We start from the raw sequence: 71,733 nt of genomic DNA on the forward strand, positions 1-71,733 counted from the left end.
TATGCCTGAGTGTGGCTACTCCGTACCTGAGAGCAGCTTCCTATAAGGAGGAGCTTCTCAGCAGGCAAGGAGAGAGAGAGCTGGAGAAAGGCCAGGCATGGCGAGCAATTGTGGGCCACCCAAGGGCCTGGACTCTCAGGGTGTGATAATATGATGGTAGGGGTTTGGGAAGAGGCCCAGAGACAGCGGCCCTGGAGGCCACTGCAAGGGAAAACAGGAAGAAGGCAGTAGGTCAAGTTCCTTCTTCAAACCAAACCAACTAAGCCCTGTCCAGGGCCCTTCCTCTGGCTCCAGCATTCATTTGGTGCGGAAGAAAACACTGAATTCCTTGGAGCCATTATTGAGGCTTGAAAGTTTGGAAGCTCTATGTTAGCAGCATTTTAGGGACAGTTCAGCCAGAAGTGGATGTGTTCCCTACAGACATAAAATTCTAGAAACTGCATTGTTTCCTAATGGGATCACTGGTTATGGACTCATGGAGCTGAAAAAGTCTCCACAGTGGGAGAGAAACTGAGAGGTGCTGAATCCAGCTGGTGAGACCCAGCACAGTAGGGGCTGGCTCAATGCCACCAGTGAGTTAGTGTCCCCCAAGGTTGTTACAGTCAAATGCACTTGCAAAATCGTAATGGGGAAGCAGGGGGTGGGGGTGATGCAAGGATAGAGAGCATTTTGTCAAGCATCAGATTATGACAAGGGCTTTTCCTAAAAATTAAGAATGTGATGACTGAAAGGGGCCTAGGATATATTTTATATATTTGGAGGTGGTACCAGTATTTGAGTATTTCTAGTTTGCTTTTATTATGTGGATGATGAACAGTAACAACAGCAGCATCAGCAACAAACTCTTACATAAAATTTATCTCTAAATGCCAAAGCAGTTTGTTTCTCTAAATATAGCATACAAAAAGAGAGAGGCATTTACATAAAGTGACTCGCTATTGTCACTTGTGCTTCCCAATCAGGTAAGGGTTGCACAGTTTAGGCGAAAGCCTCCACTGGTTGCTTGTTCTCTGCTCAGCTCTTGGGCACAGACACCTGCCCTGCCTTGTGATGAGGACGCCTTCCTCTGACAAAGGCAGAGATCTCCATACTCACTGAAAGCTCCTTTCCACGTACAGGGAGGCAGGAAGGGGTGCACAGGTTTCCACTCAGCCTATTTCAAGCCCAGCCTAAACAGCCCCTTTGCCTGTGGAACCAGGTCTGACCCCTGGCCCGTGGCGAGAAGGCCACACCAGATGCAGATGTGAGACAGGAGCTGTAGCTCCATCTTCTCTTGCAGAAGGGGATGAGTGTGGTGCTCCCTGGCTTAGCAGCTGCTCTCAGGAATTTTATTTATCATGTTCTTTTTCCTAAACAGCATTTCTCTCCATTTAGTTCACAGGATGTTGATGGGTTTCTCTTCCTTTTGGGGCCCCTCCCTGTCGATGAGAGTCCAGGCCTTCCCCCTTCCCAGGATAGTCCAGCCTGCCTGGATATTCTTTCATGGGCCTCTGGGGCCAGAGGATGAGTCCCTAGTGCTGTCCATCTGCTCTGTGAATGTCTGTTCAGTTCAGTACACGTTCACTGAAGAGCCACCCTGGGAGGATCCAGATTAGGCCTGGATAATATAGCAATGGAAATGTTTGATACCTGACTTCATGGAGCCTGTAGACCAATGAGGGACACAAGTGGGACCTTAAAAATCACCGACAAGACAGAGAGAGATATGATCAAGTTAGAAGGTCTTTTCTTAAAGAACCCAGAGATAATCTACCCCTAGATATGCAGACAAAATTGGAGCCAAAGGGGGTGGATGAACTGGTTTGAGGACTCTAAGGATGGCACAAGTGATTTCAAATCGAAAGATGGGGAAGGAGCTCCTGGAGAAGGTGGCAACTGGGCAGGGCATCATGAGGGAAATTGGATTGTGGCAGAGGGAGAAGGGTGAGCAGAGGCTGGGAAGGAAAGTGTGGTGGGCTCCCCCCGCCAACAGTAGGCAGTCATGGGGGGTCTAGGGGCATGGTGGGTAGATGGGGAAAGGTGCTCACAGGGTCCATCAGCGATGATTGTGAAGAGCCTGAATTCCATGTGCAATGGAGAGGCACTGGTGGGTCACAGATGACTTCTATGGGGGGCTTGGCCAGCAGTGTGCAGGGTGGTTGGGAAGAACAGGTCTAGTTCAAAGGCTATAGCTTGGATGTGGGCAAGAGACAGCAAGGCCCTGGAGTAAGCTGGCTGGAGTAGGGAGACAGGAATGGGTTGAAGGGACAGGGAGGAGAGAACCCACCCATTGGGTTCCAGCTGCACTGTACAGGCCATGAGCCACAGGTGGCTCTCGAGCACTGGAGTGTGGCTGGTCTGAATTGAGATGTGCTCTAAGGATAAGACACACACTAGGTTTTGAAGGCTTGATGTGAAGAATGTACAATTCTCAATCATTTTTAAAATATTGATCACATGATGAAATAATTTCATTTAGAATATACTGGGTTGAATGAAATATATTATTAAGATTAATTTCACCTGTTTCTCTTTTTAATCTGTGTGTTACACAATTTAAGATTACTTACATGGCTCACATTCTATCTCCATTGGACAGCACTGGGTTAGAGGGGAAGATAATAAGGCAAAGTTTTGGGGACAGGAGGAATAGGGCTGAGAGGAGGACCTGAGAAGCAGGGTTAAGGAAAGAGGAGAGATGATGCAGATTTGGTATCTTCCCAGATTGAGGCAGCTTTTGGGCCTCTTGGGGCCACAAGGAGCTTCAGAAATTGCCGGTGTCTTTACATGGAGCACGTGGAATGTCCCTCTGGCCTCCCCAGTCACCTGGCACCTAACCATGTGCTGTTTTTTGTTTTTTGTGTTTTTTTTTGAGACAGAGTCTCACTCTGTCACCCAGGCTGGAGTGCAGTGGCACGATCTCGGCTCACTGCAATCTCTGCCTCCCAGGTTCACGCCATTCTACTGCCTCAGTCTCCTGAGCAGCTGGGACTACAGGCACCTGCCACCACGCCTGGCTAATTTTTTGTATTTTTAGTAGAGACGGGGTTTCACTGTGTTAGCCAGGATGGTCTCGATCTCTTAACCTTGTGATTCACCCGCCTCAGCCTCCCAAAGTGCTGGTGTGATTACAAGTGTGAGCCACCGCACCCAGCCCCATGTGCTGTTTTGTGCTTGACTATTGCTTACCTGTGTCTCTGAGTCTTTGCCTCAGCCAGATGAAAAGCCTTCTCAGGGCAATGCCATTGTATCCTGTCTGTTCTATCCAGTGCTTACTTCACCCAGGCCTGGGGGTAGCAGGAGCTCCCTGGAACTTGGCAAACATCCTTATATTGGGAGGAGCTTGGCTGGTTTTCCTTGATCTCCCTCTTCCCAGTGTGTGGCTCTTGACAACTGATTGGACCCCAGATTTAAGGTAAGACTGTATGATGTGATGCTCACAGTATGCACATGATGCAGCTGTGAGCAGGGATGGGAGCCGAGGATGGTGCCTGGGCACAGAGGGGAAGAGCATTGGATGGGGAGATCTGAGTTGGAAGGTCAGCTCCTCAAGGGTCTACTCATTGGAGTCTCCACATCTGTGAAAGGAGGGGATGATATCTACCTCCTAGTGTTGTAGGAACTAAGAGTTAATATATGTTAACAAAGGATGGCTGGCATTCAAGTGTTGCTCTGTAACCCACAAAAGGTGTTCACATCCATGAGCTCATCTGAACTTCACAGTAGGGCAGGCATTATTATAATTTCCATTGACAGACAAGAAACCTGAGGTTCAGAGAATACAAATGACCTGATAGAGATCACCTGACTATTAAGGTAGAGCTGGGTCTGGAGCCCAGCCTGACTTCTGCCACTGTCTTTTGTTGTCCACTTAAAAGAGCAGCTTGCACACGTGCGGGGTTACATAGGGTTCAAAGGCCTGTCATGCCCATTAACTGCTTATTCTTCCTAGAAGGATGCATAAGCCCAAAGTTTTGCTATATATGAAGACATGATTTTCATGAGATTCCTGCGGCCAGTGAAGAAGCAAGCCTTCAGTAATCATGTGGATCCAATGGTTTAACTGTCACCTATGGGTGACAGGTGATGGGTTATGAGGATTACATAACAGCTATTTGTAAGAATGTCTACAAAGTACAGTGACAGGTTCTGGTCAGATATTTTCATCGTGCTACAGTGCATGAAAGTGTAAGAATTTCATCATGCTACAGTGCATCTGTATCTCACAGGATCTGCTTATATCTTCAGAAAACTTTGTCGTAAATTTAAATTACTTAAAGTGTCTGATCTTCAGATACTTCAGTGCATTTGAGAATGGGAATGTTGATTATAGATGGATGGAAAATAGATGAATATTCCATTAATAACTATTAAAATCTGCTAAAGCTTAGGCCAAGCTGAATATATTTAGTTATAATAAAATTGGGTGAACACATTCCAACTTCAGCCTGATTAAGGGAAAGGGTGTAGGGGTGAGACACTTAGGCGGAGACTGAAAAGGAATGGTGAGAGTTTGGCCAATGGGAAGGGAGGCTGTGCCAGACAGGAATCATGTGGGCTGATGACAACTGAGGGCAAAGTACTTGTCCCCTCATAGTTGTGCAATGAATGCAGAGGGGCTGAGGTTCATCTGTCGCCTTCAGCTCTGCAGGCTACATCTCAGGGTGTTTCCTGTGAAAGTTCCAGAAGAAAGCTGTATGGTCAGCTTGGGGAAATATGTGGTTCATGCTGGAACGCTGGACATACCACATTATTGGAAAGATGCACATTGAATGACTGACAAAATGAAACTCAACTTTCCAAATGCTGGTAATGAGAGAAGATTCTGTTCTAATGACCAGTTGTTTCCTGAAAGAATGTCAGCTTGATTCATAATTAATGCATTCTAACCATGACAGCCACAGTCAGGACACAAAAAACAAAGTGTCCTTGATCCCAGGAACCAGCCCTCTGGAATCTGTGAACTCTAGAAACTAGATTGGGAAAACTCTGACACCCCTGCCCCATGACCAACCAAGACTAAAGAGTCCCAGGAAGATTGAGGTCACAGAAGGCGGGGGCCTGCCCCCTCTCCAGGAGATCCCTGACCCATGTGGGGTCATGGGCGGGGCATGAGTGATGTGATTGCTGGAGGGGAAACTGGCTCCTGGCTCCAGGTAGAACGTGACCAGCTGGAACCTGACAGGAGGTCCCTGGCACTGGTCAGCCCATCAAATCAGGTAAGTTCTTGGAGTCTGAGTAGGGACAGGAGACTGTTCTATGCTTTGGCAGGGATCAGGAAGATGTTAGAATGTGGTTGATGGAACTTGTCTTTGGAGTTGAACAAACATGGCTTTGCATCTCCACTTTGCTATCAACTGAGTGGCTTTGAGTAGGTGGCTTCATTTCTTAGATCCTCAGTTTCTGCATCTTCACCTGTAAAATAAATATATTTTTAATTTTTTTAGACTGCTGAGGGCAGTAAATTAGACTACGTACATAAAGCACCCAGCACTGTGCTAGACACATTGATACTTATTCCATAGTGGGATAGCACCACAGCTGTGATAGCCTTGTGAGGGAAGCTACACAGGAAGCCTATGGAGTGCGCTCTGAGTTAAGGATAGGTCCAGATCCTAGACTTGTAGCAACCCCCAAAACCCCCTCTTGAACCTGTGGGGTGTGATGGGGGTGGGGAGATATAGTCCTGTTCTCTGGCTGTGTCAAAGTGTGACACCTTTATTCCTACTCTGTCTGCCCCAGATTCTCTCAAAGAGTACAAAATTGAAGGACAGCACTGGACCAAGGGTCAGGAGAATTGAGATGGGCTCTGCCACTCCCTGGCTGGGTGACCTTGGACAAGTCCTTCAACCTATTGAGGTCTGGGCTTCTTCATTTGTACATTGGAACAAGATTATCTGCTCTGTCACAGGATGAACTCCAGCCTCATTAGCCTGGCATTCAAGAACCTTCCATCATATTCCCTCACCACATCTCCCATGAGTCCTCTTCATGCCCACATGGTTCTGCCATATCAAACTCTTCTGGGCACTTCTTTCACCCCTAGACAGAATGTTCTTGCATTCTGTGTAGGGATGAATGCTCTTGCCCAAGTCTCTGTGTATCTAAAGCCCATATACATTTGCATCCCCTGCAGCATCTAGCACAGGGGCTTGCATAAAGCAGATCATTGTTTTCTCAGTTAGGATTAGGTTTGAGACAAGAAAACAAACACAATAGTTATTTAGCAAGTTAGAAGTGATTTTTCTCTTGCCAGGTTCGGTGGCTCATGCCTGTAATCCAGCACTTTGGGAGGCTGAGGCGGGCGGATCATGAGGTCAGGAGATCGAGACCATCCTGGCTAACATGGTGAAGCCCCATCTCTACTAAAAATAAAAAAAATAAAAAAATTAGCTGGGCGTGGTGGCGGGCACCTGTAGTACCAGCTACTCAGGAGGCTGAGGCAGGAGAATGTCATGAACCCAGGAGGCAGAGCTTGCAGTGAGCTGAGATCGCACCACTGCACTCCAGCCTGGGCGACAGAGTGAGACTCTGTCTCAAAAAAAAAAAAAAAGAAAGAAAAGAAAAAGTGATTTTTCTCTTATGCCAAAGGATCCTAAAAGGAGGATAGCCCAGGACTGGGAAGGTAGCTCCTTGTGTTGGGGACCCATACTCCCTCTGTCTTGCCACACCAGCACTCTTGGCACCTTACCCCATAGTCCCATATGGCTGCCTGGGTTCCAGACATCTTATTCTCATTCAGCCAGCAGAGGATGAAGAGGGCAAAGCATGTATTCTCTTCCTTGAGGGAGGCTTCCTAAATGCTGCACATGACACTTCTGCTTATAACTCTTCAGCTACAATTTAGTCACATGGTCATATCTAGCTGCAAGAGAGGCTGGGGAATATAGTTTTTAATTACACATATTGCCCTTCCTTCCTTCTTTCTTTTTCTTTTTCTTTGAGATAGGGGTCTCCCTATGTTGCCCAGGCTACTCTCCAACTCCTGGGCTCAAGCAATGCACCCACTTTGGCCTTCCAAAGAGTTGGGATTACAGGGGTGAGCCACCATGCCTGGCCATATTGCCATTTCTAATAAGATTGATAGGGGAGGCTGGGAGAACAGATATTGGCAACCCATACAGTTGCCTCTGCCAGTTACTGAAAGAATCAAAAATATAAAAACTCACTAAGAAGTTTAAAGTCTTATCTAATACATGAGATTATTATTACAAAAACACTTCACTCATTTTAGGTAAGTTAATTGTCCTGACTTTTAGGTTGAAAACAGCCCAATTTTTCTTGACCTCTAGTGGAAATATGGTGACATATTTTTTCTTTTTTCTTTTTGTAGAGGCAGGGTTTCGCTATGTTGCCCAGGCTCTTCTTGAACGCTTGGCTCAAGCAATTCTCCTTAGACTCCCAAAGTGCTGGGATTACAGACATGAGCCACCATGCCCAGCCAACATATTTTTTTCATAGAATAATAACTCAGAGTTGTAAGTGAAGATAAATTATTGGTCCTTCCCCTTGCCTTACCACATTTTGCTACTGAGGAAACTGAACTCCAGTGAGGCTAAGTGATGTGCCCATGATGGCACAGCAGAATGGCAAAGGAACCAGAACTGGAACTTGAGTTCCTGGACTCCATCAGGGCTGTTTCCTCGATGAGCAGCCCATTCGGGTTCTGCTGTCACTCGGAGGCCTTGAATTCCATGCATCTCCTAACCCTGCATGAGGGCCCTGCTCTGCCAGCACCCCTGGAGGCAGATCCAGGTCACCGTGTTGTCAGCCATATTCCTGCCAGTATGTAGTTCAAAAACTTTCCATCTGAAGAGAGGGAAACATGAAGAAATAGAGGAGCATGCTATTAAAGTAACAAGGCTTTTTTGCTAAGAGCAAACAATCACTTCCTTTCCTTGTTACCCAGAATCTGCAGGGCCCTGAATTAGGCACTGAAGGGAGATCCAGGGAAGCATGAGGAGTGGTCACTGCCCTTGAGGGCCTGGATGTGTAGGTTCATTCTACTTTTCATCCATTTATTCAAGAATTATTTCTTGAGCCTCTACTAGCAGCAGACACTGAGCCTGGCACTGGGTTTAGAGCAAGAACCATGTAACTGGGTATACAACAGTAAACTGTGCAGATATGGTTCTTGCTCTATCTAAAATTGCTTGTAGTCTAGTGAGGGACAGAGGCAAGTAAACAGGCAGCTACAAAATGGAATGAAGATTGCAGTGATGGGAAGATTGCAGTGATGGAATGAAGATTGCAGTGATGCAATTACAAAATACAATGAAGATTGCAGTGATTACTTTGGGTGTAGACTGGGGTGGGGTGGCAAGTCCGAGTGGGTGAGATATCATTACAGTGGAGACCTGAAGACTGAGTATGTGTAAGCTAAGCATGCACCAAGAGGGGTGTGGCAGGTGGGAAGGAAGTGTATTCCCCGTGGAGAGAATGTGCAGGAGCATGAATAATCTTCTGACCAGACTGTGGTAGACCTGGGTGATGGTGGTGGTAAAGGTGGAGAATGTTGAGAAACACCAGAAAGGTAGGCAGGGGCCCATAAGTGAAGAACTTTGAAAGCCTGTTGGAGAGTTTCTGTGTTATCTCAAGGCCAGTGAGATAAAGGACTTGAAGCAGCAGATTTGTATGTTAGAGTCCTCTGGCTTCAGGATATAGAGTAGATGAAAGCAAGTAGGACTGGATTCAGAGAGGTCAATTAGGAGCTGTTGCTGGGATGGTGGCTTGAACCAGGAAACAGCCCAGAGAGGTGCAGAGAGGTTGAGGAATTTGAGACTACTATAAGAGCTACAACCAACAGGTTTGGTGACTGGGTTGGAAGTAGGAAATGAGGAAAATGGAGGAAACCAACATTTATGAAGAAACAAAGACAGAGGGTAACAAACAAAAACAATAGCCTTTCTCCAGGAAGAAAATGGTGGCATGACCATGTATTTTGAGCAAGGAAAAATCGCTGTGGGCTACAGAGGTTTTGAAGGACTTTCTAGAAGAGTTAGAATTGGAGCTGGGTCTCAGATATGGGTAGGATTTTGGTGCGTAGAGAGGACATTCCAGGCTAAACAATGATGCAAGTTAGAGTTCTAAGGCAGAACAGTGTGTGATTTGTTTAGCATGATTTGGTCATGGTTTTCTTGGGAGACTCCCAAAGAGCTGATTCTCCAGGGGGTGCTACTAAAACTCTTATTGAAAGGAGGGATTACAGAGATGAATTTCATCACTCTCCCAGAATGGCACAGAGCTCTTCATGGACCCCCAGGCCACCTGTGTAGGAACCTTAAGGGGTCAGTGGATCACTAAACAGCCCAGCCTGCCTGAGACCCTCACAGACACTGGCTTCTACCACAACAAAGACAAAAAGTCCCCCTTTCCCAAAATCAATATTTTCATTCTCATAGGCCTCCTGCTGTGGTCCAGTCCCCATATTAAGAGCTGCCGTCCCAGGGTGTTGCTTCACTACCTCTAGGTTCCAGCAGAGTCCTGCCTCACAGGCCGCACTGGTGAATGAGGCCTGCAAACCCATCAGGGAGACTACGTGAATCCCAGGCCGTGGAAGACATGGGTTTGGCACTCCTTCTGCTCCTTCCTGGCTGTGTGACTCTAGAATAATTATTCAACCTCTCAAAACCGAGACTCAGAGAAGTTGGGTATTCTAGGGTCACACAGCCAGAAGAAGCAGAGGGAGTACCCAAACCTAAGTCTGTCTGACAGCAAAGCCTGTTCTCTCCATCTCTCCAGATTCCTAAGCCAGGTGAGGGTTGAACCTCCTTTCTTGAATCAAGGTTCCAATTCCTAGGTAGGAAAGCACAGTGAGTCAGGGAAATATTTATACTGAGACCACACACCCCAGCCCTTTCCCAACCTGCTCTTGTGTGATCCTTTTGAAGTTTTTCATTTGTTTGTTTTGAGATAGAGTCTCACTCTGTCGCCCAGGCTGGAGTGCAGTGGTAGGATCTCAGCTCACTGCAGCCTCTGCCTCCTGGGTTCAAGTGATTCTCCTGCCTCAGTCTCCTGAGTAACTGGGATTATAGGTGCCCGCCACCATGCCCAGCTAATTTTTGTATTTTTAGTAGAGACAGGATTTCACCATGTTGGCCAGGCTGGTCTTGAACTCCTGACCTCAAATGATCACCCTGCCTCAGCCTCCCAAAGTGCTGGGATTACAGGCGTGAGCCACTGTGCCTGGCCTTGAGTTTTTTATAGACGGGAAAACTGAGGTCCAAACGTGAGCAAGAGCTCCGCATGCTATCTATTTTCTCAGCCCCTTCTGCAGGCTCCATGCCATAAGAACATGGCTTCCAAGGTTCAGGCCTATGGCCCTAGTTTAGGTGGTGCCTCCACTCTGCTCCCCCCAACCCCAGCCTCCTATTTGAAGGCCAAGACTACTCAGCTTTGATTCAGGTTAAATGAGTCATCAAGGGTAAAACAAAGAAGAGAATAAAACAAAGAAGAGAAGGCCTATTCCCTTGTGGATGAAATGAACCCACCCACCTTTTGACATCTTTTTGTTCTGGAATGATGACAGCATGCAATGACTCAGAATCATCACACTCACAGAGACTACTTTGTATTTTTTCTTGAAAATGAAGAGACAATATGCCAAAAAATGAGCTGAAAATGGCTCATGAAGGGAGGGGAGAATGACCTCCAGCACACCAGGGCAGAGTGGGGGCCACATGAAGGTGCAAGAGTGGGAGGGAACCGCAACGCCTTGGCAGAGAGGAGAGCAAGTGGGGGCCAAGCTGCAAAGCTCTTCAAGGCCAATCAATGGTGAAACCTGAAGGAGTCCCATCCATCCCCAAGTCTGCTTGAGTTAAAGCCCTGCACCCTCACAAGCAACTGGAGGGAGGGGAGGAAAGATATTTTCAAAAGAGCCATCGTATGTGGGGTGTGGGAATGAAAAACTTGCTGTGTCTAACACCAGAGAGCCTCTCCAAGCCAAGCCATCTGCCTCAGGGCAAAGGAGGGAATGGAAGCGGGACAGAAGAGTCTTGGAGCCAGCTCTCAGCACCGTACTTCTGTCTGGGGAAATGAGCTGAGAAGATCTGAATCTTCTCCAGCCTGTTCTGCAAATGTGGGACAATTGGCCCCTGGCCCAATGACTGGTGCGCACAGCGTGGCTCGGGCATTATCCAGGACTCTGGTTCTTGGTGATGGGAAAGAGGACAAATTTGGAAGCCAGACAAGCTAGGGCTGGATGGTCTGGAGGAAAACGTCCACTTCTCTCAGACTGTTTCTTCTGAGGAAACAGATGATCGCAACCTCAGAGGCTGGGAGGATGAAATGATGTAATGCATGGGAGCTGCTCTGTAAACTGTAAAATGTTATGCAAACGGTGCTTGTTAACGTGTTTACACATGTGGGTGAGTTAACGTAGTCTGACAGACTGGGTGCCAAACTCAGAGTCCAAGGCAATAGGGGCATTATATTCTGTGTCTTAGCATCTGGAAAACATGATGAAATTGGAAATGCATTTATTGAAAATGAAAAGTTTTCTACAGAGCTTCCTGTCCTTTCCAATGCATTCCAGGCTTCCCACGGTGCTTGCAGGGCTCCGCTGGAAGCTGCTGGGAAAGCTGACTTCCATTCCGGTTGCTATGAAACTCCATTTTTGGTTCTGTTTTGTAACCATCTTCATTTCAGTCACTTGCACCATTATAAGGATTGAAAGACTCTTGGCAGAAAAGTAGTTTTTTGTTTCATAGCATCAGGGTTTGATATATCATTTTTGAACAGAAAAAGTTCACATAGGAGTTGATAAAGGGTGGCATTTTAGAGCTGAAGGGACTTAGAAGACTGTCTAGTTCAACCCCGAGATTTTTTTCAGGTGAGGAATTGAGGCCCAGGCAGAAGGACTGGTTTTCTCCAGCTCTCACACACGTCAGTGAGCCAGGGTTAAAATCCCCAGAGGTCTGACTCCTATTCATGTGCCCCTTCCCTTACCTCAGGGTCAAAAGCTCAGATGCTTTCAGAGTCCAGATAAGTGAGGAGGAGGGCATTGGTGAGTAGGAAGGTAGGGAGTTGTGGGATGTTCAGTTCTGTTTACTTTTATCCTGTTAAAGGTTTAAGGAGCTGCTTGAATCTTAAATTTATGTCAGTCGTCAAATCTGGGAAGTTTTCAGCCATTGTTTTTTCAAATATTTTTTTCTGTAACAGTCTCTTTCTCCTTACCTTTAAGGATTCCAGTGACATGAACATTAGACCATTTGATATTGTACCACAGATCCCTGAAGATTTATTCATTATTTTCCAAACACTTTTCTATCTTTCAGATTGGATCATTTCTGTTGATCTATCTTCTAGTCTACTGACACTACCTCTGTCATTTGCATTCTGCTATTGGGCTCATCTCATCCAGTGAATTTCAGATATTGTGATTCTCAGTTCTAATATTGCCATTTGGTTCTTCTTTTATATAGTTTCTATTGCTTGACTGAGAATTTCTATGTTTCCATTCATTGCAAGAGCATTCACCTTTATGTCACATAGGATGATTATAATAGATGCTTTGGAGTTTTTTTTTTTTTTTTTCTTTTTCTAATTCCAATATTGTCTTATCTTTTCCCTTGAGAACTGATCATGTTTTCCTGGTCCTTATCACGTTGGGTAGTTTTAAATTGTATCCTGGAGATTTCATATAGTACATTATGAGACACTGGGTCCTGTTAAAATCATAAAGCATGTTGAGTTTTGTTTTGTTTTAGCAGGCAATCAACCTCGTTAAGTTCAATAGCAAGTTCTGTCTCATTACTCCTGTAGGCAGTGGTCTCAACATCAGCTCAGTTTTCAAAGCCTTTGTTAAGCTGCTTGTGTTCCACACGTGCACGTCTTGCGGGTGTGCTCAGGACTTGTGTTGGCTCCTACATGGAGTCCCTTTCTCCTGCTCTTTCCTCTGCAAGATTTCCTTCTTGCAGGAAAAGGACCAGTTCCTTTTCCTGGTCCTCTAGCTAGAAGGATAGATTTCTCTCAGAGCTGGATCCGCTTATGATACCACAAACTTTCATTCAACTTGGCCAGACCTTAGAGCAAAGTGCAAGAGGAAAAAAGTGAGGACTCCCCCGACACTCTTGACATTAACGGGGACCCCTTTTCTGAATTTCTCTAACCAGAGGGACAGGTTTTCTCTTGAGATTTTAGTGCTCAAGCTACTGCCAAGGTGGTGGCAGTGCAGTTTGGGAGCTGCATCTGACTGTGGGGCTGAGCTGAGAGAGAAAAAAAGACAAAGATTTTCCCCACACTTTCTGTCTAGCAGGGGCCCCTTTTCCAGATTATCTATCCAGAAAGATGGGCCATTTCTTGGGACTGTTGCTGTCTATGACTGCTGGGAGGTCTCATGATTCAGCTTACCCTTGGGTCAAAGCCAGGAGAAAACAAATTCCAGGAAATTCACCATATTGGTCATTCAGCAAATTTTGACTTCTTTTTGCAATCTAGCTGCTTTTAGAGGACTTTTCAGAGACCTCGGTTCTTTTTTTTATTTTTATTTTGTTAAGAGTGTTTGGTTGTAATCATGAAGGAGATAGTGTGCAATGCATGCCTTCCATTTGGTTGGAACTAGAAGTTGAGCAACACACTTGGAATTCATCTTTTTTGGTTAGTGCTTCCCCAGGACTTTCATGGACAGAATCCGAAAATAGAACCTGTATTTGGGAATCCTATATTCCCTGGCCTGGTGGTGGCAGGTCCCAGGAGTCTATGGCTCCAAGTTTTCTACCTGATTTGGGTAGACACGTGAAACAATGCTCATTCAACAAAGATGTAGTGGGTGATCACCGTATGCTATATCCTGGAGACACAAAAATGACTAAGACATAGTGCCCACCCTTAAGGAACTCATGGGCCAGTGGAATAAAGGGATTTGCAGTAAAAATTTAGGATCCAAGCTTGACAGCTTCTTTCCCAAGATATCTTGTGGGTCCCAGAACCACAACACATTGTCAGAGAGCAATTTCTAGCCTGATTCTGGAGCTTTGCCTTTCTAAAAACTTCTATCATTGCTTCTCTCCTCTGAGGGGAACCAATAGCAAAGCACTGTATATTAAAAAACAGTATATAAAATGCTCCTTTTGTTTTGTGAACTCTACAAATGCCTAGAATACCTGTTTGTAACAGTCTTCTTGCCTACTAAACATAGACTTAGAGAACACAGTCTGGTTTAGGGCTCCAGAACTCAAAAGGTAAGTGAAGACAGTGGAGAGTGTTCAGTTAACACCTTTAGTAGATTGAATCTGATATTTAAAAATAAAGAGTGGGGGAGATGGGGGCCATCTGCCAAGGAGATGATCCTTCATAAAGCAGATTAACCATATCTTTGTCTTAGTTCAAATCACTATAACAAATTACCATAGACTGAGTAGCTTAACCAACAAACATTTCTCATAGTTCTGGAGGCTAGAAATCTGAGATCAGGGTGCTAGCAGAGACAGGTTCTGGTGAGGGTCTCTGCCAACTTTTGCTGTATTCTCACCTGAGAGAAAGAGAGCTAAAAAGCCGTCTGGTACCTCTTCTTACAGAGGCACCAATCCAATTCATGTGGGCTCCACCCTCATGACCTAATAACCTCAAAAGGCCCCACCACCTAATACCATCACACTGGGGGTTTGATTTCAATATGTGAATTGTGGGGGAACACACTCAGTTCATAAAACTCCCCCAGCCCACCTCTGCTGCCTTTTCTCTTTGAAAGCACTTACCTTCTCTTTCTGCATTGATGTAATGCCAGAGCATTGGATCTGGGAAAGGAGGTAAAGGTGGGAGGGAAGAATCGGGGTTCAGCCATTTAGGTAGCCACAAGTAGGTGCCATGCACCAACAAGGGTACCCTGTGCATGAGTTATCTTACCACCCTTACAGCAATCCAGCAGGTCTGTGTGATAAGTGTTGTGTTTCCTGTGTGGTATACGAGGAGACCGAGACTCAGAAGTGTTGTGATTTTTCTCAAGGTATTAGCTGGCAAATTGTAGACTAGAATCCAGGTCTCCTGAGTGTGGGTTCTGTTTATCTAGTTTACGTACTGCACCAGCCTCTAAGACTTTGGGGTCTGAATATATACCTCTTCATACCACTAGAGCCCCAGCAGTCTTCTAAGTGACATGTGAGCCATACTGGGGAGGAGTGTGGGGAAAGGAGACCTCACCACCGACAGCAGAGTCTGGGGGCTCACAAGAGAGGAAGATGCCCACTTGGAAGCCAGATTCCAGATTCTTTAGACCTATATCTCCCTGGAGTATAATTCAATCAAGTGCTTATTCCCCTCTTTAAAAAAAGCTAAAATGGTGCAGAAACTAATTATGAAACAAAGGAAGAAAAAACAAGGGAAGGCAGGGATTATTTCCCAGGACATTTTCCTCTGACCAGCAGGGTAAGTTGGGTACAGAGGACAGACTGGGTAGGGATCAGAGGCAGCCCAGGGGAGAAGAGTCATCCCTTCTACTCTCCCACCTGTCCTCATTGCTGGCTGTGACCCAGACGAGAGCTGGGGGCATTGACATGGGAGGTTTCTCTCCTTCCTGAGTGGTCAGTGAGGGGCAGCTTCTCCTCCTACTCCAGGAGGGTTGGGGGAACCTGCATGTTGCATCTCAGAGCATCCAGGGCTTCTTCTTGCCAGTCTCCTACCTTCCTTTTCTGGCTCCTTTCCTCCTACCTCCTCATGCTGTCTTTCTCATTTAATAGCATGGAGAAAGGAAATGAAACTTGATGGAGCCTGACTGTGCCAGGCACTGTTCCAAGAATTTTGTGTTCGTTTGTTTCTAGAAAAAAGAGGGCTTGGTATACTGTAGATGCTCAATAAATGTTAGCTCTTACCCTTTAGTGTTTCCATGTCCTTCATTTTACTGATCTCCAGGCACAAGACAGCAGTTGATGGCTCAGTTTCACAACTGCTGCAGAGAGGAGGCAAGAACAATGTCAAGTGGTTGGGTGGGGGAAGATGAGACTGGCATTAGGGCTAATCACACAGATTTCTCAGGGTGCTCCTCTTTTGAGGCCCTATTTCCATGAGAAGGAAATTGAGGCAAACCCAGAAGCTGACAGCTTAGCTGGGAACCAAAGATGAAGATATATGGGAGCCCATGGAATCTCAGGGCTCGAGCAGCACCTTTTGGCACCCACCTGCACCCAAAGAGCATCTTTAAAAGTTGTCTCATACTTGTTCCAGGCAGCTCTTTCACACCATTACCTTGCTCTGTGCCAGACATGACTAATTTTTTAAATCTCTGACACTCTCAATTAGTCATGAGCTAATTCTGTAAGAATGTTAGAGTAAGCACACCAAAATTATATTCTTCTGCAAAAAGAAAGAAGATTGCCTGAGACCACTTGTCCCCGCTCAAAGAAGCAAGGTCCCAGCCCAAACCTTTGAAGCTTTGTGACATCAATAGATTTTCTAGAGTGGCATCATGTCCTTTTGATTTTTCTGTATATTGTATTTTGAATGCCACCTTCTCCTCTCCTTTCCATGGCCACTGCCCTGGCTGGGTCCTCATCAGTGCCATAAACTCTCACCAGGTTCCCTGCCACCAATCCAAACAAAACCAAACACTACTAACCATGGATCCTCATGGCACATTTGCTTTTGTTGGCTCCAAAAGACTTCAGTGGCTTCCATTGCAGATTGGAAAGGTCTAGACTCAGCGATCAAAACTTCCACCATTGATTGCTTTTCCAAACATCTCCCCTACTTCCTGTTGCGAATACCACCTGGTTTACTTATTATCTCTGGTTTACTATTATCTGGTTTCTTATTATTGGTGCATCAATATGTCTAGACCCTTCTGATCTTCCCAGCTTTACCCGTGCCTTTTGAGTTCTCTTCATTTCTCACCACTGATGGACAGTCATCCTTCCTTCCACGAAGGGCTTAAGTCTGGTTGCCTGGACTCTAGATAATTTCCCTCCCTCCTTAGCAATTCCACCTTTGATTGTCTGGACTCCTCATGCCAGGTACAATTATCCTGTATTGTTAATTGTCTTTCTATGTCTGTAATTTGCTTCTGTGTTGTAGACATCATCATGGCACACTGCCATGCTTTTCTCACAGAATAGGTACTTAATATTCTATTATTCAATTTGCTAGAACTTTGCAATTTCATAAAGATAACTTTGTCATTAAAAATGTCTCCAGTGGGGATTTAGGGCCCTTGAGATGGTGCAAGAAAAGGAGATAAAGGGTTTTTTAAAAGCTATTTGTTCTTCCTGTGCAAATTATATAACTTCCAATTATTTCCAACGTTAAAGAAATAGTCCCTCTGAAACCTTTTAAACTGTTCAAACATTAAAATGATTCACCAGTTTTTTTTTAAACTGCTGTGACCCTTCCAAAAATGTAAAAAGGAAGAAAGAAAACCCAAATATTGGCTCTTTTGGAGGAAAAATAAACTGTGCTTTTATTTCTCCAATATTCTGAAAGAACTGGGAATGCACCACAAAATGGCAGTGCTTGTGTGCACCTGAGTGTGTACACCTCACCTCTGTCTTGATTCCACTCTCCTTACCAAGCTTTCCTTGGGTAGTAGTCACGGAGCCACAGCCGGCATCAGTCACCTGAGCACTTCTCTTGTAAAGGAGACTTTGGTTTTAATCCTTGCCAGGCGGATTCAAGTGCTGCTCTCCTAAAGAGGAGAGCAGGTTTTCTTTGCTTGACTGTATTTCAACACCTTTGGCGGAATGACTCCAGCCAGCCACGATGCTTTTTTGCTTCCCAGCTTCTCTTAGCACCCTAGATGTAGCATCCTTTCAGTCCTCAACATTTATTTCCCTCTTTACTCACTGTATTAGTTTTCTGTTGCTATGTCATTACCAAAGCTTATTAATCTAAAGCAATACAAGGTGGATCGCAGTGGCTCATGCTTGTAATCCCAGCACTTTGGGAGGCCAAGGTGGGCAGATCACCTGAGGTCAGGAGTTTGAGACCAGCCTGGCCAACCTAGTGAAACCCCGTCTCTACTAAAAATACAAAAATTAGCCCAGTATGGTGATGCACGCCTGTAGTCCCAGCTACTTGGGAGGCTGAGGCAGGAGAATTGCTTGAACCCAGGAGGCAGAGGTTGCAGTGAGCCGAGATCTCACCATCCCACTTCATCCTGGACGACAGAGCAAGACTCCATCTCAAAACAAACAAACAAAAACACACACGCAAATTTATTATCTCATGGTACCAGCTGGCTCCTCTGCTCAGGGTCTCACTAGGCCCAAAGCCCTTTTCGTCCTGTGTCCCTATCTGTCACTGCCATCATCCCACATCCCTGTCTCTGTGGCACCTTATGCTTCACAGCTCAAGGTCATATTATCTGCATTTGGTTTTGAGACAATCATAACCTTATGACCACTTTCTCCATTCTTCTCTGCTAGCTGAGTTTCTCCAAGGCCTAAGACATAGGCCATGCCCTCACAATTCTATACTCAGGCACTTTCCAAAATCACACATTCCTTAATGCAGTGAAGAATTGATGCTCATGAGTGACATCCTACATTGAAAAGAAGAGACGCGGCCGGTGCAATGGATCACGCCTGTGATCCCCGCACTTTGGCAGGCCGAGGTGGGCGAATCACTTGATGTCAGGAGTTTGAGACTAGCCTGGCCAATATGGTGAAACCCCGTCTCTACTAAAAATACAAAAATTAGCCGGACGTGGTGGCAGGTGCCTGTAATCCCAGCTGCTCAGGTGGCTGAGGCAGGAGAATTGCTTGAACCTGGGAGGTGGAGGTTGCAGTGACCCGAGATCGCGCCACTGCACTCCAGCCTGAGTGACAAGAGTGAAACCCTGTCTCAAAAAAAAAAAAAGAAAGGAAGAGACACAGTTACTTGGGGGATGAAAGGCAAATGTTCTATTTAGAAATGCATTTCTGAAGCTCACCTTGTAGAGTTTCTTGTCATGCATCTTTTAAAAAACTAAATTAAAAACCTTGAATATTAGACTGAGGATTTTCTCTTGAAAGAGACAAGAGACATGGTCAAGTCACTGGGAATTTCATGCTTTGGAGGATTTTATCAGAAGACTTTCTAAGAATAACTTCAATAAACTCCAGTAATCTGCAACCTACTTTTCTTTCTTTAAAACAAACAAAGTTAGCTATGGAATTAATATTTGGGAAATGCAGAAAGCTTAAAGGAAATAAACATTTCCCGTGATCTTAACATCCACTGAAAACCTTGGTTAACTTGACATGGGAGTGAGCTTGGGTTGGAAAAAAATAGGGAGAGAGCTTTATCTCTGGAAAGCATTGCGGGCTCCCTTCCACACTCACTTATTATCTTAGTGACACTGTAGGGAGAAGCACAAGCTATGTAAAGAGGACTTAATTTGGCAAGATCTACTGACTAGCTAGGGACTAAAAAGAGATGAGTGTGGTGGAAGCAATGGTTTCCACAACACCTCCAAGATAAGGGGTACCACTTGTGCAAATTTAGCACCAGGGAGTGGGGCCAGGCCAGAACTTCAACTCAACATTTGTCAAGCCCTCAGTACACCTTCCAACCCAGAAAAACAATAAAAATGTTAATTTTTGAAATCACTAGCAAAATACTAAATACAATGTCAATATTTTAAACCAAATTGCCCTGAGAGCACAGTTATTTCTAATGACTTCCTCCTGCCTGATCCTCCGTTTTTCTCCCTGGTCTTATCTTTCTGAACTTTTTTGCTGCAATTGGTGAGCATGGAAAGGCTGAAACCACTATTATCACCACTGTTACTGCCCTCCCCTCTGCATCTGAACACTCTGCTGCATCCTGCACCTTGCCTCTTCCTTTATACTTGTTGCTTTGGATGAGGTCCCATGTATCATCCTCAGCCTGGGATTTTCAGGCTCCTAGAAGACATTTCCTTTTACTGACACATGGACACGTGCAATTGCAGCCAAAGGTGAATTGGTTGTCAGGTGTCCCCTCAGCTTGGCTCCTCTCTGCCCTCTCACTGCCTCCTGCCATCTAATCAGCTCTACTTATCTGCCCCTTAGAGGGACCATCTCTTCAGTTATTAGCTATTCTTGTGTATACCTGCTGTTTTCACTTCCTTGTATTTGCTCAGACATTTTTTTCCACCAAGAAGGCAGATGCCTCAAAACCCAGATGGACACTGCCTTTCAGAAGATCTGCCTAAAAAAAAACCCACCTACATCTACTTGGCATCTCCAAGCACTCGTGTAGTTTAGGCTCGGCTATGTATATTTTCACATTTTACGTTGTTTTCATTCTTGACTTTATAGTGATGACAATACTACTTACTACTTATTTAAGGACTAGCACGTGCCAGGACATCTCTCTCTCTCTTTTTTTTTTTTATAGGCAGAAGGAAAGGAAAAGCAGTTCAGAGTACTAAGGGGCTATGATTGGAAGGGTGTCAAGAACCAGCTCTCTCACTCTCAAAAGGCCTCCCTGGCCCAGCCTGTCCTGCCTAAATTCTCTTATCAGAGTGCAGGTCACTGGGGAGTGACGATTCTCACCCTCACCTGTTTCACCCCTCCACACCTGCCCACCCCATCTCCACTGTTCAGTGCAAAGGTTCCTGGGAACAGCAACATTCTAAACTGTTAACAGCTGAAGCCTTCCAAAGGATTCTGTCCCCCAGTGACAGTTGGCTGAAGACCGTGAAAGAGAGAGGTCCTTCAGGGTTGGGAGTGAGACCAAGAGGGAAGGGAAATTACCAGCCTTAGGAAGAAGCAGACTCCCGGGCTGAGCTCCTCACAGCCTACTCCTCCCCAAACCATGCCTGCGAACCTCCTTGAGGGTTTATGGGGCATTGCACTGCAAGGGACCCAGAGATGAATCAGACATGGATCCTGCCCTTGAGGATCTACCTGCAAAAAGTGCCAAGTACAATTTCAACCCAGGGCAATTTCAAGGGTTGTGGGACTTCAGAAGAGAGAAAGATACGGGCTGGACATCAAAGAAGGCCTGCTAGAGGAGGTCATATTTGAGCTGGACCTCGAAAGATGGCAGGGGACTTTCCACAGGCAGAGCCTGGAGGTGGTGCTAGTTACAGAGCAGACACCTTGAGTCTGAGGATCTGTGAGGGCGGTGGAGAGGGGGAAAGCCGGAGAAGGGTAAAAGGCCGAGGAGACCCTGACCACCTTCTCTAGTAAGAGGACACCAAGGATCACGCGTTGCCTGCTTTAACATCTTGCCTACCATTGCCCTGATGAAAATAGGCCGCTGTTTTGCATTATCTACAAGTTGAGAATTCAGACTTGGATTTGACAAGTGCCCTCTGAGGGCAGTTAAACCAACTCTCAGCCCCATGATTCTATGAGTCTGTGATTCCCAGGTGGAGCCAATGACACACCTTTGGGACTAGGCAAGTCCTCTTGGTCAGCGAATTCCCTTAGGGGAATAATGCTCCTTCACAGGAGAATAGCAGATGGAGAAACCCCCAAAAGTGAATATGTCCAGGACTGCTCAATTGAATTTGCAATAGTTCCAGATTATTGACTAGCTCATGTCTGTCAGCAGAGTCAGAATAGACACATACTTTGAAGAGTATGAGGGCAGGTAGAGGTGAAGAAAAAGACCGAAGGTGGCATTAGATGGCAAGAACATGACAATGAGATACTTGATGAGAACCTCCTAAAAATGATCAAGAAGGGGTAACTGGGTGATAAAGGGGGAGGTTAAGAAGCCTATACTTTATTGTACCCAGTTTTTTTTTTCCCCCACTGTTGCTATTTTAGAATTGCAGCTCTACATTTTGTGGAGGTTGCAGAAGGAATCTTGTGAATTTTTTTTCTCTGACAGGAAAATAATTACCAAAATCTTAACTTTTATAATATTTGTGCAAATTTCAAGAATAAGTTTTGTTTTATCTTTGGTGGCACCACATGCTTTGGACTTTTGTTTTTAAATCCCAGCATAACCAGTGTTTTCCCAGGATACTAATCATTCCCAGTGGGCTGAATTTCGCCAGCAATAAACCTAGCCTTGCAAAGACAAAGAAACCAGTGATATTTGATAAAATAGAAGCTGACAGATAAATCAGGTCTAGTCAATCAAAGGATGAAGAGCAGAAGACTCAGGCCAGAGAGAGCACTAGCATGTGTTGGATGGCCAGAAAAAGAAGGGAAGGAAGGCATGCAGGGGGTCAGCCTAAAATAGGGGTCAGTATGCAGGGCTTTGGCCTCCAATCCTAAGACCCCTTGGGAGGGGAAGAGCATTCATTTTCTACTTTTTATGTACCTGCCTTGGCGGAAGAAGCCTTGGTCTTGGAGGTGTAGCCCCTGCATCCAAAATGAGATGAAGCCTGCCTCTGGTCAAGTCAGGACCAGAAAGGCTAAGTTGATCTAACTTGGAAAGGAAGCTTTGTGCTATCTCAGTTTTATGCTCAATGTCTGCCTTTGAGGGGCAGGAACAGCCATAGAGGAGAACAAAGAATCTCAGGATATCAGAGAGGGGAGGCAACATAGCCAAGTCCAGTATGAGAAACCTGCCTTCTGGGGATTTCTTCATATAGCTGTTCTTTCACAGCTGGTCTCTCCAGCTTCTGTCTGCCCCCAGTAGGTTGCCTCAAAGGCCCTTTTCCTATGATCATTCCAAGCCCCAGCGAAATACCTCTTTAATGCTCAATGTGGCAGTCCCCTTTGGATCTGACTTCCCTTCTGACAGTTTCCCCACCACCCTGTGAACTGGTTCCATTGTCTTCCCTGGAAAGGTAATTCCCTTTCTTAGCCTCCTATTCACTTCTGTTCACCTCTTTTTCCTTCCTGCTGTTTCTCCAAAAACTCTTTACTGGCCTTCAATAATATTGGTGTCCAAATTCAGTTTGGGGCCTACCACTGTTTTAAGTCTCTGTGGGCACAGTTTTCTTTGAGGAATGTCCTCATAACCACATATTTTTAAACTAAATAGTTTGCATGAATAGGGATCCCCAAGCATTTGATACAATAAGAAAGGCATAGAATGGGGGTGTAATTTGAGGGCAAGCATGTTCACTGTAGGAGGCAAAGGCAGCAGGAGCTGCTGGTTCCCAGTATAGGGTTGGAGGAGGAGCTGCTGGTGGTACTGCTCACATGCTGCATTCAGGCTGCTGGCACAGGGGGTTCTGGAGCTCCAGGCCTGGCAGGCGTGGTGGGAGGAGCAGGCCTTTTGTGGTCTTCTTTTTGAAATTCTCGGCCTTGACAACTGATTGGGGAACAAGGGGTCAGTTTCACTCAATTCTCCTACAGGTGACTCAAATCTCTATCACACCCAATCATCTGCCCCAGAGATGATCTCTCCTACGAAAGCCATTGAAATGCACCAAAGTGATTCGTTGAGAGTCTTATCTCTCAGTGAGAAGCTCACAGGCTACGTGCGGCCCTCTTGTTAGTTGTAGCTTAGGTCATAAGCATAGAACCCAGTAAACTGTGTAGAAAAATGTTGAAAGACTCCACAGAGCCTAGACGAGAAATTGAGATCATGGGTTTGCCTTCTCTTTTAAAGACTCCTTAGGAGTCACTTCCTCCTCAAAACCCTTTTAATGGATTTCTATGAAGAAAATCATCTAAATAAGAGTTTTACTCAAACTGGGGTCAGTACTTCCTGGTGGCTCAGGGCTCCGAGGGGAGCTGATAGACACGCTGCAGAAGCATACTGACAATGGTTTGGTCCTGCCTACCGCTTGCCATTTCACTCTTCCTTGTTGCTCAGATTGGCTGTGCATTCTCTTGCTTTCAAACAAATGTAACTGCATGAATGATAGTACTCCCATCCCCATTTCTGCCCAGCGAAATCCTACCTCTCCTCCTGGCTCAGCTCAAATGTCACCTCCTCTGTAGAACCTTCAAATGAGTCTCCAGTGGGAGGTCAATGTTCCCTCCTCTGGACTCAACAACCATTTGGTTGGGTGCTCCCCTACACTCTAAAAATGAGGGTGTTAGCAAAGGTCTTATCTCCCCTGCTGGGCTGTCAACAAGTGAGTAGAAGATTGCTGAGTGTCGAAGCTAGGATAAGCCAGAAAGGTGGCACTTGTTTTTTCAGACGCCATTAAATTCCTGTAAAGGAACTTCTCACTGAGGGTGCTCATTCTATGTGGGCGGAACTGCATGAAAACACTCCTCATGGCCTTTTCTTTGCAAAGGCACAGTTAGGTCTGCAAATGCAGAATTTGAGCAGCTGTGGCAAAGCAGCCCTGATCACATGACCCATCTTTTCCATTCTCTAGCTGTCCTGACCAAAGGCCACAGTGGAAACAGTTCTAAGAGCCACAAGAGCTGTGGAGGCAGAAGTAGAGGAGGAAAGACAAATGTCAAAATTCTTGGATGATCCTGGGTAGCAACTGGCCAATGGGGGACGAGAATGGGTAACAGAGCCTTTCACCTTTGAGGTCAGCAGCATGTCTGGATTCAGGGCCAGAAGGCCAAAACATCTGTCAGCTGGGCAGCAGCTCCTGTGAACGAATCGCCTTTGTCTTGTTGGAGGCGGGGATGAGTATGAGTTTATTTGCTCAACAGAAAGCCATATAAACCAGGGATCAGATGGAAGCCCTGGTGGTGGCAAGAAGCCCAGCAGCCCTTCAGACAGAAGATGCCCATCAACAATGGAGAGGAGTACACAGGACCTCCAAAGGAAGGGTCCTCTGTCTTGGCGGAAGGCCCCTCACCTCTTTGTGAAGCCCTCTGGGGCAGAAAAAGGCCTTGCCGGTTCCAGCAAACCTTCGTGGAGAACAGGGGTGGCAGATAGGGAGGGTGCCTGGTCCCAGCCACTCCTCTCCCAACTTCCCACTAGCCATGTGGGCAAACTCACATTAGCAATGAGCTCAGGCCTCCTTTGCTCATTCAAGGAAAAGCAGTGATCCCACTATCCCAGGGGTGATTCTTTGCCCCAGACGCAGCTCTTTTCTAACTTCCTTCAGCCCTGCTGGCTTCTCCTCAGCAGTAGCTAATGTGGGATGATGATCAGCAGCCGTTGAGCTATTTTTAAGTCAACAAACTACCAATGCTAAGAGTTCCTGAGAAAGCCAGGGAATTTGGAGCCTCAGAAGCAAATGCTAAACATGATTGATGGGCATAGAAGGGAGTGTTCTGGACTGCTGTTCAAAAAAGGAATCCCTTGAATTTAATCCTAAAAATGGCCAAGCTGGAAGAGTCCTTAGAAACCATCTAGTCTGCTTTCTCCCTCCCTAGAAAATTTCTACAGATGAGAAAGTGAAGTGGATGATGGTTTAGGGCTGAGGCACTTAGCTGATCTGGAGCTGGAAGCCAGCTCTTCCTGATTCCTGTGTGAATATTCTTTCCATAAAGATCAGTAGAATGTTTTTGGATTTCTTTGTTTCAATGAGCTTCAATTATCACACTTTATTTTTTGTAGCATGGGCTCCATAAAACTAAATTATTGTACAAACTCTAAATAAGTTAATTAAACAAACCCCAGACACAGAGTAACATAAATGACATTGGGATACTAAATCTCAGTTTATGGTCAATGGACAGATAACTCTGAAATATCAGCTGGTGGCATATCCAAATCAGTAAGGATGGACCATTTGGTTTTTACACCACCTGAACAGTGGCAGCATTCCAGCTGGTATGTCTTCCTGGGCTCTTGGTACAGTACTTCCCTTCAGCTCCTGCTTTGCTCTCTGGGGTTAATTCAATATCTAGGGCAGGGAGCCACACTTGGAAGGTCCTCTCCCTGCATCTAACTCCTGCTTCAACACCCAGCTCCAATGTCTTCTCTGTGAAGCCTTCCTGCATCTTCCCCCATTCCTCAGAGTAGCCTAAATCCTCTCCTAATGCTCCCTCTTTATAATATCCCTACAGTCACATTGTAAGGTTACTGTGTTAGGCCCCCACCAGGCCTAGGGTTTTTTTTGTTTTGTTTTGTCATTCCTACAGTGAATCTCTCCAGAAACACCAATGAACAGGTTTGACTACAAAGAGACTACAATGAGAATTTTAGTGCCAATATAGGAGATTTGGGACCCACACCAGGTAGAGTTTACTAGAAACAAGATACCCCTACTCGGTAGACATTGAACAGGGAGGGAGATAGGGGAGGGAAAAGAGCAGTGGGGGTGTCTGCAGGAAAGCCTTGTTAAAATCATGGAGGCTGAGGTAGTTTATGGGAGCCTGGGTCTTAGAACTGACCCCTGGGTCATTGAAAGAGAAGCCCCTCTTGGAGGGGAATGAGAGGCTGCAGCAAGCAGCTCTGAGTCACACAATCAGGAAGACATTGAACGCTTGAGGCAAACAGCCATTATGACAAAGGAGAAAATGCGCTGTACTCCATGGGACTCTGTCTCCCCCGGTGGACCTAGCATACTGGGCAAAGGCAGCTGTCGTTTGGCTTGAGGCTCATCTGTTAGAGAGGAGGCTGGTGTAAACCTAAACCGGGGGGCATGTGGAGATGAGGGAGAGGGCTGGCCAGGGTGTTTGGAGTCTGGGCCTGTCTCAGCTCTGCCACCAATTGGTTGCATGGCCTTGAGTTAATCTGCTCCATCAGAATAATGTGGGCAAGATAAATTCTAAAGTTCTTCCAGGTCTAAAGGTCTGGGATCCTAGGGCTGCGTGAACCTGTTCCCACCTCAAACTTGTTCATTGGTGTCTCTGGAGAGATGGACACAAAAGTCTGCTCTTCGGGTTCTTTCTCTCAAGGTCTCTTCTACAAAAATCCCTGCCCAGAGGGTTACTGCTAAAATAAAGCGCCCGTGTCTGTCCCCTTTCCTGGCCCCCAATTGACTTGCCTGCCTCTCCTTGCTGCTGTCCCCGCCTGTTCCCCTTCATGCTGGTTCTAGAAAGATGTGGTCCTTTTCTCAGACCCCAGCCCCTCTGGCCTCCTTGCCATCCAGCTTCTAGCCTCCCCTCTCTGGAATCTATGGAAGAATCATCAAGCAGCTTCTGGAAATCCAGGAGTCTGTCCTTGGTCATGGTCATCCTCAACCTGTGTTCTTGAGAACGTTCGTGTGCTCCCAAAAACATTCTTTCACCTGCATTTCCTGGTCTGGCCACATTTGACTGTGTCACTCCTCTTTTCTCACTCTTCTCTGCCCTCCACAGACCTCTGTGCTGCCAGGGCTTCCTAACGGAAGGGTTTGGCTAGCTCCCCAAAGCCATCCAGAACTGGACCTAAGGGACCCAGCTGAACTTGAACGTCTTTTTATCTGCCCAGGAGATGGGAAGATGCCAAGACCATGCTTCAGTGCTGTCCCGCATCTGTCTTTCTGGGTTTGGACTTGGTTTTTCCACTATATTCCATTCAATAGAATTTTCCATTATATTCTACAGTGTCTTACCTAACTCTAGCTTTCTATACTCAACAGCAATGCCTCCTGAGAGGCTTCTGGGTGTTAAGTACTGTGTTGCGTGCTTTTGAGGACTAGGGTGTTAGTAAGGCACAGTCTCTGCTTTTGCAGGGCTCACAGATTCATGGGGAAAATAGATGTTCCAGTTACAGTGAGGCAAGGCAATCTGGCAGTAACTTCATAGAGATGAATGATAGGCTGGGCCTAGGGATGGAGGCGAGCGGGTAATAGAGGATCCTAAGGAAACTGAGAGAAGAGGAGGTGGAGTGGGGCTGGTCTGCGCTCCTGTGTAATGCCTTGGCTAACATTTTACTTGTCCTTCTGAATCACCCTGGCATTGTCAACAAAGAATAATGTATGATCCTTCTTGGAGTAAATAGACTTCAGCAGTGCTTCACAAAAAATTCTATTGTAAATTTTGTGTCCTACCTCAAATTAATTTAAAAAAAAAAAACACGTTAATTTGCTCCAAGCCTACTCAGCTGCTGAAGAATTTTAAGTATTCAGCTAGAGATCTTTGTAACAAGTAGCTCAATTATTCTGCTTTCATTATACAATGTATCAGACATTCTTTGGCATCAAGGAATTAAAGCACATTTTCTCTGGCAAATGGCAAGAATATCTGATTTGAAGACATACCCTACACAAGTGGTTCTTTACTAAATGAAGTTCCATTTAAAAAGAAGAGTTTTCACATGATTTAACCTCTTGTAGTCTGGTCTCAGCTGGCTCATTCCAGGGAGTTCTTAGCTCACACTTGCTAGTATTTTTTTTTACAATTGTGCGAATTCTACAGTTGACAATATTGTTCACCAGGCATTGAACTCTTTTACTTATTATTATTTTAATAGGTTTTTGGGGGAACAGGTGGCGTTTGGTTACATGAACAAGTTCTTTAGTGGTGATTTCTGATATTTTGGCGCACCTATCACCCAAGCAGTGTACACCATACCCAATGTGTTTTATTTTGTCCCTCACCCACCCCCTACCCTTTCCCCCAAATCCCCAAAGTCTTTTATAAGACACTGCACTCTTAAGCCTTGTTCCTTGTTCCCACGGCTCAGCCAGTTGTGTTGGTCCTTTCCCCTGCTTTATTTAGTCACTTCCTCTGGAGGCTGGCCTTTTCTACCATGCAATCCATATTCTCCCAGATATGCTCCTCAATGCCAAGCAGAGAATCAGAGCACCTGGTGTTTGGGGACCAGGCCTGTGTCCACTAAAGGGCCCCAGTCAAAGGAAATGGCTTCTCTTGTAAAAAAAAAAAAAAAAAAAGCTACTTTCTGCCCATGAAGAAGGACCCCGACCTTCCCCCAGTGTAAATGCATAGGCAGGACCCCCACTGCCGTCTGTCTGCTCCTTGGTGCAGTTGAGGAAAAGGTGTCCCATCTGGATGGGTACAAAGCTTGGCAGGAAAGAAGGGGCAGGATTTCAGTTCCCTTGGCCTCCGTGCAAGTGAAGGAAACTTTCCCCTGAGGTTTATTTAACGCTGTTTTCCCCAGACAGCGTTCCCAATTCAAAGGCTCAAGACCATTGAAAGGCATATGCCAAGGGACAGACTAAACCTGTAACAGAGATGATTGCCAGTTTACGAAAATGCTGAAAGCTTTCCATAAATGTGGGATGCACAAGGCACCTTGCCGTCAGATGCTGGGTCAATCCCATTGCAGCGGGGATGACGTCCAGGAGCCTAGCATTGTGTTGAAATACATTATTCTGCAGGCTGGTGGTGGTTATAAACTCACTACCAGCAAGCAGTTGGGGATGAAAGGAGAAACATAAAACGGTTGCCACTAAAGTGTAGTCTGTTCAGGGCCAATAATTAACCCTAGTTGGGGCTGATTTCTCTCTTTGACCATCACCAGGGTTGAGAGCCGAGGGACTATGCCTGTCCAATTTGATTGTTCGGCTAGTCCAAAGGAGAGTTCCTCCACCTTCCATCCACCGTTACTGGGTCTCTCCTCTTTCTTTTACTGCCAAATTTCTTGAAAGAAGGGTCCACACTTGCTGTCTCAAGAGCTTCTCTGAGTTCCATCTGACTGACTGACTGACAAGAGGTCACAATATCTTGGACTGCTGAAGTAGCCAGTCTTTTGTTTTCCCACCCTATTTGTCAGTGTAAAGTGTTCTAAGCTGATGGCTTCTCTTTCCTTTTTTTCTACTTTCTTCCTTGGACTCCCGTTAAATGACCCTCTCCAAGTTACCTCTACCCTCATGGCGGCTTTTCTGCTTCTTCATTAGTGCCTAAGCCGAGTGTATTGCTCATGGTTCTAAACCTGAACTTTTTCCATGATTATCTTCTGTGTTGGAGATTTGGCCCGCTTGTGGGGTTTCCGTGATAACAACTCTGCGACAGACTCCCAGAGTCATCTCAGCCTGTCTCATCTATGTCCAGTCCTTAATGCCCACAATTCAACATGTTCAAGGCTGTCATCTCCCCTCTCTGTGTTGATCCTGCTGCGGCTTCTTTAGAGAAATCATCAAGACTTTGGAGTCATACACCTAGGTTGGAATCCTAGTTGTATACTTTTCTGTGTGGCCTTTGAAATGAAGTCCTTTTTTCTCATGTTCTGTGAATGCTACCAATGCTCATTATACAATAAGCACTTGTCAAATGCTGGTCACCTTCCCCATTCTTTATTAGCATATACATTTCCCCTCTATAGTGGGCTGGAATCATCTAGTTTTTCATTGTAATAATGTACTTTCTCCTCCCCTGCACCTCCACAAGCCCATTTCTCTGGAAACAACTCTCACGTTGGTCCTCTCAATGTTAAGGGACGTCATCTGGGCCCATGCAACCAGTCTCTCTGCCTTTAGGCTCTGCCCACCCAATCCTCTCTGCCCGCCACTACTGCCTGAAGCATGTTTCAGATCATATTCCTACCCAAAAACTGCCAGTGCCCCCACTCTCAGTTCCATACCTTTACTTTCAAGGTTTTTAATGATCTACCTCAAACCTAGTTTTCTGCCAAACTTAGGATGGTTCAATCACATAGCATGCTGGGACCTCAGTGACAGAATCCAAGGGGGTGGGGTAACCAGGGTAGCCAGTGTGTATCCCAAAGCCTCCAATCTGGAGGTTGGGGCAATGCTTTAGGGCCCTAATGATGCTCAACGTGAAATGGGGCTTCACCTGTACCTGGGCGCTGGGCTCTGGTCCTCAGGGCAAAGATCCTAGGCAAGAGGATCAATGACTGGGTCCCAGCCAAGCTGCTTAAAAGCCAGGGCAGCACTAGAGGACCAGTTGGAAGTCCAGAGTCTTGGGAAAAGGAGGCAAAATCTCAACCCCTATGTATACAGCAACATGACGCTGGGAGTGAAGGAAGAAGGCAATGCAGTAGTCCTGGGCTTCTAGGTTAATTCTGAGGGTGGCCCCGCAACTGTTCATCTTTCTCTTCCCTGGCTTTAGGCATGTATCTTGCAAATAGTGCTTGCTTAATTGGTCTGACACAACTCCCTACACTTACCCCTTTCCATACAAAGTGCCAGGTCCTCTGAAAGCCCCCTATATCACCTGGCCAATTGGAATTTTCACAGCCAAGACAGAAAACAGGTGAGGTTTGGGTTGTAAATCTCCATCTTAGGCATTGAATAGGATGTGTAGCCAGTTCATGGAAGACGTTTTTCACTCTTCTGAAGACTTAGGAATAAAAAACGGCCCTTACTGTTATCATTTGGTCAGAAGGCGTTCTTTTTCCACTTTAAAGAACCAAAACTTCCTCCAGTTCAGACACAGTAAATGAATGGTCCACCATGTGCTGAGAACTTTGCTGTTCACCATCATGGCTGCTCCTAGCAGCATCTATGCAAGCACCCCATGGATGCTATCCAGGGTTTCTTCTTTTTATTTTAATAGCTAACATTTACTGAGTGCTTACTATATGCCAGGCACTGTGCAAAGGGAAACACAATGCCTCAGTCCCAGGTAGTTCCTGGGAAGCTGAACAGAACCTTAAATAGAAACTCTGAGGAGTTAGGAGAGTGAGGGCTCACTGGGGCTGCGACCCCAGGGGAGACCATACTCAGCAGATGGTTTTGCAACTCAACCTCAGATTCAGGCCTGCTATATCACTTTCACTCACTCAGTAGTAGGCTTGGCATTTAGGGAGGGACAGGGGCATGGTGGGAGGTTTGGGGTGCTGTTCAGGCTTGGCCCTCACCAGCCTCTGCTGGGAATGGTGGCATGACTGTTGTGTAGGATGTTGGGGAGCCGGAAGAAGACTCTTCCTCAGCCCCTCCTACTCTATCCCAGCCCCGTCTCATCTCCCCACACCCTTCAAGGTTAAATATTAAAAATTCCCTTCACAGGGTGAGCTTTCAGTCTTTGATTCACTCCAAACAGGCTTCAAATGCAAATAGCTCTAGAGAAGGTTAACAAGGTTGCCTCAAATTATTTGGCAAGGGTTGGGGAGAGGATGCCCAGGAACCCTGGCTGGCTGGAGAGTAGGGAGAAAAGGGGGTACAGTGGGAAGCTGTAGGCAAACACCTGCCATCATAGCATTGCAGAAGGCCCCAAAGGACCCAGCCAATGTGAGACAGGTTGGTTTAAAAGCCTCTCATGGGAAGAAACCCAGAGTGATGACAAGCAGAGCCAAGTTCATGTCCCTGTGGATGAGAGTGTGGCTCTGGGAATGTGAAGCCTGGAGCAGGAGTCAGGGGCAGGGGGGCTCTAGGAGAGCTGCTCCATGCCCAGAATTGTGCTGGGAATGGCATAAGCAGTGGCCCCGTCAACTTGCTCATCCTAGGCCCCCTCTTCCCAAATTTAAGATTTGAAAATGAATTATTTAAAAATGTCTCTAGAATCTTGTGTACAGTCTAACAAGGCATTTGAAATGTAAAGATTTGTGTATTTAGGAAAGCATGAGGTAAATTACCTTCATTGAAATACATGTACATATGCCAGTGCCCCCACTCTCAGTTCCATACCTTTACTTTCAAGGTTTTTAACGATCTGCCTCAAACCTAGTTTTCTGCCAAACTTAGGATGGCTCTACATATATATATGTAATACCACAGGGAGTAGGATTGTCTCAAACAATTCAGCATGTCGGCTTGTCAGGGACCTGTAGCCACCACCCTGTCCTTCCACAAAGAATGTAACTAACGAAAAATGCTGGTTCTGTAGCAATGACCGCATTTGAGAACAACCCCACCTCCTGCACTTAGTTCACCATCATTTCTCTTGGCCCTGCAAGAAGGAGGTCAGAATGCAGTTGTGTGGGGGGGAGGTCACCGCCACATTGCAGATCTTTTGCTCATGATGAAGCTTGGCAAGTTAGGCTGGGAGACGACAGGGCTCTCTCATCGGTGTTGATTTAGCCTCTATGGGTGGGGCTGGCTGGGGAGGGCAAAGGGCACAGCCGTCCCCCATGCAATTCCATAATGGACAGTAGGATATGGGGGAAGGGTGTCTCACCAGAGGAGCAAGGCGGAGCCCAGATCACGGCTGTCATGCCTGAGAACAGTCTGCATTTAACAAGGAGCAGGCTTGTGGGGCCAGAAGGTCAGATCTGGGCTCTGATTTTCAGGAAAAAGCAAGGATGGGAGAGTGAGTGGGGACAAGAACAAAGGAGGAGGCTAAGAGGACAGTTTCCCTGTAGTGGGCTGCAGGAGCATGCCAAAGGGTGAGAGGATGGAGCACTTACCAGACTGCTTATCTGAAATGAGGAGGCTCCCTTAGATAAAGCAGGAACACGGTGGTGAACCCTGAGGTGCAAGACTTTAGGTTTCAGCAACCCCCAAGGGGTGTGGGATGGTAGAGAAGCTGTGACTCAAGTAGCAGCTGTGGAACACTAGTGGCCAACCCAGGGGTAGACTATGGGCGGTGGGCGGTGAGTTGCTGCCACACTTTGGACACTGGGCAGAGCAGTGGCAGCTTGAACAAGAATTCCTGTCTCCAGATTGGGCTGGGAGTATGGCAGGATTGAGCACACGGATAACTCAGCTGTCAGGACCTGAGAAGGGCCAGGGATGGTAGGGGCTGGGGACAAGAGGCAAAGGGTAAGCAGTTTCATTCACTGAAAAATCACTGCACAACTGCTGAGTGCTCCCAACACCAGCAGGCCAGGGATAGGAAGATGATGAGTAAGACATGGAAGACATGGTCCTTACTCTTGAGAGGTTTGTGATTGCTGTAGGAGAGCTAGACTGGGGAAAATAGAGACTCCAGTGCCTTAAGATACTTAGTCAAACTCATGGTGCTTTGAAAGTATTATACAAAAGCAGCTCTCTATTACTCATATTTTACTCCAGTAATACTCTTTGGCTTATGCATATCAAATTTATTTACCCATGGATTATTCCACTGAGGCATTGAGCTTTTGCACATTCTACCTTCAACTCAGCTCTAAGATGCACATAGACTTTAGTTGCCAATAAAATTGGCTGGCAACCTGGGACTGCTTCAGGTCAGACACCAAGATGGTGGTGCTTCTGTTTCATTTTATAGTGTTAGCCCCAGACTATTGAAGAAAACCAGGACTCAGTTGAATAATTACTTTGGGGGTCTTAAGTGAACAACTGGTTGGAGGGTATGAGGGAAGGTGAGGGTATCTGAGGGTAGAATGGAGACCTGGCCAGGGCAGAGTGAGGGGGAAAGATGTTTGGGCCCAGGAGACAAAGCCTGCATGGGAGAGGCTGCCTTCTGTACAGCAGCGATACCAATGTCTGAGCTGTGGCTGCCCAGGAGTGCCGACAAGGCCCACACAGCTTCAAGGAAGTGGGACTTGTAGCATGTGAGACAGCCTGGTGTGAAGAAGCCCCAAATTCAAGTGGGCTCTGTTTCCTGGCTGATTCCAAACAGACCTGCCTGATTTGCCAGAGAACACAGTTACCAAAGTTTGAGTTGTGTTAGCAATGCCTGTGGGAGACAATAGGGTGAACACCGCAGCAATGTTTAGTTTTCTTCTCTCTTGCCTGAGGAGCCTTGGTTGTTTTTTCTTAAAGGATATATTTTCCACTATTTTGATTGAATTTGTCCAAGGGTACTGGGAAGAACAAGATAGGCAAGAAGGGAAGGACTAATAAATTTTCTTGCTTGTTCCTATTTTTAGATTAGATTTTTAGATCTTGAGCTCATCACTATGTCCATTAGTTGTCATTGGGTAAGTCGTGTCCAGGTGGGACACATGGTGGCAGCTCCACTCTTGCCAACCCTGCCCTCTATTGATGCCACCCACCTCACAGATGAATGTGCTGGGTAGGTTCAGCCAAAAGCTCTTTCTTTTAGAATCAGCCTCAGCAAGACTAGAGTGACCTCCTGTCCCCTCTAGAGGCCATCTAGAGATATATTCTGAATCTGCCATGGCTCACTTCTCTCAAGATCTCTTGGGTCAGGGGTCAACTTCTCACCTATCCTTCAGCCAATGTATCCTCCTCTGCATGGATCCCTGCCTTTTATTTCCTTCTGGGTGATTTTCATCTGATTGCCTTGCTGCACAGGTACAAAGCAACAGGTCTGCAAAACGAAAACAGCTGGGGAACTCTGAGTGGGGTGAGTGAATGGAGGAGGGTGGTGGTATCTTCTTAAGGGGGTACTCACAGTGGGAGGGTCTTCGTTTTTCTTGGGGAGGCTTCCTTACACCATGGGCTTTGGACATGCTTGGTAGTCAGGGTACACTTGGCTTTGAAATGCAACGTGCTAAGTGGAATAAGCACTTTGTACCGTGCTAGCTGACTGGTACCATCCTGTGGGTCAGACAGGAATCAACCTTCCAGGGGAAAAGAACAAACAAACAAAACAGACAAACAAGTACCTGAAGACAGAAGTTTAATTGAGTGCTTCCTGGCCTTTATTTTAAACCCCCTCATCTAAAGATGTGCATCTGTCCCAGATTTGAGCTATGATGTGTGGAGAGGTAAAAGAGAGAATATTTATTTGCAAATAAGAGGTGTTGACCAGAACTCTGGGGATTTGGGTGAGGAGGGAAGCCAGGTTTTCTGTGGCAGGGGTGAAAAGGGAGAGCAAGGCAGAGAAGGGGCGATCCAGCAGGAGAGACGGGTAGAGTTATTATAGATGACTTCTCCTGGAGAGTTGGATCAGGCCCGCTGTGGGTGAGAGGGCAAATCTTTCCCAAGAATCCAAGTGATAGAATAGGTCTGGCCTTCCCTTTAGGTGGTTATTGGAGAACTGGTGGGTGTGCATGTGGAGATGCGGATGCCTGACAAAGCTGGTCCAGCCTGGATTGGGGCAAGTAAGGTAGTTAGAGGTCTTTCTAAGGAGTGAGACTGTGGTGACAGGTGCCAAAAAAAAGAATGTTGATCAGACCCAACACCAGGCCTTGGGGGTGACAAAGTCTGCCAGAGTCAAAGGAATGAGAAAAGACAGTTTGAGAGAGAAAATGGGTCCAGTGGGCTAACACAAGTATGGAGGCTGTGAAGGCCCTGAGCTCTGGAAGCCCAGACTACTTATTGGTGATCAAAGAAACAAGTGGTGAGAATATGGGGGTCAAAAAGGGCAAGCGCATGATCTACAGCTGTGACGGTTTAGCATTTCCCTTGAAGCATATGAAACATATTCTGCTACTTGAGATAATGAGGAGTATGTTCTTCCAGTTGAAGCTAGAAGCAAGGAGCCAGCAAGTCTAGCCTCATCCCAGAGGCCGCGAGGGGGTTTTATGCCCTGAGCCCTGGACATTATGTCAGACATGCAAGCCCTACCTCAGCATTTTTCCCAACACTCAGCTTTTTCCCAACATGTCCCCCTTCTCTTTTTTGTAAAACTGCCACAGCTATCATTATTACTAGCATAAAAGGTGGTCTCTTTTTGTTTTTAAATTAATTGAGCAAGGCAATTGCAGGCTGTGCAGCCCTTAATTGCTGGTTGGTGATCCAGCTTCATTTTTCTTAGCCCTTATTCCAAATGGAGTCACTCTGGTTTGAATGCTTCCCACGTATCTCCCCCTTTCCCTTTAGACAAGAGAGAGGACCCTTCATCCTAGGGGTTGCAGGATGAAGGTCCATCTTCTGTAACTTCTTCATGCTGAATAGGGGCGATGATACTCCTGCCTAACTATTAGGGTCTCTCGTATTCAGGGTAGAGAGGCACTCAGTCAGAAAGCATTGGTCCGTTAAGCATCTATAGGTAAAACCCTGGCACTCCAGCAGTTTCTCAGCTTCCTGTGCGGTTTTCTTGATCTGTCCCCATGTTATGGGGATTGCACCCACACGGTTCCGTTCATCTCCATGAGGTAGAATTTTCCACTGATAATAAGAAACAGGCCCCTTTATTTATTTATTTATTTTTTTTAGAGACAGAGTCTCGCTCTGTCACCCAGGCTGGAGTGCAGTGGCCAGATCTCAGCTCACTGCAAACTCCGCCTCCCGGGTTCATGCCATTCTCCTGCCTCAGCCTCCCGAGTAGCTGGGACTACAGGCGCTGCCACCTCGCCCGGCTAGTTTTTTTGTATTTTTAGTAGAGACGGGGTTTCACCGTGTTAGCCAGGATGGTCTCGATCTCCTGACCTCGTGATCCGCCCGTCTCGGCCTCCCAAAGTGCTGGGATTACAGGCTTGAGCCACCGCGCCCGGCCGAAACAGACCCCTTCTAACAGAAGGCACAGAGAAAGCAAATCAAGACTTCTCAAACCTTCAATTTGCACTGTACAGGTGGGTCCACTAGATGCTGTGGCTCATGCTAGATTTTCAGATGTTTGGCGAGCACCCACTCAGGCACCTGATTGTCACCTGGAGAGACACAAGCAAATCCTCTTCCCCATATAATTATCTTTCCTTTTTCCCAGTTCTTTGCAAGTGCATCCCTCCACCATATATCTTGTCCAGCCTTTTTATTTTCCTTTTATCCTGTCAGGTGTTGTTCCACTGCAGTTATGGGTTGATCTTTTTGTAAATTTAAAAAATTTAATGTTAATAAAGCTAAATGCAATTGCATATGCAGTGTCTTATATTCCTGGTCCTTCTCCCAGGCGATATCCCATATTTCTCATCATTTGTCTACTATTATTACTATATTGATCCATAGGAACAGGTATTTCAGCATCACACTGTTGCAATAAGTCTCTACCCCATAAATTGACAGGAATAGGTGTAATAATAAACTGAATTTTCCCTTCCTGGCCATCCAGTCCTTGACATGGTAAAATCAAGGAACTTTGAAAAACCTCCGAGGCTGTTCCTATTCTCATGATACCCATGGAAGCCTTTTGTTTGGCCCAGTGTCAGGGCCATTGATTTAGAGCAATAATAGAGACATCAGCTCAGCTCCAGTATCTGCTAGTCCTTCAAAATCCTTTCCCTGAATAGTAACTGTGCAAATAGGTCTTTTGTTAGACGCTTGATTAACCCAATATACAGCCTTTCCTGCAGGATTAGTACTACCAAAGCCTCCTTTCTTTTCACTGTGGTGCTTCCTAGTTTTATGTAGGGTAGCAGCAGCAACTGAGCAATTCTTTCTCCTGAGGAGGCAGACCACAGAGTCGAGCAACTAATAAGTTATTGAATTTCTCTGGTATAATCAGAGTCAGTTATTCCCATATACACAGTGAGACCTTTCAAATTTAGACTAGACCTTCCAAGTAATAGACCAACTGTTCCTGAGGGTAAGGGTCCCCTAACTCCCGTAGGGAACTTTTTTGGCAGCTCCCCTGGAAGTAGAGAGATGGGAATTGTGCCGAAAAGGTCTACGGCAACACTGCCTGCTGTGGTGGGGGACAACTGTTGTATGCTTGTAAGGGCACTGGTTGTGCTGAGTATGCCTGTTTGTTGAGGGGCCCGAGGCAGGCCACTCTTCCTGTTTCCCGAAAGAGGTTGTCCATCTTTGCTAAATTTAGAGTGACACTGATTTGCCCAGTGAGTGCCTTTTTTACAATGGGGGCATACACCAGGGCTTTTCTGTTGATTGATGGTAGTAGTTCTTGCCTTTTGATTTCCTTTTCTACACTCCTTTATTGTGTGTCCAAATTGCCCACAATTGAAGCAAGAGCCTGAGAAACGGGGCATATTCTTTCCTACTCTTAATCTAGCCATAGCCTGAGCTAAAAGAGCAGCAGCCTTATGTAAGTTACCTCCAATGCCATTGCAAGCCTTAACACATTCAGAGTAATGGCTTTCTTGAATTCCCTTCCTCCTTGCTGGATTATAGTAATGGGAAATTGCCATGCTTCAAGGTCTCCCTTGGCTCTAGCTTTTTGAATAGAATTTTGTATAGCACCACCAATTGCTCCAGGTTTTAATGTTGCAACTACAGGAGCAGTAAGTTTTTCAGCTAATTCCTTTTCTTGCCCATTAAGAGGAGAGAGAGAGGAGGTGGCCATTCACTTAATTCAGCAGGTGGAGCCGATGGGCTAGTAAAACATACTTTTTTTCCAATTTCCCTTTCTTTTCTTTAATTTCATCTGGTTTCTGTTCCTCACATTCAGAATCTGAAGTTAGTTTACACTCGTCCTCCTCTTCCTCATCTGAATCTGCCTCATCACCTGTTTGAAATGGCTCAAGAGCTGCCTTTATTAGCACCCACACTGACCAAACAAAAACTGGAATTTTTGCTCCATCTTTATGTGCCTTTCTAAAATCTCTGCCAATTCTCTCCCATTCATCCAACCCCATAGTCCCTTGTTCGAGGAACCATGGGCAAAACTCCTTCACTGTACTAAAGAGTGACAACAAATTCTGGGTCCTAACTTTCACTTCCCCTCTTTGTAATAAATGCCTTAAGAAATTTAAATAAGCAGAATGTTTGCTTTCACTTTGTCCCACTGTTACCTTGGTTCTTCAGAGTGCTCAGCTTTCCCACTGAGCTTCCTTTAGTCATCGTCGGGTGTCCTTTGACGATGCATCCTCTGCTTTCACATGCTCTAGCGAACGTTCCTTCATCGGGGTCTTTGTTGCCCCCACATTGGGCAGCCAGGAATGTTGGGGTGATCAGACCCAACACCAGGCATTAGGGGCAACAAAGTCTGGTGGAGTCAAAGGAATGAGAAAACACAGTTTGAGACAGAAAGTGCGTCCAAGGGGACAACACGAGTATGGCGGCTGCGAAGGCCCGAAGCTCTGGAAACCCAGACTATTTATTGGTGATCAAACAAAGAAACAGGTGGTGAGAATGTGGGGGTGAAAGGGCAAGCACATGATCTACAGCTGTGACAGTTTAGCATTTCCTTTGCAGCATATGGAACATATTCTGCTACTTGAGATAATGAGGAGCATGTTCTTCCAGTTGAAGCTAGAAGCAAGGAGCCAGCAAGTCTAGCCTCATTCCAGAGGCCACGAGGGGTTTTATGCCCTGAGCCCTGGATATTGTGTCAGACTTGCAAGCCCTGCCTCAGCTTTTTTCCCAGTTCTCAGGTTTTTCCCAACAAGAAGATGAAGTGTCATGTCTTAGGAGCTCCATCTACAAGGATGAAGTGAGACCGGAGAAAGGGATGAAATCAGTGAGGGTGGCTATCGCCATGTGTCTTGAGGTCTGCTGCTCCTCGACTCCAGCCTCTCTCTCAGTTCTTCTCATTCCAGAGGTCCCTGTGGACTGTAACAAAGATTTTTCAGAATTCAGAGAGGCAACCAACACAGGGGCAAGCTTGGTTTATTCATCTTTATTTGGTTTATTCTCATTATTATTTCTCTTGCCTTTTCCATCCCTAATTCCTTCTTAGCCCTTCCCTTTCTACTTCCGTTTCTATCCCAAAATATAAGCCACAAAGAGAAATTTGGGGAATTAGAAGGAAGAGACTTTAAGGGAAAATGTATATGTCATTGGTATATGTGTCGGTTTTCACTCATAACTGGGGGTGGGGAAGTCAGTATTTTCTTTCCTCTTGCTGAGGAAATTTCTTCTGAGCCTTAGCCACATCCCACTTGCACAGGGCATCATTCTTTTCTTTTTTCTCTGGCATATATCTCTACTTCAAATTCAAACTTGGCCAGTACCTCTGGCCAGCCAAGCAGCTGTCCCCTGGGAGAGAGGCCAACACTCCTGCCCCTCACCGCCTGCTTCCCAAGGCTGCCCTAGGGCTCAGCTGAAGGAGGCGGTTGTGCTTTGCTGCCCCCTGTTGCTCAAGTCCTGCTCTCCCATAGGAGCTGCTGGGCTGGATGTCTGGATGTGACTTCTCCAGGCAGGTCCTCCTCTCCTGCCCGCAGTGCTCTGGCTCCTCAGAGTAGGTTTCTGTCCAGCACATGGACCCTGACAGGGCTTGGAAAAAGCCCCCCTGCGTGGTACTGGCTGAGCTTCTCCTTGCTGCCCTAGGTACCTCCAGAGAGTGCCCCAAACACCTGGTATAGCCTTTATTCTTACCTAGTCAGTCATGTTTCTCTTCAGGCCTCTTCTAATAACAGTTTCCTGGAGAAATAGAATAGAGTTGTGGTCACTACACTGGAGTCTTCCTGGGATAGAAGCGGGTTCTTTCTAAAGTAGAAGGGTCTGTGTAGCAAGGGGGCTGTGTAAGCATTTCTAGAAATGGTGTCTGCTGAATTTTCCACTGGGAAAGGGCAAGTCCTGGTGGAGTTAGCAGCAGCTGGGCAGTAAGCAATAGATAGCACCAGGGTCTCTGGATGCTCAGTGGGGGTGGCATCAGGGAACACTGGTTTCCCCAGTAAGAGGCGACTGGGCCTGCAGTGGCAGTCACTTCCACAGAGGATGCCCCGGAGCTTGGCATCTTTTACTGTGCTGTCTTCTTGGTCTGGAGGCAGGCACCCGCTGTTCTGACTTCCCATTCCTGAGACTGAAAGATGGAGCTCATGTGGGCTGGACAGCTTCCCAGCAGTGGTGGGTCAGGATGTGAGAGCACTGTGGTCCAGGTACCTGTGGACAAGTGGCCTGCCACACTGCAAGACCCAAAATGACACTGGACTACATTCCTTGACACAGTTACAGCTGTACCAAAAATTTTTTCTCCAAGCTTCAAGTTGGAACATTTGTAAGCCAAGCCTTCATGGGTCCAAGCCTGTTTTCTTCACCACACCATACTGAGTGAGGGCAATGGCTTATTACAGACCACAGTATCTCCCTAACTCCACTCAGGCAGATGAGAACCTGGAGCCTGCCAAGGACTAGTGTCCAGAATGGTGCCCGAGTCACCTCCTGATAGGTAGGAAGTGGCCAAAACGAGGTGTAGGACCTCATGTCCTAGAGGTCAAAGCTAAGAGTCCAAGGCAAATGGCCACAAGGCAGAAAGAGCCAAACCAGAGCCCCCCCAAAATGGCGAGACCAGGATAGATAGATAAGAAGAAGGGCAGGCTTTGGCCAGGTGCGGTGGCTCATGCCTGTAATCCCAGCACTTTGGGAGGCTGAGGTGGGCAGATCATGAGGTCAGGAGATCGAGACCATCCTGGCTAAGACTGTGAAACCCTGTCTCTACTAAAAATACAAAAACTTAGCGGGGCATGGTGGCGGGCGTCTGTAGTCCCAGCTACTCAGAGGCTTAGGTAGGAGAATGGTGTGAACCCAGGAGGCGGAGCTTGCAGTGAGCAGAGATCACACCACTGCACTCCAGCCTGCGCGACAGAGCAAGACTCCATCTAAAAAAAAAAAAAAAAAAAGAAGAAGAAGGGCAGGCTTTTAGTTTTAGATAAGTCCAAAGTACAAATGTGAGCAGAGTGGGCTCTTATGGAGGGAGCCAGTCACATGGGGTCTAGGACAAAGTAACAGCTCAACCCCCTTAGACCCATCCCTTCTCTCTCTGTTTCTCCTTTAACTTCAAAGTTAACAAAAATATTTAATCGCATTCTAAATGCAAAAGCCCCGTGCAAACACTTGGAATTGGGAAAAGAGGAGAATATGACAGTTTCTGCCCTCAAGGAATATAAAGTTGAGTTCACAGCCTCTTTCTCTTTCAGCCTCCTCTTCTCTCTCTTATTCCTTCACCTAGCAGGTCCTAGGCAGCAACTGTATACCCAGACTTTGTTATTTCTCTTGCCTTTTCCACCTCTAATTCCTCCTTAGCACTTTCTTCTTCCATTTCTATCCCAAAATATAAGCCACAAAGAGAAATTTGGGGAATTAGAAGGAAGAGACTTCAAGGGAAAAAGTATATGTCATTGGCCTATGTATCAGTTTTCACTCATAGCTTGGTTTGGGGGAAGTCAGTGTTTTTTTCCTCTTGCTGAGGAAATTTCTTCTGAGCCTTAGCCACATCCCACTTGCCCAGGGCATCATTCTTTTCTTTTTTTCTGGCATATGTCTCTACTTCATATTCAGGTTGGTTGTAGGTCTTCCACCTACTTTGTAGATGGAGGTGTGGGAGGTGATGCCAATCTGACAGTGACCAGCACTACAGAGTGGAATGGGAACCTTCTCATCCTCCTGCTGGGCTCCCACCCCAGCCCCCAGACCCCACCTTACCCTCTCCTGTGCAGTAGGGTTCATTCCCGGATGCCCTCCCAATCAAGCTGAGGGCATGAAGGCTTCTAGAATGGCAAGTACTTTGGAGGCTAGGAAGGGAACAAATCTTTAAGACACTAGGTACTCTTTTTACTTCTTATCTTGCTTTTAATCCAAGTCTTTTGTCTCTTACTTGCTTGGTTTCTTCTCACCCAGGACAGAGTCACAGAGACCTTGAAGAATGGGGGAGGTAGAAAAAGGAGAAATGTAGGAAGGAGATGTGTTGTGGAGTTATCCAGTGGAGGCTCGCATCCAGCTTTCTTTTGCCCCCAAAGATCTTGCGTCCTACCTCTTAAGAAGCTTGGAATGCCACTATTCCATTAAATCTTAAAGGAACTCGAGTCCTTCATTTAAAAATATGTTCCTAAAATGTGAATGTCCCTATGTGGGACAGTATTTAGCCGACAGTAATTTGAGGAGAGGGTCTCAAGGGGCTCAAGGGGCTGTGTCACCAGGAAAAGAGATAGAAGGGCATCTCTCCTCAAGTCAAACCCAGTTGCATTTCCTCCCTCAGATGATGCTATATCTCAGTACAGGAGAGAAAATAAAAGGTAGAGAGATTTTTATCCAAGCACCCCCCTGGCCCCCAGGTGTACTCAACTGAACCTGACGCAGTGACAATCATGTTCACACATAAAACATCTGGCTAAAGGCTAAGATCACTTCAGATTTCCGACATACATTTTCCTAAGCAGAGCATTTTTCTCTTAATTTTCCTTAAGAAAAGACTGTAAAGTAGTTCCACAATTCCCACATCTTCATACTCCACCCTGCACTCAAGTTTTCCTGGGACAGGTATCTATGTGTGTGCATAAATCTATATTTACGGCATATGTCTAGGACCCCCCGTGAGGAGACAAAGTTTCAGAGAGCCCAGCGACAATGTAACTCCATGGAAGGGAGGCATGATATTTCTCTCTGTTCACGGGAGCGTACTCACAGATCTTTTCTCCTCCTCCTGGTCAGTTTTCTATTTGTGATTAGTAATTGGCTTCTCTTGGTACGCTTCGATCTATTACAAAAGCCAAACATTCAGGGGGCGAGCTGAAATGACAAAATTTGACTATAATTTATGTTGGCCCCTGACATATATATTTTTTTAATGGTTTGGTCTCTAAGCAACTGATCTCTTAGCAACAACAAGCACCTTTATAAAAGATGGCACACGAAGAGTGATTGCCAGAAAAGCCACCCGATTCTTAAACAGCCGTGCATCATTAGCAAAACTCACCATCTTCAAGAGTCCAAAAACTAGAAGTGACCAGCAGACCCAGGTAACCTTGATATTTGCACATTTTCCTGGAAAAAAGAACTCATGCAACTATTGAAGAGAACAAAATTCTTTGAAATATGTTCATTTTTGAGGTCTTATTAGTTGGTCTTGACTAACTTTTAATAATAGTATGTATTCTTTTAAATGACTGCTTTTTGATTTAAAAAAAAAACAAACAAACATGATATTTGTGATCAGAAAACAGTTCACTTGAAGTATTTCATTGGCATGAGAATGGAAGGAGGGGAACAATCTATCCGTTTCAGAGTTTATTTCTGTAGGGTTTCATTTGATGGGAAAAGATTCACATCGTGGCAAAAATAGGACTATACAGAATGTCAACCAAGAGGTGTGCACTATTAGGGAAATATGTGTATTTATTTTCTAGTGTATTTTCAAACTGCTTAAATATTTAAAGAGTAGCAAAATAATTTTACTTTCAAACTTTAGCTTTTTAATCCAATGTCAATTCCAGTAGCAAGTGGTAGTCTTTTCTTGCAAGTGTTCAAGGACTGGTTTTTTCATTTGCTTTCATTGCTGTAAGAAAAGATTCATTACAAGACTAAAAATAGGAAAAATTACAGGCATCTGTACCTTGTTTGCTTTTTTCAGGTACCCAGGGATTGAAGACTTCAATGTCTTTCCAGAAAATTGGAATTAGAAATGGGAAAAAACTGTTATTTCATCTGTACTCCTTCAATTAAGATTGTGTAATTATAAACCCACCTGGGGTACTCAAAGGGCATAAAAAAGGAGATGTTTTATGGGGATGAAATAAAAATCCTCCTAATTGAACTTGGAAACGGTGTTACATAGAGATACTGCAGATCTAAGAAAACAGACTAGAAAATTGCAGTTTCAGTAAAGGCAAGTTGAGATAGTGACACATCGTTTTATTTTTATAAGAACTGCTTGTACCACTTTCTCTCTTTTTCTTTATTTCTTTTTCCTTTCTTTCTCTTTCTTTTTTTTTCTTTTTTCTTTTTTCTTTTTTTTTTTTTTTTTTTTGGTGCCCTTTCTGAGGTGCAAATACCTCTTTAAATTGAACTGTATGCTGACATTCTCTTGGAACCAGAAAATGGGATGCTTTGTCTGAATACAAAGCTTGGTGATGGGTCAGGGCATTCAAAACCAGCACAATCCCACAAATTTTGGGACTTACAGTTGCTCCTCTAAGCAAAGGCACCTCAATAGCACATTATGATTACATTTGATTTTAAAAGCTGCTTATGACTTGTATTTCTGTTACTGCTACCGACTTCAGGCAGGAAGAATTCATTTTTGTGGTGGCTTTGCTTAGAAGTTAGAAAGTTGGGTGTTTTAGGTTGAATTGCAGAAATGTTTTTAAAGCAATGCACCATGAAATCACAGAGAAGCATATAGGTTTGTCCTTCAGAACTAAAATTGTATGTACTTGCAGTGTGGTAATTATTGTAGAAATGGTTTGTGGCTTTAAAGTTAAGGAACTTGCATAAATAATTATAAGATGTAACTTGTGTTGGCTATGTCTGGATATATTTTCAGTTTTAACTGTACTGTAGTTTCCTAAAATATGAAGGGTAGTTAACATGAAAGCAAAGATATGGCAACATTTATATTGTAAGTGGCAGCTAAGTTTTTGTAGTGGTTCTTTGGGACTTTGCAAATCTAGTCACTGTGTCTTTTGAGTTCATGTGTTCTGAGTTTTATCTATACATGAGGAAACAAGGGGGTCAATGGGATTGTAGAGCTTGTCATTTTGGCTGGCTTGTTGAGCCATCTGATGAAGATGGACAAACTCCTGCAAGACGTGAGATAGACTATGAAATACTCTGATTAGACTGGCTGCTATAGACTAAGCCAAATCATTCTGCTGTATTAGGATTAGTTATTTCTGAGACACACACGCACATTCACACACACACACGTGCATATGAATGGTCTCAATATAAATCTGGAAATCAGAACAAGCCTCTCTATCAGTGAGAGCTTCCCAGGAAAAACAATAGTTTTAATTCTGTGAATGATAGTTTCCATCATAATCTTTACTTAGTGTCTAGAAATCCTAGACAAACTTGATGGCTCTTTTCCTTCAAACCTCAGGCTGGAATCTGGTGTGGGGCAGGGCGGGGGGCACAGCAGCTGGCAGGCACGCTGTCAAGCAGTCCTGCTGTAGGGGCGATCTATGTTGCGAATGAATCCATTTACTTTGGACACCTTACTACCTGAATGGAAACAATCAGGCAGGAATTTGTTCAATAACTACATGATTGGCCTTTTGGTAGAATTCTTAAACTCTTATAAATAAGCCATACTTGGGATAATTTAGTCTTTCTCTGGTGAGAAGGAAACAAGAAAAAAAAAACGTGAGCAGCCACTCTTGAGTTAGGTGCTTGACGAGGACTGGGCAATTTACAACGTGCAGTTTTGTTTAACCTTTACAGCAACTGTGCAGAAGTCTCAGTGTCCCCATTTCACACATGCCTAATTCAGACCCAGCAGTTTGCTAAGATGTTACCTAAACAGTGAATAGCAAAGTTGGGATTTCAACTCAGGACAGTCTGACTCTCAAGCCTGTGCATTTTCCTTGTGTCACAATGGCCCAAGCAGCAATTTAAAACTGACACTAAATAGTCTCTCTGGTCTTAGTAAAGCCAAAGCTCTGAGTAGTTGGGCTGGAGGTGAAGATTCAGGCATCTTTTCACAGAACAGACTCCTTAGCTACTGGTTCTGTTGGTTGGAGTAACTCAGGTCCTGTGTTTTCAAGGCTGCCATTGGCTATGAACCAGAGGTGGGCGCTCAGTTAGGCTGTGGCTGTGGTGGCCACGGGCCATGGCACCATTTCTTGCCGTGATGTACATCCCAAGTGAAGTGGGGTAGGACTCTTTGAGGTTCCCTTTCTGTGTGAACAGTTCTGAGAACTGGGTTTTCTGGATGTCCCCTCCCCCCCAACCCAGGCCACACAGCTAGGGACTGCGCAAGTAGAGCGGAAGCCAAACCACGATCCAGAATGGGCCAAGTGACATGCCACCAAGCTAAGGTGAAGGAGAGAGAGCCAAAGTGTGGCTGGGGCAGGCCTGAGAGTGGGGGTGAGATAATGATAGAGAAAGCAGAGCCTTCTCTCCAAAGTTCCAGGATTTCGGTATGCTATCCCCTCTGGCTTATTATGTTGCCCCTTCTCTCTTCTTCAAATACCCCAACAAAGGGATCAATCTTAGAGAGTTCATTTAAAAAAAAAAAAAATATATATATATATATACTCTCCAAAATAGTATTTGGGCAGGAGATGATGTATACAGGAGCTAGGGCCGGGGTGGCTGTAGCCAGTCCTGGAATAAACCCTCTGTACATCTCTATTTCTTGTGATCCTTCCATCACTCAGACACTTGGAGCATCGTGCCCAAAGCCAGACAGTTCATGTAGGTGGGACTCAAACTCAAGTCTTTTGACTGGAACCGCTGTGGCTCTTTCCTACATCTGGGACATCTGATGGTATTTGTAGGCAGATACAGATTCTGAGGTGGTCTGCCTTGAACTCGGCATGACCATCAAGTGAATATGGAGAGAGCTCTTCACCTGACTTAGAGGTTGCTTAGTTTGGACTTCTTGGAGGTGAGGGGCCTGGGTTGAAGTGATTTTCCTAAGGGCTGTACAGCTAGGCAAAGGTGGGATAGAGCTCAGTTCTCTTGACACCCATTCAAGTGCTCTTTCCTCTGTACCATAATAGTTGCTATTCCTAAGAAGAGGGTGAGAGTAAACTATTACCCTTATTTTACAGATAGGAAAACTGAGGGCATAGTTAGATTAGGGATAACTGCCACTCCAAAACTATGAAAGTTATTAAATCTATGAGAGTGATTTAACTAACTGCTTTCCTGGATTAAAAATTTTCATTCTGCCTGCTGAATATAAATAAGGTACAGTGTTAAAATAAACACATCAGAGTGTCCAAACACTATTCACCCTGTTGATCATATAGTTTCTCTCCTGTATAAAAAGTGAGGAAGGGGGCCAGGTATGGTGGCTCACGCTTGTAATCCTAGCACTTTGGGAGGCCAAGGTGGGTGGGTCATGAGGTCTGGAGTTTGAGACCAGCCTGGCCAACATGGTGAAACCCTGCCTCTACGAAAATTAGCTGGGTGTGGTGATGTGCACCTGTAGTCCCAGCGGCTCAGGAGGCTGAGGCAGGAGAACTGCTTGAAACCAGAAGGGCGGAGGTTGCAGTGAGCCGAGACGCCACTGCACTCCAGCCTGGGCAAAAGAGCAAAACTCCGCCTCAAAAAAAAAAGGTGAGGAAGTGAATGGAAAAATGGTCCATCCCATCATGAAGCCTGGTGTCCTAACAGAGTATGCATTTATGGAATCCCTGAAAAAGACAAATCAGTGTATATCTGCGTATCTGTCTATCTCAACTGTCACAGCCAAACTCCACACCAAAAATCATAACCAGAGGCATTGTAAGCAGTCGTCTTTGTGGATTTTTTCTCCTGTTGGAACAGGTGTTTCCCCTATAGATAATTACAAACTTCATACCTGAGTTTGGTACTACTCTAGAGGAGGCTCTAGCAAAACTACCCTGCTGTAGAAGAGCAATTATAGGAACTCTGCAATTCTGATGACAGTTCTAAAAACGTAATGTGAGGGTACGAACTCATATACAGTTCTCTGTGCCAGGTTCTGTGCTAAGACCTTCACATAAGTTTTCTTATTTAGTGCTCACTACCTATGATGTTGATATTCTGAGCACCATTTTCCAGATGAGGAAGCTCAAACTCTTCTGCCGATGAGGCCAACACCCTAGAGTGGTGTTGTCTATTCAGTGTATATTTTATTGCACTCAAATGATGTACCTGGCACTGGTCTAGATGCTGGTGCTATAAAGTTAAATAAGACACGATCCTTGTCTTGAAGAAGCTCATAGCCTAACGAAGCTCATTTCCAGTTAAATTTGGGAACTTCTGCTCTTCGGGCTAGTCTAATAGCACATAAGAGATTTACTCCGGAACACATATCTTGAAGGTTGGGAAGGGTTGGAGAAGAAATACTAGGATAGGAAGAGATAGGGCTGAGGTTAAAACTGAAGGGAAAAATTGAAGTTGGACAGAAAGTTGGCACTCACAGTGTGTAGAATACAGTGGGCACAAGTATGGATGAGGGAGTGCTGGGTTGTGCAAAAGGGTCAGCCAGCCTTGTGTTTCTCACTTGGCTGAAGGAGTTCCACATTGACGCATAATATAAACAATGAACTTGGTGATATAGGATGATGGTAGAAAATCCTAAAAACCAAGCAAAGGAGTTTGGATGTAGTGAACAGATTAATAAAGAGCTGGTACAAAATCTTCTGCAGATGCAAACACTGCTGGCTTTTTAATGTCACCAGATTGTGAACACCTATGATGTAAAAAGTGCCAGAGGAAAAGATTTTTGTCAAAGTAACATTGACCCTGATGGGGGGATAATACAAACTAGAAGATCAGTCTTTGGAAATCCTTGGACTGATAAATCAAAGAGTGGCAGTAGCCACAGAGAATACAGCCTAACCCAAGACTAGTTCAGAGAAAACAATGACCTAGGCTCAGTGAGTAGATATAGGAGAGGAAGGAAAGAAAACCAAAAGGATGGTGGGATCCCTAGAACTAAAGAGAAGTTTAAGGCTTAGCTACCTGTTTCCACAGAATTGTGGTGGAGCTAGTTTGTCAACAAGGTTTATTACATCTTGTAAATTGTCCATCCAAGTGAGAACATTCCTTGGAGATGTTAAATATGTCGCCCAAACTATACATCAAGACACATTGGGTCTTAGAAAAGATGTACTCTTTTGAGAGTACAGGAAGACAGGGGAACAATCTGGAAAGCATCATTTAAATGCTAAACTATTAGAAATTTCAAGGTACTATAATGTTTTATGGGTATATTAGGGTTAACTAGGTAGTCAGAACTTTAGGTGACTGGCAGACTTGGTTAGAAGGGTCTTGCTCCTACAGGTGCTTGAAAGAGCATCTCTAAGAATGAGAGAGGGACAGAACAGAAGATCTGGAGACCACAGACTGCATGACCTGGGTGATTAAGAAGAGGGGGATACAAAAAGAATCAGGACAGAGTATGAATAAGAAGTGACCAGAGACTTGAGAAGAGAACCAGAAACAAACACCCACATGGTTCCAAGGAGACGTTCTCTGCAAAGGCAGCAGAGAAGTTAAAAAAAAAAAAAAAAATGCTTAGACTTGCACATAGTTCATCAGACAGGGTGACAGGGAGGCCACTGATACCCTCAGAAAGCAATCTGGGAGGAACAGGAACCTAGGAAAGGAGACTTGGTGGCAGGTGTTGTGGGGGTGGAATGCCAGAGCCTAGTCAGGCCTCCAGACCCACAGTGTCACGTGCTGAATGAACACAAGACAGTCAGTCTAAAGACTTGGGCCTCAGCAGAGACCCATTTTGGAGTCTGTCTGCCTGTGTAGCCTGGGGATAGTCAGCTTGTGGTGGGAGGAAAGAGCATGAACTCTGGAGTCAGACGGATGGATTTTGGTCTTTCCTCAGAAAGAAACCAACTGTTGAGACCCTGTCAAAGAGATTTAATTTCTACTTCTTCATCTTTAAAATGGAGCTACTTCTACTTATCTCACACAGTGGTTTCCTTTTTTAATTTTAAAGACTCAAATGAGATAAGATGCCTATAAAATATGGGGGAGGTGTTGAGTAAATACCAGTTTCCCTAGAACAGTGGCTGGTTATACTGTGTTATTTGGAGTATGAGATTTCTTTGGAAACTTCTAGAAGCTGTTTTTGAGGGTAAAGGGGTTCTTCCAGGCAGGGATAGGGATACTGATTGGAGGAGCTCCGGCTACCCACACCCTAGTCTTACCAGAGCACTGGGATCCCCCAGAAGCTTTTGTTTAAGAGGGTAGAGGGAGGAAGCAGAGACCAAACTACTGGGACTAGTAATGAATTCAGCAAGGTTTCAGTTCAGGATACAAGGTTAGCATACAAAATCCAATTGTATTCTTATATACTATCAGCAGTCAATTAGAACATAAAAAATTTAAAACAATTTCAATACAGTAGTACCAAAAAAAAAAAAAAAACAAAGAATACTTAAGAATAAATCTATCAAAAGATGTCTAAGACCTCTACACCAGAAATTGCAAAACATTACTGAGAGAAATTGAAAAGGACCTAAGTACATGGTAAGATATATCACGTTCATGGATAATTGGCTGTATTGATCTATAGAGCAAGTGAACTGCCACTTAAAATTTCAGTAGGCTTTTTGGGGTAGAATTTCAGAGGCTGATTTCTAAAATGTATACGCAAATGCAAAATACCTAGAATAACCAATGTGTGTGTTTGTTAGGAACCTTTAAGAAGCAGGTGGCAAGACTGCATTAAACAGGGGCTTACAGCGGCAAATGACTGGGAAAGATAAAAAGGGAGGGAGCAGGAGTAGGCCAAAAAGCTTTCAGTCCCCAGTATAGGTCTGAAATCTGTGAAAGAAGAGAGGGAAGGATGAGTTGTGTGGAAAGGGCTTCAGATCACAGTGTAGCTCTGAGAGAGTTTTCAGCCAGCAGTAGGAAACCCCCAAGCAAAGATTGCTTGTTGGAAGAGTCCTGTTTTGGCTGGAATGGGCTACCACTAGTACCGTTAGCATGCTTGTCATTGTTTAGGAGCTACCCAGAGAAATATGGCCTTTCTGTGAACATGGTGGTGAATCCATAGGGTGGAACTGTCAACTATGCTCCAAATAGTAGTAGTAGTGGTAGTTGTTGTTTTAAGGAGATTTGAGCAGTACAACTCCATAAAGTAATTTAAAAAAAAAAAAAGAACCAAGTTGGAGAGCTCAACCTCCAATTTACTAATCTTGCTTTTCTATTTTAAGACTTACTATAGCTATAGTAGTCAAAACAGCTTTGTATTGGCAAAAAATAAACATATAGATTAATGGAACAGAACAGAAAATCCAGAAATAGACCCATACGTATATTGCCAATTTTTAACAAAAATACTAAGGCAATTCAATTTGAGGGGGAACAAAGGGCCTTTTCAACAAATGGTGCTGGGTATATCCATAAGAAAGAAAAACTAATAACCCTATTAACCCTTACCTCATACCATATACAAAATTTAACTCAAAATGGATCATAGACCTACATATAAAGCCTAAAAGGAGTACACTTATAGAAGAAAATAGGAGGTGACCTTGGAGTAGACAAAGGTCTCTCAGAACACAAAAAAAGTAGGAGCCATAAAAACACTTGACAAACTTGATCAAAAATTTAAAACTTTTGATCCTCAATAGACACAAAGAAAACAAAGCAGAGCACAGACTAGGAGAAAGTATTCAAAACACATGTATCAGACAACTCGAATCCAAAACATGTATTTTTTAAAAAGCCAGTAAGACAATCCCCTTTTTTTTTAATGAGAAAAAAGATTTGGCCAGATGCTTCATAAAAGATATATGAATGGCCAGGAAGTTCATTGGAAAATGCTCAAAATTATTAACAATCAGGAAAATGCAAATTAAGATCACAATCAGATACCTGTAGAATGGCTAAAATTCAAGACTGAGAATGTGAAGCAACTAGAACTCTCATATACTGCTGGTGGGAATGCAGTGGCACCTCGGAAGAGTTTCTTAAATAGTTAAACATACATCTGCTATACAGCCCCTGTTAGATTTTTACACAAGAGAAGTGAAATATATGTCCACACAAAGACTTGCACACTGACATCCATCATAGCCTTGCTTGAAACAGCCAAAACAACAAAAGAGAAACAACCGAAATGTTCCTTAAGAAGTGAATGGATAAACTGTGGCATAGCTATGCAGCTGAGTACTACTCAGCAATATTAAGGAACAAACTGTTGATATGAACAACAAGAATGAATCTCAAAATCAATATGCTAAGTAAAAGAAGCCAGACGAAAAAGAGTACGGACTATTTGATTGTAAAGACAATAGAATTCCAGAAAGCACAAACTGATCAATAATGACAGGGAGCAAATCAGTGGTTATCAGGGGATGGGGGTGGAGGAAGGATGAATGACAAGTGGGTGATGGAAATTAAATGCCACCTTAATTTTGGTAATGGTTTCAGAAGTGCGTGTGTATGTGTTAGAGCTCATAAAATAGTACACTTTAAATATTTGAGGTTTATTGCATGTTACTTATGCTTTGGTGAAGTCCTTTAAATGGGATGGGGGAGGGTGGGTCTGATGGAAGGAAAGCAACCCCACCTCTACAGTAAAAAGATTTGACACGTGCTCTGGAGGAAACCTAGGGGGAAGTGATATGGTGCTTTGCTTTCATATTTATCTACTTAGTATCTGCTTCTTCCCCAGGGTGGGGAAGGGCAAAAGTGGAGCAATGTCTAGGGCCAACCAGCTGCGGTGTTCAGGTTCCTTCTAGTGCTCTCGCCTGCTAAGCTGGGGTGGGCACAGGGAAGACCCTTCCCCGGGGTATGGGGAGCAGGCAGGGCTGGTTTCAACGGCAATCCGCCATAGGGTCCCGCGCTCACAAGCGGTCCCGCTTGGAATTTAATGCTCTGCAGTCACCATATGAAATTCTTAATCATTTCTTCTTCGAATTAGTGTTTTGTAAGTAAAGCGCAATAACACAGTGGATACTCGAGAGCTTGGACTCTTGTCTCACTCCGGTCGCGTCTCCTGGGTCTTCCTGGGACGCGTTCTGTACCCCCTACCCGGCGAACGCCGCTGCCCTCCGCCCTGGGCAGTGGCCGGCCACGGATGTGGGGGCGGCGCAGGCCTGGGTGCACAGCCAAGGGACCTCGCTGCAGCGCCAGGTCGCCTAAGAGGGTCGGCCTTTGACCCGCCAGCGTCCCTGTGCCCAAGGCCGCGCAATATTAACTAGCAAATAAACCCCGTCGAGAAAGGTGGACAGAAAGACCACAGGAGAAAGAGAAAGGCCTTTTCCAGCTTTTTGAACACGGGCCCCCGCGTTTTCATTTTGCACTGGGTTGCGCAGATTCTGTGGGCGGCACCGACTGCAGGCAGCCGGCTGGAGAGCGCTCGCGGCCCCACTGCCTCGCCTAGTGCCCGGGCTGCTACAGCTGTGAATGGAACACAAGCAGAGGAGCTGGTTTTGCTCCCGAAAGCGTCCAACAAAAATTTGGCTCCATTCGCCCTGCTTGGGAGTGACAAAGGCCCAAGCTTTGTCATGAAAAGCCGGAAACGGAGGGCAGCTTTGCTCTCCAGAGCAGGGAATGTGTCTGGGTAGAAGCAAGGAAACTTCCTGCCCGCCTCAGATTTTCTTCTGGATGCAGACTGCCCTGTTCTTTGACTTCTTCTCCAGTGTGGAATAAGGTTGAGGGTCTCACTTTGGTGAAAAAAGTAACCATGACAACAGCCACATCGTGGAGAGCATAGTAAAATGTGTAAAGCTCGCTGGCAATGCCTTCCCTTCCAGATTGAAAGCTCCTAGTCAGACAACGACTCAACTGTGCCAAAAGAGCAGAAGGGAAGACCAGACCAGGGAAAGCTTCCCCGTGCCCTGCCCTGGGGCCTTCCACAGATTAAGGGACCTCCGTGATTTGTCAGCTCTTTGCCTCCAGCTTTCTCACACGGTCCGGGGCTGCTTTCGAGAGCTTATACTGAAAGGGCAAGAGCAGAGATGAGCTGTTTTTAGGAAACGTGTGTTACAAATGGAGTAAACTCATGGAATTTCAAAATAAAAATAAACTTGGAAAGTTCCATTAAGAGGCTTAGGGACTGATAGAAATTGTGCCCGAATCCCTGACTCCGAGAGTTGAAGAAGGACCGGCAGAAGCTTGTCCACCTTCGTCTAGGTGAGGAGAGATGTGCTTCTCTTCCTGCCACGGGGGAGGCTTCCCACTCAGTCCTCCTTCCATAGGCAGGACGAAGCAATTGCATCTTTAGGGGGCACTGGTTGGAAAGAGAGACAGGTGGCCTGTGAGACCTTGGGTACATAGTTTAACCTCTTAGGATGCTCCAGTGCTTGCCCTGCTCTGTCCGTGGAGATGCAAGTGCCTCACAAGGAGAGGAATGTGTCATGTACATAATGTGATGTGTAGGCGCACATTCTCATGTGTTCATTTCTCTTTGCTCTTCTCTCAGCCTGGCAGAGAAGGGTTGATTGGATCTGGAAGCTTTTTGTGAGGTGAGAGCAAAATCTTTCCTCAGCTGGCTCTGGGCTGCACAGCTGGGGAGACTTTGGGAGAGAACTGAAGCTTCCTTTACTTTTGTGCAAAGGAAGCCAGCCATTTCCCTCAAGGCTCGCGGAAGCTAGATTTGCTATGATTCTGGAGCTATCACTAGATTTATCAAGACCAGGCATATCCTCTAGCCTGTAGCCTGACTGGCTCAGTGGGCATCCGGGGATCCGAATGAAGCTCAAACAGCTAAAAAGGGCAGTCAGGTAATGACCAGAGTATAATAAACTGTGGGGGAATGGTTGGCACTGAGAAGAGCAGAGAGCCCCTGCCCTGAGAAAAGAGGGCAGTCCTTGCTTGGGGACAGCTGGTTGTTGCTACAAGGTAATGTGATTCCTCTGGAGCCAGATCTGATTTTTTTATTAAAAGAGGCCTGAAATCTGCACTTTTAAAATTTAAGATATCCAAAATTTTAAATAAAGACAATGAAAGCAAATGTAAAACTCAGTATAAGCCAAAAGAAGACAGGTGAGCAGGTTGAGTGGGTGAATGATAGGAAACTGCAGTAGGGACTGGGAAATCTGAGAGCAATGCGCTTTTGCCCGGGTTCCCACAGAGAGCCCTGACAGGAGCACCCCGCCTCCCTCAGCCTCTCTTCCTCCCTCCGGGCTGAAGAGACTTTCTGTCTGTCCTCATCCCTTTTGTTCAAGTCATTGTTGTGGCCAATCCTTGCCTAACCTTTATAGGATCTGGATTTTGAAACTCAAAATATTTATTTTTTTCCATCTGCTTTCTGCTTCCCTTAGGCAATGAAAAATGCTCAGCTGACTTAATATGGGGAGGGAACAAAGGGTAAACAGGTCAACATCTCAGAGGGAAGGGAGGACATGGAATGCTGTCTGACCTGCCCGCAGCCCAGGGGAGGTGGGATCCAGGATGGGAGGCTATACTGGGTGGATAAATGCCAAATGCCACACACATAGCCTTGGGGGCCCAAATGGGGCAGTGTGCTTGGGAAGTTAGGCCCAGTTTGATAGAGCTGGGCAGAGTGCAGGGCAAGTGGCAGGGGATGAGACTGGAAAGGTGGGTGAAATAGGATTTACATAACATAAGAAAGTGTGATTGGCTCAAATGTCTGATTACTTATGTGTTATTTTTGTAAAACTGGTGGCCCGACCCTACATTGGTTTCGTATAATTTAACATCTGTACACTTTGAAGTGACGTACATTCCAGAACCTTCAGAGTCTCAGAAACCATGACCTGAAAACCACATCTATCCTAATTTGGGGGTGGTCTTGATCTCTATGAAGTATCCAGACTGATACTGATTGGACTCATTTGAGGATATCAAGTAACATCGGACTTCACTGAGAGGTGTGCCACAGCTGTAACCAAGTGACTGCTACTACTTTCTGCCTGCACCTCACCCCAGTTCCTGTTCCCTGTTTCCCCAGCTCCATCCAACTCTTCTTGTTCCCCGGTGATCCTTCCAACTCTATATCTCTTTACTATATTGGGGCTGGCCCCTGAAGACTCCATTTTTTCCTGCTGCCTTGCATTTTCAATAATAAATTCTACAATTTCAGTGCTGGGAGCTGGTGTTGGTGTCTTCCAGGCAACTCGCTGCTGTCCCTTGACCATTACTCTTTCTTTCTGAAAGACTGAAATCTCCTGTAAGGTTCACACTATCCACCAATTCACCCTGTCTCCCCTACTAACCAAAGGCTTTGGTATCTTTCTCGGGGTCTTACCCTCTCCCCTGACTCCTGCCATCATTCTAAGTAACTGAATGTCCTTGTGGATGATCCAAACAGTGCCCTGACTGCCCAGTTCCATGATGACTGCACCTTCAGTGATGTTATTTGCCCTTTCACCTCAGCACACTCACATGGCCACAGCAGTGACCCTGTCATCATCAGAAACTGTGCCTCCTCTGAAATCTCATTCTCTTGCCACCACCCTCTAGCTCCCTTGCTCAAGTCCCTTCTCTACAGCAGTTCTCCAGCCCCAATGAGATTTCCAAGCCAATGGTCCCTCCACTTTGCCTATGTCCATAAATTTCCTCCTATCTTCATTTTCTTTTGTATCTAGTTCAGAGACCATGGTTCTTCCTACAGTGTCCTAAAAATACCACTAAATCCTTTATTGACTTCTCAGTTGTTCCCAGATTTACTCATGCCTGTTGGCTGAACAGATCAGAATTACTGGAGAATGTGACACAACTGGGCATTTTGGCTGCTTCATGCTCTCCAAACTCAGCTGGGACCTCCACACTGCCTGGCAGGTTTACTATGCTTTTCTAGAAGCTCCCTCCATGTTCACAATCACAATTTCATTTCTTCCTCTCAGAGTTGGAATGCTTGCAAACCCTTTATTCCCAGAGAAGCAGCCTGGGAGGATTGGATGGGTCCATTGGATTTGCTCCTGTCCTCTCCTCTTATCACCACCTCCAGCAAAGGACAGTCCCTCCACAGGTGCCTGGATCCCATGCCTTCCTCCCTGGTCAGGGCTCTTGTTCCATCAGCTATACACTCTCTTTTCCAAATCTTTGACCTCTTCCTTACTACTGGATTTTTCCCTTCAGCACTCAAATATGTGAGAGCATCCACCCTCACAAACAAAGCCAAGCAAGTGAAAACTTCCCCAACTCCACATCTCTGTCAAGCTGTCACCAATTCGGTCTATTCTCCTTTTACATCCATGCTTTTTGACTATTATGCATAGGCACTGCCTCTACTTTATCTCCTCTCCTTTCCATTCTGGTTTCCTGCTTCCTGCTTCATTGCAGAAACTGCTCTTGCTGTGGTCACCAGTCACTCCCTTGCTTTATCCAATGTCAATGTTCTGCCTGCATCTGACTTGACCACTCGGCAACACTTCATACAGTTAACCATATCTTCCTTCTTGAAACACTCTCTACTTGACTTCAGTGATAAAACAGGGTTTTTGTTTGTTTGTTTTATTTATACCTTATGACATTTCTTTCTGAGGATTTTTTTGTCTGTTCCTTTTCCACCAAATTCTTGAGTTCTTTGGGAGCTCATCTCACAACATATTCTCCCTTGCAATTTCAGCTTCTCTCAAGACCTTAAATACCATCTCTACAGTGGCCAAAGTTAGGTCCCCTGGTTTCATCTTTGCTGAAATCTTAACTTTTCCTTCACAGAACTGAAATTAAATACTTACTTGGGTGATTATCTATAATTTGCTTGTCTTGCCTCCTAGACTATAAGCTCCAGGAGTGCAAGCAATGTCTTTTTTTTTTTATTCACGACTTCCATAATCCATTGAGTCAGCTTCAATGTCAACTTCTACCCAATGGGTTCATGCTCTGTCTGCCACAGGCCAAAGCAAGTATCATGAAATTTTCTAAGAACTAGGACATGTCATTGCGGCCTTTCCTCCAAATTTAAGTGTGCAGTTATATATTCTTTGTTGCAGAACAGGAAGTCAAGTAGTTTCTTTTGCCAGAAATGGGGAAATCTTATATTAATAACCCTAGCACTAGGAGAGTGAGAAGTCTTCAAGTCTGTGAGTCCAGGCATGACATAGCAAACTCCATAGATTTTGGAAGGTTAACTGTCAGCAGTAAGGAAGAAGAATTGGTAGGAGGAGAGAATAGGGGCAGGGTTATTTGTTGTGATTCTGTTTCAGGGGAGGGCTGATGAAAGCCTTTGCTCACGGATGGCCTTGAGAATAGAGAGGTGCTGAGACCACCTTAGTTGGGGAGACCCTAACCCAGTGGCGCTAGAGGAATTAAAGACACACACACAGAAATATAGCATGTGGAGTGGGAAATCAGGGGTCTCACAGCCTTCAGATATGAGAGACCTGAACAGAGATTTACCCACATATTTATTGACAGCAAGCCAGTGATAAATATTGTTTCTATAGAATATAGATTTACTAAAAGTATTCCTTATGGGAAACAAACGGATGGGCTCTGGCTAGTTATCTGCAGCAGGAACATGTCCTTAAGGCACAGATCGCTCATGCTATTGTTTGTAGCTTAGGAACGCCTTTAAGTGGTTTTCCACCCTGGGTGGGCCAGGTGTTCTTTGCCCTCATTCTGGTAAACCCACAACCTTCAGCGTAGGCTTTATGACCATCACCAACATGTCACAATGCTGCAGAGATTTTGTTTATGGCCAGTTTGGGGGCCAGTTTATGGCCAGATTTGGGGGCCTGTTCCCAACAGAGGGGAAAGGAGAGACTTTCAGAGATGAAATAACAACTGATTGGGGGTGAGATGGTGGGCAGTGAGAGGTGGCCCAGAACCTGAAGACTCTACTGCTTCAACCGTCATCTTCTCCAATGGGCCCTCACATGCATGCTGTTCTTACTCTCTGGGAGGACCTGCCCCACCCTTCTCTCCTTGTAATTCTATTTCTCCACCATGACCTCTATGAAACTCGCCTTGACTACCCCGGGAAAGTAACTCTTTCTTTCCTCTTTACCCCAACAGCAGTTGTCAAATGGTCAGTTTTATTTCCAGTTGTATGCAACACGAGTGCTTGTGCAGTTAGCTATATCAAGGCATTGTGCCATCTGTAATGAAATGGCTAAAAAAACCCATACATTTGAAGAAACACACTTGCTTTCTTTATTTCCTTGACTTGCAATTAGTATTAACTGACCAAAAGCATTATCTTCCTCTTTTTGCTTTTTTATGAAGTTTTGGTAGGTCGTGTTAATAATACCCATTACTCATTTCTCTGACAAGATTATACAATTCCAAGGTCTTGGATGATATTGGCCTGCTCCTTCTGTTACGGGTGGGTCTTTGTTCTTAGCGATCCCAAGATGGGGTGGGCCGCTCCCAAGATGGCAGCAAGGCTTTCGTTCTCTGACCTGGGGTTCTTGGTCTCACAGATTCCAAGGAATGGAACCTTGGGCCATGCGGTGAGTGTTATAGCTCTATTAGAAGCCATGGGTCACGGAAGAGAGCCGTGGAACCCAGCGACTAGTGTTCGGCTCAATTAGGATGAACCCGGGCACTTAGCTGTGCAGGAACAATGGCAAGCCTCTAGACCGATCGGGAGCAGTGATGGGTGCCTCACTGGATCAGACGGACAGTGGACACCCTGCCAGATCCGGAGGGGTGGGAGTCAACGGCAGGTCTGTGATGGTGGCATTCAGCAGTGGTGGACTGTGAGTGAAAGCTCAGCTCGAGCCCGAACAAACACAGACCAGAAGAGTATGCAGTTGCAAGATTTAATAGAGTGAAAACATGGCTCCCATACAAGGGGAGGGGACCCAAAGGGGGTTGCCCATGCCTGGCTCAAATGCCTGGGGTTTATAGCCCGATCATTGTCCCTCCCCCTGTGCTCTCAGGTGATATATGATTTGACCATTTCTTTACCTCCTGCTTTTAGCGTACTTTGTATTTTAGTGAGCCCTCTTTACTACCTGATTGGCCCAGTGTGAGCTGAGATACAAGCCCCATGTTTAAAGGTAGGTGCGGTCACCTTCTCCAGCTAGGTTTAGGAATTCTTAGTCGGCCTAGGAAATCCATCTAGTCCTGTCTCTTACTTCCTTTGATTTTGAAGTAAACAATCTCTTAACTTTGGGATAGCCTGAGACACCACCTCTGACTTCTAAATGACTCAATATCCTGAAAAACCATGGTAATTGCACTCCAGCTCATCTGGTTCCAATTAACCTCTTTCCAAGCTATCTGTGTGGGCCTGCTTTAGCCTTTTAAAAGGAACCAGACGTTATTAGTCACAATGGATGCATATGATAGCATAGTTTACCTCAGATATGCTGTGGGTTAGCTTCTATAGGCTTCCTTGTATTTAATGCTTTCCCTGACTTCACATTTAATGCTTTTCCAAAAATTTCCCAACATCACTAAGGCTTCAGCAGCCCTTTAGGACCAGTATTTCTGGGAAAACGTATTCCACTCAAAATACATCTGAATCTGTGTGTTATATCATCACCTAGAACATGCCACCATCTAGTTTTAGCAAAATCCTAGTGATTCCACCAGACAAGAAAGATTGCCTCACTGGGAGACAGCTGCTGATTCCTGTTTCCCTCCACTGTTCTACTTTGATAATTTGCATATGCCTTTCCTGCAGCATTTTATCACATAAAGCTTTGCTGTTTTTATCTATGTTCGTGTCTTTCTCTCTAGTATCACTAAAGGCAAAAACAATATTCATTTAGTGTTCTTCTTACCTGTCCTCTTCTCCCCAGTACTGGAATCCTAACACCATGCATTACACTTTTTTGGTGTTCAGGGTTCTAGGAAAGCTGGTAAATGGATGAAGCATAAATGTAATTTGGGGCAATTTTTTCACAAAATGTGTCACCCATCTTTGTCTTTTCTCTGCCCACTCATACTGGCTTTCTGTGGCTTCTCCCCATCTGTCTAGCATTTCTCTCCACCTCTGAAGAATGTCAGTCTGGTGCAGCCCTGGCACCTGCACCATCACTCCCTCTTTGGACTCATTGTTAAAGATGTTGAGGAAGGCTAGTTCCAAGGTTTACCCTTTGCATTTGCAGAACTGTCTTACCATGCCTGGTTTCTTCAGCCCTGATAAGACTATGCCATCTTCACCCTCCCTTCTCCCGACCCTTCCCTGGCCACCTCAACCAACCTATGTCAACTCAACAAGAAAAGCTTACAAAGTCTTCCTTGGCAAAAGAGCTGGTTGACTTGGAGCCAAAGGAAGCTAGGTGCAGTGTCCAATTCACTCCCCCAAATCCCCCTTGAAACTGGAGAATTGAACACAATGTGGTCTTTGGGTTCTTTCGTTATACCATGTTTTCTTGCACATAGACAGAATAATGTGGTTGTTACAATTATCTATAAATGTAGTGTATGCCAGAAACTGATCACTGTGTGTAACGGATACACCATTATTTTTCAAGGAAAAAAAAATATTTTGGGCTTTGGTGATTACTAGACAGATGGCCTTGGTGATAATAATCACAGTAAGTCCCAACTCTACCCAGTACTTCACAATTCTCTCACTGCTTTCACTACTTGTTGTCTCCTGTGATGATGTATCATGTCCTGAACAGTGGGAGGGCGGGGATCATTAGTCTCATTTAACAGATGCGCAATCTGGGACTGGGAGAGGGATTTCCTGATTTGCCTAAACAGCTACAGTTTGTCAATGACGGTGGGGGGATGGGGGCAACAGTGAACCTCCAGCTTCCTAAGACTCTCCCACTTTCTCAAGCTTTTGTCAAATGTGTCATGAGCGGCATTCACTTTGGTCAACTTTGGTTCCTTGGATATTTAGTCATCCACTTATGCTGGCTCCCCATTTTTTTGGATTTAAACCCTTCTAATTAAATCAATCAGATTTACATTTTAAAAAGAAAGTCTTATCTAAAAGACTCCTTAGTTTTTGTAAATCTTTTGTAAAATTTGTAAATAATTTCAACAGACCTTACCTTAGAATTTCAGGCAATAGGTACATATTGTTTGGACGAACGGAGGCAGGATGGCGCACTTCTGGGTTCTTCATCACCAACTTTTCCCACGCGCACGAAAATGCAGCCGGCTCCCGGGAAGGTGCAGACCAACCGGGCATGCGCCAGGTGACGTCAATCCGAAGAGACCAAGATTTACCTGGTCGCACCTGCGGAACGCCCCCTGACACGCCCGTGCCCCGCCTATTGCCCTCCCACTCCTAGAAAAGCTGCTCCCGGCCAGTGCCCCATGCGGCCTTCCTCGGTCCCCACTCCTGTCGGGACTGCAGGAACTCCGTCCGAGAGCTCTACGGGGCGACTCTGTTGGCCTCCTTTGCCAGAGGCCGACAGACCTCTCCCCCGACACCTTAGGTGACCAAAAATAAATTTGCAGTTTTGCTCCTACCCTTGCCTACTCGCTGGTTCTTTTGTACCCGCTCTGGTGGTCTTTAGAAAAAACAAATCACATATCATACACCTCTTAGTTATTCCAGAGACTGGTGCAGGGGTTGGAGATGGGAGGGAATAGACGGGGGAAGGAATGGGGGCTAGGGGGCCTGGACTGTAGTCCAAGCTCTGCTGAAGGAGGGCCTTTTCCAAAGTGGATCCTCCTGAAGGCAGAGGCTCTTCTAGAACACATAAATGTGCAACATTGGCTAGTAGGGGTCCTGCTGGAACGAGGCTGAGGCACATACAGGATAGTTTATAAGAGTCAAGTCGCATGCATAAAAAGTAAACAAGCACGTGGGCTTTGTTGGAATAAAGATATGCTAGAAATGTTACCAAGGATATATACCAAGTGCCGAATGCAGTCATATACAATGAAGGAGAGCAGTGGTAGGAGAGGTGTCGGCAGGCTGGGGAGAACGACAAGTGCTGTGGGCTAGAAACTGTGATTTGGAAGTATGCAACCCAAACTAAAAGGAGAGAAAATGGTCCCAGCCACTGGCAGCATCCCAGAGTCCTACCTACTGCCTCTGGTCCTTTGCAAGTAGGTAGGATATAAATATAATGTTAGCTACTCAGCACAAAAGAGAGGGGAGAAAAGAAAGCAAGAGGCAGTCAAGGGGACAGAGCCTAGTTCTGAGTCCTGTTTTACCACTCAATCCCTGGGTGACCTTGAGCAAGTTGCTTCTATTCTGGACTTCTATGGTAACAGCTACCTCACAGAGTTGATATGAGGATTAAATGAGACTATTGGCTAAAAGGTGCTTAGAATAGTGCCTAGCACAGAGTAAGCTCTTAATAAGTGTTAGCTATTATTATGATAATACATGCATAGAAATAGATGCATGCATGTACATTTACCAGTATGTACACGTTTGCACACACAAAATGCCCGTTGCGATCTGCAAGTAGTGCTTGGATCCATAAATTGAAAGTTATTATATTCCACAGGGCACCTTGAAAAGTCAGGGGTAAAAAAAACTTGACCTTCATGTGTTGTTACTGTTTTTAAGTGGCTCAGCACTTTGAAATAACATTTGGAGGAAAGCATTGCAATGGAAGCAGTGCTGTGTGGGATTGATCTTGGGGACGTGGGCTCAGGCACTGGAGCACAATGTCCAGGAAGCCAAGGCCTGTTTGGATTCCTTACACCATGACATGGAGGCAAAACTCCTCTTGGCTGCCAACCCAAGAGCCCACAGTCCTGTGAGCTTCACCCCTCCTAGGGGTGTTTGTGGTCTGGGCCCTTGAGGTTGTGGGAGACCAATTTGATTGCTAAGGGAAAATCCCAGAATGGCTCTTCTTGTCCTTACTGAATCACTACCCTTCACCTTGCTGTGTCCTGCCCCAGCCTGGAGGGCTGACCTAGGCCTGCTATTACTTCCAGCCCAGAAGTGTAGCAAATTGGGGCCATGACCACAAGGTTTACACTTGGTTACCTGGTGAAATATGAACTCTTGGGCAAGTTACCTAATATTGCCAAGCCACATCTGTAAAGTGCATATGAGAATAGAATCTACTTTATGGGTCTGATTGTGAGGTTTAGATGTAATGAGGTGAAGTTTGGCACTCAATAAAAGGTAGCCATGCTCATTCTTACTAGCAGCAACAAGGACAGTATTGATGCTGCAGGCAGAGAGAAAGGGGGTAGCTGCTGCCTAAAGCACCCTTGCCACTCACATGTAATTAGGTGATGATACAATTTATTATCCAAAAGGGGACACTTAAGATTGAAGGGGGTGCAATTAATAATGGTGCCAGAACAACAGACATAAATTAGGACAGTCTTAGGCAGACTTGCCCATGATTCCTTACCTACTGCCCACCCATCATCTGACTACACCTCTTTCTTGAAAGCATAGTTCTCAATGGGATATTTTTCTTCTTCCTGATCGCTTTGTTTTTTGAAGGGTATGATTCTGCTATTAACATTAGCTATCACTTACTGAGGAGCAAACATGTGTTAGCCATTGTGTTAGGTGTTTTATGGAAATGAGTTCTAAAATCTTTGCAGCAACCTTGGGAGGCAGGTGCTACCTCCATTACTCGGTTATAGAATGTGAGGCTCAGGGAGGTTAAGTCACTTGCCCAGCCAAGGTTACAGGTCTATTAAATAGTATATTTGGCATTTACCACTCGCCATTTTAACAGCATTTTATTGGCATTTGCAGGCCAGAATCTTTAGCAGTGACCCCAGAATGACTTACGCAGGACCCCCACTCCCACCCCTCCCCTGCTGCACTCATGGGGTAGGTGTCAGGGTGTATATCTTCCTGTCATACATCCACCAGTTCCCCAACTCTCAGGTCAGAGCAGTGGGCGGGCTGAATAACGATTGGCTGACCTCAGATTTCCGCAGAAGTGGAAGCTTCTTAAATATAGGTTGTGAAATCTGGTTTGAGTTTCTTTGTAAAAGGAATCTTGTATAGTTTTCATAACTCCTAAAGATTGTATAGCTAAGCCTGCTGAATAATTTATCCTTATTTTTTCCATTTCAGATATTCCCAGGGTTGGGTTGGGGGGGTGGTGTTGAAGAGCAGGATCTCTAGAGCCAGTGCTGCTTATTAATATGCTGTACAGACACGTTTCTTCCAGGAATACCCACTTCTGATTCTGCTGTGGTGATAAAGATACATTACCTTGCCCACTAAGTGTTTGTTGGTGGAAAACATTAACTCTAAATGTCTGGTTCCATGTGAGTAAAGCTGGGGCTCCTGTAAAACTGGGCAATGATACTCTGAATTCAGCTGAACTGCTTGGGCAACTTTGTCACTTCTGGGGCCATCATTTTCAGGATAGTTTCCACAGTGTGAGAAAAGGACTGCTTCCTGTAGTACTGGCACGAGTGTGAAAAGAGAGCTCTTTAGCAAACACATTATTTATCCACCATTAAAAAGCTTGTCATCTCCAGGGTGCTTGTCCAGAAGCAATCTCATTACTTAAATCATATCCTAGCATGTGGAAAAACTCCCCGAGTCCCCCACCTGCACCACCGACTGATTTCTCAGGACCACTGATAACAGCTTTCATGTGGAATTTGGGATTAATATCAAGCAAACCACAGATTTTGTCTCCACTGAACTTGGGCATCAGGGACAGTTTGCATTCCAGGTGTTAAGGGCTTCCTGACTTTCAACAGTGGTGCTGATCCCAGTTCTGAGGAATGGAACATCAGAGAGCCTCCCCTCCTCAGCCACTTGTAAGCATAACAAACTGAAAATGTAATCTGCTTTCAAATATTCTGTTGAGTAGAGATTCCTTTGAATTACTTTAACTGGGTTTTTGTAGAGACAAGGGACCATTCTCTGTTTCCCATGTCATCAATGACTTTCATGAGAAATGATGAAAACATCAATTAGGGCCAGCCCACCTGTACTGGGGCTACCCTCCCTTCAACTCCCCATACCCTGTTGGGTAGAAACCATGTGGGAATTTACTGCTCAGCTATTCCAGAGACCCTTAGAACAAATAGCGTTTGCTCCCAATTACTGAATCATGCGGATTTCCTACTTTTGGTAAGAACATTGCCTTCCTCACCATCAGGGCCTTTGAACACACTGTTCTCTCTCGCTGGAATAAGTCACCCCTTTGCCATTTCTTCTCCTGGCAAATACTCACTCACCCTTAAGACTCAGCTTAAGGGAGCACATGACCGTGTTTGGAGTTCTGGAGGGTTTTCTGTTACATTCTCCCATAGGACCCCACAGATCCCTTTGATCCATCTTGTCTCATTTTTCCTGTTAGCCAACTGACTAATAGGAAATTTCAGCCACAAATGAGCACATATTAAGTAATCACTGTGCATTTGAGGAATGCCAGCACCTTGAAAGGAAGCCACAAGTTGTAAACAGAGTTTATACCAGAGGAGACTTACTGATCATGCAAAACATTCAATATATTCAAGTATATATTGAATTGTTAGCATCAGAGACACAAGCAGATATTGCATCCATAAAAACACAAACAGATAATGGACATTACTATTTTGATTTTTGAAATAAAAATATGAATGGATGGCCTGAAAGGACAAACAGATGACAAACTGGATTGAGAGAGTCAATCAAGGAATTATCCCAGAACGTAGCACAAAGAGAAAAGAGATGAAAAATACAAGAAAGCAGGCAAGAAATAAGAAGGTGGATCCACGAGACTGAATGTTTGTCTAATAGGTATTCTAAGAAGCAAAAATGGTAAAAATGGAGGGGGGTGGGGACACAGTCAAATATTAGGGAAGAACTGAAGACTGCTTAAGTCTCAGAAGTAAAAAGTCACAGATATCTCACTGGGGCCAATCCTTCAATCAATCGCTGAAGGTAGACTTAATTTGGAAAGCTGTCAAAGGTCATTTGCAACCAAGTGTGATAGAAAAGATGGATAATCAAACTTAGTTCTTATCGACAATGAGATGTAAGTTAAATTAGATGAAAAATGTTAAAATTGTTTGCAAGGCTCATAATAGACTTCTGAAGATGACTGCCTCTGCCATCAGCACCCACAGGCAGTTTAGCTAGTTGAGTTTGCTCTGTCTTTCTCAAAACCTCCTCTAGTTTCCTTGTATCACTGAATGGGAGGTCATGAACAAATTAGAAACCTGAGGTCAACTAAGAGAGCACTGCCTCTCTCCTGTATCCTCCCTCATCAACTGCCTTTCTACTTACAGTCCCACAATAGATATTATTGCTTCCTAACACAAATCTAGCCTCTTCATTCTTGTTATCCCCCAACTGCTGTATGGGCTCCTACCTCCAGAATTGCAAATACCTCTCCTCTACTTGCCATCAAAATCTCAACCACATTTCAAGGCCCAGAACAAGTCCCATCCTTCTTTGGTCTGTATGCTAATATCTCTTTGTACTTGTCAACAGTACCAAGCTTCTTAATTTTTCTCTCCCAGTAGACTGCAGGCTTCCCTAGAGCTGAGAGTGTGCCAAACATTTTCTTAATGATCATTAGGAACTGTTCCAGGTACATGTTAACATGAAAATATCCCAGGAGGGAGAACAAGTTAAAGGATTAGCCCCTGGATACGAATTATTTTGATAAGGTAATATCCTCTGCCTGGGCAGAGGGTAGTAGGTGGATAGAAAATGTGGGGAAATGACACAGAAAAGGAAGTGTGGGTGGGAAGGGGCACTGGAGGCAAATGTTGAAAATCCCACAAGCATGTTCAGTGACCTCGTGGCTCTCACATGATCCCCCAATATAGCTGTGACAAGAGGGATGTATTGGGAGCTACAAGACTACCCCACTCCCCAACCTGCTGCATGTTCTCAAGACAGATATAGTGACCTGTTCAAAGACATACAGCTCTTTAGGGACCCCTGAGGGCACAACTCCAGTCCAAACTGTTCCTTCCAGCTATTCCAGGGACTGTCCATTGTTACTTCTGCTCTTGCTGGAGACAGAATCATAATAAGTTTATCGAGGTTTTACCATATGCTAAACACCTGATAAGGCCCTAACAGGCTTTATCTTGTTTCTTCCTCCTAGTAACCACATCAAGAAATACCGCTATTTCCCCCATGTTTTTCTAATTAAGAAACTAAGCAGAGATCTAGCAGTGGACACAGTGATAGAGGGTCTCCCTGGACCCAGGAAAGTGAGTGGTGTGGGGAGGGATGCAGAAGCAGCTTTGAGTTTCCCCCTGCCAATTTGTTTCTCATTCTCTCTACCTGCAATGCCCTTCCTCAGCTTGGTATCTTGCAGAGTAATGCTTCTCCTTCAAATCCTGCTTGTAAAGCCATGCGTGACCTTCCTAGGGTAGTCACTTTCTCCTCTCTTTTCATAGCTGTTTATGCCTCTAGTTGAACACTTGTGCAATCTGACTTATATTATGATGATATGGGTGGCTCTGTCTTCCCCAGATTAACTCCATAAGAGCAACAACCTCATTTCCCCATATCCCTACAGCCTAGAGCATAAAACAGTGGCTAGGACGTTGCAGATTTACTCAGTGTTGGAGGTGAAGACAGTGGCCTCCACATGAGTGCGTTCCGTGTGCCCTCCACGCACTGGGACCCTCCTTGGCAGAACCCTGGAGATCCCACAAGCCTTGATGCCCTCTTCAGGGCCACAGTGTGGCCATGGACAGTGTCAGTCTGAGGGCCCACAGATGGGATATCAGGGTACCAACTGTGCCCCTCACTCTCTCCTTAAACCTTTCTCACTGGTTCTGTGGACCGAAGAATGTAACACCCCATTATCAACCGTAATTTGGGGTCTAGTCAAAATGAAAAATCTTCAAGAGAAATTGTATTCACTTATAACCTGGAAAAAACTTTCTATTTTTCAGTGAAGGTGGTTTTAATCAGGAAAGAGCCTCTGGGACATTGGACAGCTTGAGGCAGAAGGTTGAGAAAGGAACTGGGCCCAGGAGTTGTTCATTTGAGGTCTTTGGATGGGCTTTAAAGGGTCCGGGATCCCAGAATTGTACTGAAAGCTTTGCGTGTTGATTCCTGAGTGTGTTTCTCCAGAGCAAGATTCCACCACGTTCACTGGATCCTCAAAATGGGGACTCTAAAAGAAATGAGAAGAGATGGAGAAGGTGACCAAAGTGGGCCACGTACACCCCAGCCTCCCTGATGTCTCTGTATCTCTGCAAACCTGGGCCTACAGGCACCACTGGCTGGCCTAAGACAACGTGGAAGAAAAGAACCAAGGAAGGCGGCAGGGCAAAAGGCACAAGGGAAGGGCTGGGGGAGGGCAGCTAAGACAAAGGGTAAGAATGCTGGGCAGCAGATGCAGAGATAAGAGGGACCCTGTGACTCAACTCCCTCGTTTTATAGATAAGGAAATGGACGTCCAGAGAGGCTAGGTGGCCCCAGCACTCTGGGGTCAGCCAGGGGCTTCCTTGCCAGAGAGTGTCCCTGCTCTAGGACATCACTATGGTCTCACAGTCTGTTCATTAAACAATAGATAAGCTCTCAAGGAAAGGCCAGTAGTGCTGCTGCTATCTGACTGTTTGGGTGGTAGCTATGGGCCACTGTGTTGCTGGGACTTGGCATTTGGAATCACTGCTAAGATGTGCAGAAGGCAAACATCCCTCTGAGGATATGTGAATGCATCATTCTTTGACAACTCTGGGTCTAAAAGGCTTAAGATGCTAACCATTGGTTCACTTCATTTCACAAACGTTTACTGAGCACTTACTGGGTGTGAGGCACTTGTGGTAGCCCCCGGGGGCTAGATAGAAAAGCCAGATGTGAGTCCTTGCTCTGGAGGAACTTATGTTGTGGGAATATTGACAGACATCCCCTGTTTCTGCCGTTACAAGAACTTATCATATCCAGGTAGATGAGCAGAAGGAAGCAAGGCCACTTGGGACTGCAGTGCCGTAAATCTTGGATGCCAAGACTCAGGCGTGGCTCTGGATCTTGCCACAGAAAGAGGTTCAGGGGGCCTCTCTGGCTGGTGGCACTTGGGCTGCCCTAAGGATTGTGTATCCATTTAGGGACATTCTGTCTTTACTACCAGAGACAAGGAATCCCACAACTCCATGTGCCACAGAGACCTTAAAGCTGGAGGAACGACAAACACCACCACTGGCGCTTGGCTCTGGAGGCTTCCCTTTCACCCACCTCAGTGTCCTGAGGCAGCTTCAGTGCACCCCCTCAGCCGGGGCGTGGCAGGCCTGGGAAGTGAGCAGGTCTCTGAGACTCGTACTCAGCTCATCTGGCCCCAAAGCCTGTTCTTGTGATGTGGTCTCTGGGACTTGTACTCAGCTCATCCGACCCTAAAGCCTGCTCTTGTGCTTTTGTCACGTCTGCCTTTTCCCTCCTCCAGTTAAAAGCCCAATTTTGGCTGGAAAATTCCACTACCTTATCTCCTCTGGGGCCAGGTAACCCGTTAGGTCTTATGAAATTGAATTGAAAAGCGAAGTCATGGGAAACCTTTTAGAAAAATGACTGCTGTTGCTGGAACAATCCCCAACTGGCCCTTTCTGCCTCCTCTGTAAGGCGAGGTCAAACTCCTCGTGAAAAAACTATGGTTTGGGTGTCAGGCAATCCCAATACAATAGGATCTGGGGGATCAACCCCAATTCAACAGGTTTCCCAAATACTGCCCACACTTTGTCTCATAGCCTGAAATGCCTTAAATAATCAAGAAGTCTTTTAAGACAGTCATTTCTCACTGTGTTTCAAAAAAACTTCTCTGGGAGACTCTGTCAGATGCAGCCCACTGGTAAGACAATAGATTAGGTATCTGAGGAACCAGAGGCACCATCAGACAGGCAAAGAGGCTGGCTGAGATAAGGGCACTTTTGGACTACTCTTGCTTTTGACTACCAATGTTCCCAAGTCCCAGGCTTGCTGATAGTCAGCCAATAAGTCATTGTGAAGAAAGGAGTGATTCCACGAACCCACATGGAGTACCTCCTGGGGCAGGTGTTGTGCTAGAAGTCATGGGACCTCACAGGTGAGTGAGAAAGTCACAGTCCTGTCTGATGGATGCCCAGGAGCCTTGGGTCTGCACACACATGTGAAATGTGGGTGTTAGCAGCAGGTACCTTTCATACACCGTCAATAGTCTTCCCTATGTGGGTAGAACCCTAGGGGCTGAGGTCTCCCATTGGTGTCTTCAGGGCTTTTTGCTCAGTCCACACAAATGGTCAATCAGAGACCACAGCAGGGATGGGAACTATAGGGTGGACAAGGCATTTGCCCTGAAGGTAGTCCACACCATGTGTATCTATCTACATTGTTCCTGTTGGTTCCTATTGTGTCGCTCCTGCTCCAGAACGAGAGTGTCCCAGGGAATCACTGGAAGCTTGCTAGGAATAACAACTGGAACCTCAAGTGTCATGAACCCAGTGCCAGGGAATGGAAATCAGATCACTGAATGTGCACATGGGTGAACCTTCCCTGCTTTTAAGTAACCTTTTGATAAGTGACCTTCCCTGGATCTCATGTAAGTGGTTCATTTTTAAAGGGAGAGAACCATATTATTAGAAGATTACAG

The 71,733-nt window shown here is 45.4% G+C and overlaps 2 long non-coding RNA genes across 5 annotated transcripts; one reads left to right on the forward strand and one right to left on the reverse strand.

Annotated features, from left to right (window-relative positions):
- Positions 1–815: 815 nt before the first annotated feature.
- LOC117070660 lies at positions 816–20,456 on the reverse strand. Of its 4 annotated transcripts, none has more exons than XR_004431998.1 (6): positions 20,430–20,456; positions 15,786–15,859; positions 7,498–7,788; positions 6,671–6,856; positions 3,169–5,394; positions 816–1,674 (listed from the first exon to the last, which is right to left on the reverse strand). It is a non-coding gene; the product is annotated as an uncharacterized LOC117070660 (long non-coding RNA). The 4 variants fall into 4 exon arrangements; XR_004431999.1 differs by lacking the exon at positions 20,430–20,456 and adding an exon at positions 18,836–20,423; XR_004431996.1 differs by lacking the exon at positions 20,430–20,456 and adding an exon at positions 16,529–17,833.
- Positions 20,457–41,648: 21,192 nt separating this feature from the next.
- Positions 41,649–44,515, forward strand: LOC117070661. The gene is made up of 2 exons (XR_004432000.1): positions 41,649–43,791; positions 44,403–44,515. It is a non-coding gene; the product is annotated as an uncharacterized LOC117070661 (long non-coding RNA).
- Positions 44,516–71,733: the final 27,218 nt, after the last annotated feature.

Source organism: Trachypithecus francoisi, unplaced genomic scaffold, assembly GCF_009764315.1.
Source record: "Trachypithecus francoisi isolate TF-2019V2 unplaced genomic scaffold, Tfra_2.0 Lachesis_group3, whole genome shotgun sequence".
NCBI lineage: Eukaryota > Metazoa > Chordata > Mammalia > Primates > Cercopithecidae > Trachypithecus > Trachypithecus francoisi.